General features: G+C 43.9%; 1 protein-coding gene across 2 annotated transcripts; it reads right to left on the reverse strand.

Moving 5' to 3' along the window:
* Positions 1 to 20,324: 20,324 nt before the first annotated feature.
* On the reverse strand, positions 20,325 to 47,201 carry LOC147897942 (uncharacterized). Of its 2 annotated transcripts, XM_087380751.1 has the most exons (6): positions 46,975 to 47,201; positions 46,127 to 46,258; positions 37,661 to 37,827; positions 21,071 to 21,122; positions 20,895 to 20,961; positions 20,325 to 20,634 (listed from the first exon to the last, which is right to left on the reverse strand). In XM_087380751.1, exons 3-6 carry the CDS (start codon positions 37,814 to 37,816, stop codon positions 20,544 to 20,546), a joined length of 366 nt encoding a protein of 121 aa, XP_087236877.1. In that variant the 5' UTR covers positions 37,817 to 37,827; positions 46,127 to 46,258; positions 46,975 to 47,201; the 3' UTR covers positions 20,325 to 20,543. The 2 variants fall into 2 exon arrangements, with proteins under 2 accessions (XP_087236877.1, XP_087236876.1); XM_087380750.1 differs by lacking the exon at positions 46,127 to 46,258.
* Positions 47,202 to 72,089: the final 24,888 nt, after the last annotated feature.

Here is a 72,089-nt window from a genome sequence, read left to right on the forward strand (position 1 = left end):
AGGAGAAGGAGGGGGAGGAAGCGATTACAGTGGGGCAACGGGCGGAGGTGAAGATGGCGAGGGAGGCGGAGAGGGAGGCGAGAAAGGAGGCACAAGAGTGGAAGGGGGAAGCGGAGAGATTGGCCAAGAGGGTGGAGGAGGAGAGGGCGGCCGCAGAGAAGGCCCGCGAGGCAGCCGCGCGGGAGGCGACGGCGGCAGCGGAACGGCTCAAAGAGGCGGAGCGGGAGGCACAAGACTGGAAGGGGGACGCGGAGAGATTGGCCAAGAGGGTGGCAGAGAAGGCGCAGGAGGCGAGGGCGGCGGAGCAGAAGGCGCGGGACATGGAGCGGGTGGCGACCGGGGTGCGAGAGCAGACCGAGTCGGCCGCCGCCAGAATCAAGTCTTTGGAGGAGCAACTGTCCCAAAAGGTGGCTGAGAACGTGACCCTGGCGGAGGCCATCAGCCGCCACAACGCCAGACGCCCCCGCACTCGCCCCTTCTAACTTCATCCCCAATGTATTCTCGTCTCTCCTCTCATCCCTCTATATATTCCATGCTTTCCTTCCATCCTCCCCCATCTAGGTCTTTCACCATAGCCCCACACATTCACAGCAATATCACATTCTTCCTCCCCCATCTAAGCTCTTTCACCATAGCCACAGCAAATATCACACGCTTTCCTTCCATCCTCCCCGCTTTCACCATATCCCCACACATTCATAGCAATATCACAATTTCTTTTCATTTCATAGCTTCTATAATGAATATATCTCATTCTCATCTCCCATTTCCATACTTATACTCATGTAATCCATCTTTTGATTTCATAGCTTCTATAATGTGTGTCTCTCTAGTACACAAAAACCATCTTGTGACAATTCCACCTTACAACCACATACTATGTCCCATATATAGTTGCTTTAGCCAAGGTATTCTAGATGAACATATCACTAGGGCATCTAGCAAGGTCACACAAGTTACCTACATGAGAGGTGCCAAGCATGAGGAATTTGCTAGCATTTAGAAAAGGACCATTGTTGTAAATATTGTGGACATGACACGATATTAAACCTTTTTTAAATTCTTTTTTTAATGCAAGGGAAACAAATACATTGTGATCTACACCCTTTCAATGTCATGCTAGATTTCACCAAGAATCATAGTCCACGGGTTGGCATCATTGATTGGGAATTGCTACTTCGATACACTGAATCAAGAGAAGCTGTTAATTTTGTGAAGCGTACTTCAGATATGGATGATGTGACTTATAAGATCAAGAAGACTACAGCAATAAGACAAAATCGACTCCGGCCTTGGCAAGCTCCACAAATAATCGACCTTGAGAACACCAATGCTTACAGTAAAGAATCAGATGTGTTTGCCATGGGATACATGATTAAAGAGGTTATTAATTTTTATAAGGAGTGTAAGGAACACTACTTCAAAGAGGATAACACAAAACAGTCAGCATGGAGTGGCAAGTTGCGGCAGATTTATTTCAATGCAACTAACTATATGTTTGTGGAAAAACAAAATAGAATGACATTGGCCGAGATGAATAATCGACTAGCAAGATTTAACACTCAACCCCATGCCTGTTTGCGGCTTGCAGTTGAGATGATGCCTCAGTTTTATTAATCCAATTTTATTATAAAGCTAATGGACAATTATGTTTATAAACTATAATGTTACTCTTTCAATGCATTTTGAATACTAGTATATGCATCTATACTATTTGAATTTAATAAAGTATTATAAAATATATTTTTTTAAAATTCTCAAATTTTTATCTTCGTGCTGTAACTTCTTGCATTTTGAATACTAGTATATGTGTTTATAGTATTTGAATTTAATAAAGTGTAAAGGGTCTTAGAATGTATTTTTAATTTTTTTCAAAATTTTATATTTGTGTATTAGAATTGTGTATTAATTTGGGAAGAGTTTGTGTTTATTATGGTTAAACTCAAACCCATGAGTCATGCATACAAATTTTTATTATAATGATTAAATTTAAACTCACCAGTCATGCACAAATTGGCAATCTAAATTTTGCAGGTCATGCACACACAGGTGGAGGGGGGGTTATAATTAAGGTTCTCATTTTATTTTGAAGTACATCAGTCTCCTATCATGGCATCTTTTTTCAGGATTCAAGTGATTGACACTTTGAATGCAAAGAGGATAGTCCTCTATTTACAAGGGCACATAAGAAGCAAGAACATGTCTGGAGAGAATTGAATCTCAAAGAGAACATGCGAGAAGCGAATCTAGGGGACTATGAGTGTGTGTCAACTGATGATAAAATCATCGACGCATTGAAGAAGGGACTAAAAAGTGCTCAAGAAAGGTGTGAAAGTTTGCATATGAAGCCAAAGGGTGAGAATATGAAGTGGTGGATGGAACCTTGGTCAAATGGATTTGCAGATGCATATTCACAAGAATCTGATTCTGAAGAAGAAGACCAATGTCAAGCAGATCATGTGTCAGAAATAGATGATAATGACAACGATGCCTCCATAAGTGAAATCAGACATGTGGTGGATTCTCTCCTAGATGAACAAGAAGCAGTGAGCCCAGTTGTTACCATTCATGGTAAAACTCTCTTCAAGTCCACATTGGTAAGCCAACTTAATGGAAATCCCACACTCTCTAAAGATAGACTCACAAGGGTTCGCCAAGGAGTATACTACTCTAAGGAAGATATACCTCTTGCTACATCAAATGAGAACCTATTTGGAATAGGTTCCGATTGTGCCGTATTCTTTCATGAAGAACACAAAACAAGGAAAAGCAAAAGGAAATGCAATCCAAGATCTTTGCAAAAAAAGAAAACACAAGCTATATGGTACCTTGGACGAGTTCAAAAAATGAGAAGAAAGGTTGGTGGGGGGTATGTGGAATATAAAAGAGGGTTCAACCTTTCAGATAGACCTTTTGGAGTAGAAGTCCAGCTTGGGTGGTATCAAAAGGCAAAAGGTTCAAGATGCTTCACATATGACCTTACAGACCTTGACATGATAAATATTGAGAGCGTAATTGCATTGGCAAACCTCACCTATGAGGGTAATAGCAATAAGTATACTTTAGATGAGAATGATTGGAATGTATTCAATGACTTTGTAAAGGGGCATTAAACGCACTTGGTAGGGGCTTCTTTGTAATCTTTCTAATATGATAAAAGCTTTATTACGATTATTACTATGCGCTGAGTTTAGTTTGATTTGTCTTGATGGATTTTTTAAATTATTTTTTTGCAGGATCTTGAATCACAGAAGTGGATGATTTGCAACCGCCTCGGTACTTTTGTTTATATGAATGCCACTAAGAAAGTTTGAAAATGCTATTTTGGCATCGGGTACAACAAGATGTTGTATGAATGTAGCCTCGATGGTTTTAATACCATGGTTTGATATGACTTAGTAGATGTTTGTATTTGGCAAGAAATAAATATTATATATCGTCATTGAATGCTTTGTAAAATTGGCTAATCTATCATCCCTTCTCCTAGCTGAAACACCCATACATATGGTTTTGTAAAAAATGGAAAGATATAAAGCATTTATAAAAGCTCCCAATCTTTCATGTAGTATTTTTATAAAGGTTGTTTCTTGAGCTCTTTATGTGTTTCAAGTGACTTTGCACAATTCTTTGCTCTTGGTGTATGGCACACATGATTTGTCTTGTTTGATATTTGTTCCTCTTAATTTTTGCACAATAGTCTTTATTCTTTGTTTCTCTTGCCTTATGGCATGATCAAGACACAAACCCATCTTAAACTTATGCATTGCCCATTATTGCAGTCGGTACCTCAATTTTTTGTGTGTAGATTCAAATAATGCAGGTGATGTAGAGATCTTGCATTCTAAATATCTCATCCTACCTAAAGGGACTCCAAAAGTAGTAGTGTATGACTCACATAAGGACTTTTAAAATTCCTCTAGGAAAATAAATATACTTACAGAAGGGGATTTATAAATTTTCCCAAAATTTACAAAGGGGGGATACTAGGAAATACTACAAATAGGTTACATAGGGATTTAGAAAAGAACCCTTGAACGCACGTGATATAGACGTATTACACTAAGTGACCCCCCCGAGGCTCGATATCTCAACAAGCCTCATATAAGAAGTGCATCAAAGGGTGGACCATAGATAGTAATAGGCATGGGACTACCACATGGGTAGCACATGAGATATCATGTAGGAAGCAGAGAGTATGTGGAAGTACTTGGTAGAGGAGATCCATCATGAAGGGCAGCCAGATGCTATCCACACATTCTGAAGATAGAAATGCTATGGGAAACTAATTCAACAAAGGTTTTGGGACCCTATGGGCAGGTTTGGGGCTAAGAATAAAGGGTGGGACTTCCTAGGCAAATGTATGGAAGCCATGTGGCCAAGCAATGCCAATCAAAGAAAGAAAATGATACGTGGGGGCCTACTTATAGCCCTACCCCTCCAGTCAACTAGTAAGGGGCAGTAAAAGTCGACCAACTGGTTGGTTCTTTTGGCAAAGCTAGCCTTGGGGCCTCATTTCTCATCACTTAGAGCAGACAATCCATAGTAGATATGAGCAATAGAAGGGACAGCCTTGGTCAGTAGTGAAGGTGACCCTAAACGATCTACAGACTAAGCAACAGTGGGGCAGCCCACCTAGGCTAGCTTTCTGGACAGCAAGGTGGAATTGATCCTTTGGACAAAGAGTCTACATATGCTCAGTGGAGCATGCAGGATCAGAGATCTAGAGGTGCTAGGCATATAGTAGGATAATCTTTTGATACTGTACCTTGTCTAGTTTGTGGCGGACAGAAATATATAAGTGTTGCTTGTGGATAAGCAAGTTGGATCCCCAACCTGATTGGCCCCAGATCTTTGATGTAATCTTCTTGAAAGAGTACCTGCATGTGATGATACACACTTAGCCTCCACCACCCACTTTCTTTGCTAGCTCATTGTCTCCATCCTTTTGTTTCCTTCAACACTTGGAGAAAGCATGGCTACCTCATGGAAGCTCTTTGTCTCCATCCGCTTGTTTTAAAGGAAGCATGTCTACCTCATGGAAACTCTTTGGCTCCCCATTGTCCTATTAGAGTCTTCAAAAGGTAGGAAATGGAGGCTCTACTTGCTTTAGAGACCTAAGCTATAATCATACTGGAAGACCATGATTCTTTCTTTTAAGCTAATTATTACAAGTCATTTAAAGTCTTCAATACAAGTCCCTTTGGGTTTGCGCTTTGCTAGAAAGGCCACCCTTTTTTCTGTCATTGGTCAAATTAGATGACAAAATATGAAGAGGGGAGAGGAGAAGAGTGGAGATGAGGAGAGAAGGCACAGCTAGAGAGCACACCACTAATCACCACTAACTATACAATAGATTTAGTTGAAAAAATAGAATATATACAAACCCATTTAGGGTTAGGGTTAGGGGATCTAATCCTTTCCTTTATAGCACTTTATAAGGTTAGTGATCACATGATGTTGAGTGTCAACTCTCAACACCTTCCCTCAAGATCAACATCATGAAGTAGGCCTTCCCTCAAGATGATGATTCTGGGGAATCGAAGAAGGACTGAGCATTACATTCCATCACACCCCTTTAATGGGAATATCCTTCCTCTGCGTCAAACCAAGAGCTAGTCAGTGTTTCTTGAATAGCTCTTTACTGAGTGGCTTGGTAAAGATGTCTGCAACATTCTCTTGTGAAAGCACATGGACCAAGCTCTCCTATGGACCCTAATCTACTCTAATGACAACACTAATCTAAGGTGGATGAATCCTAAGAGTGATCATGATCTATAAGTCAAGTCAATTAAGTTCCAAGATAGATTAGCTTGGACTCATAAAGAGAATCTTGAGATAGTGCAAAGTGCTTGATTGATATTACTTCAAATGAACCTCCCTTTTATAGGTGAGGGTACTTACATCCATATGCTTGCTCACATGTGGGATATCTCCTCCATGCCATGTGGTAGCTTGCCCTTTACTCATACCTTTGCTCTACATGTGCTCATGGCACCACAACTCTCAACACCTCCCCTTGGTGCCATGTTACTTTGGCTACTACAAGGTGGTCAGATGTGAGTTACAAGATCAAATCCTCCCCTGGGTGCTTACATGGCTACTCTCAGGTGGTCAAGTTTGACATACAAAATATAGGCAAGGTTGGCAAGGTTTTTTTTGTTTCTCAATACATTCCATTGATGTCACCTTTTGCCTCATGGCTTGATGATGATGCTGTGTAGTTGACCTGTTGGTTCTTCAATCTACAATCTTCTTCCGTGTGTCCCAGCTTCTTGAAATGGTGACACTTTGGTTTGTTCTTCAGTCTGCAATCACTTTGATAGTGACCCATCCTTCCGCAATGGTAGCACTTCGTTGATGTTTTACTGAATAGTGCTTGTTTGTCATTATAGCTATTGCATGTAGATGTCGATGTCGATGTCAATTTTGATGCCTTTAACTCTCTTTCTTTTTCAAGAAGAGAGGATACACATTCCTCAAACTTTGGATCTGGCAAATTCTTCAAAGTGGTTGTCAGTGCATTGTACTCTGCAGGCATGCTTTTAAGGAGAATTGCAAGTGCATCTTTCTCCCCTACTTTTGCATTTATGCCTTCTAGTTGGGTCATAATGCTTTTGACTTTGTTGATAAATTGTGCCATGGATTCATTGAAGCCCATGTGCATACCATAGAATTCAATCTTAAGATGGATTTCTTGGTTTTTGGCTTTTGCACCAAACACAATGTTCAACTCATCCCACGCATCCTTGGCATGATCCTTGGAGTCTATATGATGAATTATGTTTGGACCCAAGTGTAATCCAATGAGTGATAGTGCTGCTTCGTCTTTTTCCTTCCACGCATCATTTTGTGTTGTGGATATGTCTTCTTTTACAGTCTTCCAAAGCTTTTGGTGCATCAGGAGATACCTCATTTGTGTAGACCATGTGTGAAATCCTTCCCTTGTGAACTTCTCAACAGTTGGGGTGCGTATCGCCATTGCAAAGGTCTTACCAATTGACGATACTTTCAAATCTGGCAATGTCTAATTGCATACAAAAAATTTGAGTTGATAGGCACGTAGAGCTCAAAAAGCCGATTATTTTTCCCTTGTGGAGCGTGTGCAAATTTCTCCTAGATTGCAAGTTACACCTTGTCGAAGTTTCTATGAAGAAGAGAAGGCCTTTGCTAATGTGGCATAGGGATTCACATGCAGAATTTCATACTGTGCTTAGCAAGGGTTGTTGTGCTTAGGTGGCACTGTGGTGACCCTTTAACCCAACTTAGTTAACCTAAGGTTACACAAACTATACCATAGTTCAACTAATCCGGTAGTTGAAGCTAACCATAGTTAATTTTTGAGCACCTTATCTACCACGTGGCATTTCCACGTGGCCTAAGGTAAGCCTTGGAGAACGAAGAAAGAAGAGCTTTGAGCCTTCTACGACGATGGCGACGGAGGATCTCAGGAGCTGAAAGTTGCGCTGACAGAGGAGCTCAGCAGTTTTGTTGCGCAGTCATAGAGCAAGGAGCCCCACAGAGTCGGGCTAGCATAGATGCGCTGCTGAGAGCTCCTTGTGGGAGCACAACTGTTCAAGGCTGGTCGACTGTTCGAGGCTGGAGTAGTCAAAAGTTGCAAGGTCTCTCAGGCTTGGAGTGGCTTCATCGTCATTGCATGGTGCTCATGGAAGCTCGGATGCTATGGATGGAGAAGCTTACCTCGAACGGTGAAGGACTGAGAGTTTCTAGTCTGCTGGCCTTCGGTTGGGTCGCTGCTGAGAGGTGGTTGTATGCAGACGTGGTGGAGGCCATATGGAGATGTAGACTTCCCAACCGACCTTCTTCTTTAACTACGACGCTCTATGGGAAGGCTAAGGCATTGTCAGAGAGACAGCGGTCGTCTGTAGCTGTTGACATATGCAGTGTCGTATGTAGCTCGTTGAGAGGTAGCTGGAGCACTACTGAATTGCTGTGGCTAGTGCTGGTTTATCAGTTGGAGGTGTAGAAGCCTCAATAGGCTGCTTGGAGACGAACATTGATGAGTGTTGAGCAGACTTTGCAGATGAGGATTGGGCTGCATGCGGCTGTCTATTGGTCCATTTCCCTGCAAAATCAATTCTCCAATATCCCACTTTTGAACAGCCTTCACCTTGTGTAGCCAAGGCCTTCCCAAAATCAATGGATAGGCACATGCATCTGGCTTGGTAGGGATCACCTGAAAAGTAGTCGGCACATAAATTCCACACACATCCACTTCTAGATTCTTCACAACTCCCATGGTCTTTACCCTAGTGTTGTCAGCCAATTTGATGCGATAAGGAGAGGTAGTACTAGAGTATTTTAAATCAGCATGTATCATGGTCTTCTCACACATGACATTAATCGATGCACCTCCATCAATGTACACATTAGAAATCACTTACCAACAATGATCACATCAACCACAGGTACATAATCACCAACATCTATATCTACCTTTTGAACAACAGAAATGGAACTTTTCTTCTTTGACACTATTGTGCTTGCTAGCTTTCCCCATTCTGTCCGTGGTTTTGGAGACAAAGCAAGTAATTGACCAAAGGTGATATGAGTTTTCTTTTCTTTAAGGTCGGACAACAAGTCATAGCTTCCAATGCCTTGTCCTAAAGGAAAGTATGACTGGCTAATTCTCCTTCTAGATGCCTTCTTTTTCTTACTACGGTGTTCCTCTTCCTGATGTTCCTCATCTACTTCTTCCTTGCTTTCTTCTTCTTCTTCTTTTGCTTTACCACGCCCCCGTTTAGCCATCATTACCTCTCTTTCCTCATCCCCTGAAGAAGCTTCTATCAAGGATACTTGTTTTTCTTCTTTCTTTCTCAATCTAGGATACTTGAGGCGATAGTGACCTTTTTCATTACATTCATAGCAAAAGACCCCACTCTTATCTCGAGGCCTATCTTCACTCTTTAGTGCTCTAGGTTATCATGCATTAACCAAATGCAATTTCAAATAAGCAAACTCTGCCCTCACTCTGCCATCAATTGGGAGATATTATGATCTAACTTAGAGGACTTTGGTACATGAGGAGTTCCCATTACCTCCACCTTAAGAGTTGAAGCTGTTGAAGACACAAAAGAGGATTCGATCTTTAGAGAAGCTTCTTTCTTGGTCGCAATGTGAAGTGCCTCCATGTATGTTGTTGGATCTTTACTCATTACTTTTGAGCGAACACGAGGCTCCAAAGCCATAAAAAATTTGCTCATCTTTAAGTGCTCCATCCCTGAGAGACTTTGAGGGGCCAATGATGTAGATGCCACAGCTCGCAAAGCTTCCCTTTCATACTTTATCCATAAAGTTTCATATCCGATTGCCAATGTAGAGACCATCTCACCCTCTCCTTTTGATAGAACCGATCCAACTGCAACATCAAAGCATTTGGCGACTCCACTGCCCCAAATCTCTACTTCATTACTGCCACCACTTGGTCCCACTCCTGGATCCAATGCGAGAAAATAATTACATGGGAGAGAGACCATTAAAGAGAGCTTCACGCTGATATAAGTTTCATTGAAATCAAACTATCGAGGAGAAAGTTATAGGCCAAATACTGACAGGGGGTCTAACTGCTATATTAACTACCATCTGCCCATGTAGATTTTGCCTAACCAAACTACTCCCTCAAGACTCCACAATTATCAATGATCCAATACCCTTAGAATTTGCCTAAAAGAGAGGAAGAAGCTTGCATGGTGGCTCGAGAAATGGATGGACCATGTGTGCATAGTGAGCAGCCGAACAAGAACTACTTTAAAGACTTGAATAGAGAGAGAGAAGAACATAGGAATGGAGACTCAAGGAAAATGATAAGAAGTGACTTTCATTGCCATGAGAGTAAGACTCCACTCAAATACACTCAAAATACTACAAACACAAGGGAGAAGAAGAGGTTTTATACATACAAGAGGGAGCAGAAGCTCCAAGACTCATAGAGAGAGAATCAACTATTGAGAGATGGATTCAAGAGTCTACATGAGAGAATATCTACAAGAGGGAGAGAAGGCTCATGGAAGAGGCTTGAGGAGACTAGAGCTACAGCAACATGAGGCCTAATGGTGGAAGAGATGATGAACAAGGGAGAGGAGGGCTCCTTTTATAGAGATTTTGTCACCCTCCTTCACCCATTTACAATTGTTGCCTGTAGATTCCTTTCCCCAAAACTTTGCATTTTGGCCCAAATTGTGCCATGCCTCTATAATTGACAATATGCAAATTCAGATAATTGTTACTTTTTAAAACTCTCTCTCTCTTTCTCTCTCTCTCTCTTCTCTCTCTCTCTTGGGCTCAAGTTCTAAGGGGGGAGGGGTCCCTCATTACTCACTAGAACATGTTAAGAGTTTTCAAATCATCCTTGGATTGGTTTACAATCCATAGCATGTGTGTGTTTATGTCGGTGTATTAGGGATTGTGCTCTAGTTGTGTGCCTTTCTGAGTGCCCTTCACACTGGATTTGAATATATATAAAAATCCAGACTCTATTCAATGAAAATTGACCTTGGGTCAATTTGAGCATGTGGATTTGACGATCATTCCATACACACACACAAACACATTCAGAATACATTTTGAGTTTCCAAATCTTTGATCCATTGGTGTTCACTCATGCACACACAAACACACTGAGAATACGTTTTGAGTTTCCAAATCGACTTTAGGTCGATTTGCACTTCATGGATATTGGTGATCTCACACACACACACACACACCACACACACACACACACACACACATGCACGCACGCATGCACGCATGCACGCACACACACACACACACATTCTAAGATATGAAATGGACCTTGGGTTGATATGAGAAGTAGGGCATCAAACGCAATCACCAAGCTATGTAAATCGATCTAAGGTCAATTTAACGATCACTCATACACACGCATAGACACATTTAGAATAAGTTTTGAGTTTCCAAATCTATTATCCATTTGTTTCACACACAAACACATTGAGAATACGTTTTGAGTTTCCAAATCGACCTTAGGTCGATTTGCACTTTATGGATATTGGTGATCACTCACAATCACACTCACACACACACACACAAACACATGTTCTTGGACATTACACAAACACATAAACAAGTGGTAAGACACCCCCCCACATGCTGGAAATTAACCTTGGATTGATTTAAGAAATGATGGTTGCATAGGGTGTTAAACACAATGTTTAGACTTTACAAAATGACCCAAGGTCGATTTGGAACTTGAGAAGTAGGATGTTTACACAATGATCATGCTTTACAAATTGACCTTGGTGTTCACTCACACACACACAAACTCATTCAAAAAGATTTTGAGTTTTCAAATGGATCTTAGGTCGATTTGTACTTCATGGAGATTAGTGATCACTCATACACACAGACATGCCACATAAACAGGTTCTTGGACATTGAACAGAGACACAAATACACTCTAAAACCCCTGCACACACACTAGAAATTGACCTTGGGTCAATTTGAGAAATGACAACATAGGGTGGTGAACAAAATGGCTAGGCTTTACAAATTGACCTAAGGTTGATTTGATGATTTCTCACACACACATCTCTCTCTCTCTCTCTCTCTCTCTCTCTCTCTCTCTCTCTCTCTCACCCCCCACACACACATGCACATTCTAAGATGTATTGCAAATTGACCTTGGGTCGATTTGACGAGTTGCATTGCCACATCCTTGCAGATTTGAAATCGACCCAAGGTCGATTTGCAATCCCTATCTATGTGTGTGTCTATGTTACACACACGTTCTTGGACATTACACAAACACATAAACATGTGGTAAGACACCCCCCCACACTAGAAATTAACCTTGGATTGATATGAGAAATGATGGTTGCATAGGGTGTTAAACACAATGTCTACACTTTACAAAATGACCCAAGATCGATTTGGTTCACTCACACACACACACACACACACATTCAAAAAGTTTTTGAGTTTCCAAATGGATCTTAGGTCGATTTATACTTCATGGAGATTAGTGATCACTCATACACATAGACATGCCACACAAACAGGTTCTTAGACATTGAACGGACACATAAACACACTCTAAATCCCCTGCACACACACTAGAAATTAACCTTGGGCCAATTTGAGAAATGACAACATAGGGTGGTGAACAAAATGGCTAGGCTTTATAAATCGACCTAAGGTCAATTTGATGATCACTCACACACACACATCTCTCTCTCTCTCTCTCTCTCTCTCTCTGACCCCCCAACACACACATACATTCTAAGATGTATTGCAAATTGACCTTGGGTCGATTTGAGCAGTGCATTGCCACATCCTTTCAACCCAAGGTCGATTTACAATCCCTATCTATGTGTGTGTCTATGTCAGTGTGTGGGGTTGTGTGCCTTATCTAGTGCTCTTCACATCACTGGAAATCCCTAGATCACATGGTCAAAGTTTTAAAATCGATCCAAGGTCGATTGGTCCTCTTATTGTCTTCATAACATATTCTCATGTGTGTGTGCGCTCGTGCATCTGATGTGTGCAAGACATCATTATCATCATCACATTCATTGAGCTATGAAATTGACCCAAGATTCATTTTCAATCAATGGCATGTGGGTGCTTGTGTGTGGGGTTGTGTGCCTTTCTTAGATCTCCTTTATCAATTCGCCCATCGTCAATCAACACCAATCTCGACTAAAGCTTGACGCACTTCCAACAATCTAGCAAGGACTAGAAAAGAAGTGGCAAATCTAGTTTGACAAAATTGCCTGAGTTGCTTCACAAAGTGCTCTCTGAATACTACATGCAAGTATTGATGACTCTTTATAAAACTGACTACGGCATTAGCATCTTGCAGTACTAGTTGCACAAATGGCAATTGTCCAATATCCTTCAACAATAAGTTGAGAGTATGAGTGCCACATGGCACCCATGTCAGAGTGGGATACTTTGCCATGACCATCTCACTCGCATTCTTGTAATTCGATGCATTATCATTACTAATGCAGTAACATTCTCACTGCTACCACCAACTTTACGAATTGCTCTTTTGTATATTTTTACAATATATGCTGAAGTTTTTTCTTTTAGAGATGTATCAATACTCTCCAAAAACATACTTCCCTTGGGAGTAATGCACATTACATTTATCAAGGGTCTGGCCTGATTGCTAGTCCATCCATCAAAAGCAAGAGTGCACCCATATGTAGGAATAAAATCCAATATCTTTTCTTTCAAGCAATCTGCCACATTTTGTTTGACTCTATCAAGATGATCCGTATGCATTTTATTATAATCTGGCAAAATAAATCTTGGTCTAGCACATGATTTCAAGGCATGACAAAACGTCTCATCGCTCACGACATTGAATGGTATACCATTTTAACAAATGCTTCTGTCCATCTTAAGTGCTCTTCATGCACTTGTTGTTGAAGAAATCCGTCCTCCATAGAAGATTGTTCTCCCTTTTTTCTCTTGTTTACCTGACAGGCATTAGTCACATCAAAACTCACCTAAATCACCTTCATGTATGGATACACTCCTCGCATTTATTGGTGCTTCTCATTGAACTATCTCATCAACCTCAGCGCTCACATCTTGTTGATTTGAACAATTTCTTATTTTTATCAAATTAACCACTTTCTTCACTTTCTCTAAATACGATTTGCATAACATGAGTAGTATGGGAAAAACTAGGAAAAGAATGAAAGAAAAACCGGCCTATTCCAAAGAAAACTAGCTCACTGCCTAGGGGATCTCTGGTACTAGGGCTAACAACCAAGTGGGGGGACTATACAAGTGGCAAATCCCTCGCGGAGTGAAAATGTAAAAAACTCACGCAAGCCAAGACTTGTAGAATCGAGCATGCCTTGTGATAGTCACCTTAGAGCCTCGGGTCCCATGCTCCTAGGTGGAGTGGAGGGTGTAGATGATATCCTAACGAGTGGCGACCAAGGTAGCCAAGGGTGGAACCAAATGCTCACCCATCACCAGACTACAACAAGCAACCCAAATGTTCCATGCAATGATACTGGCTACTACCTCCCATACGATGTCCTTCAAAGGAGAAGGAGGAGCAAGGGAGGAGCGAGGTTATCAGGAGAGAGACCGCCTCATGGAGCTCTATACTCTGAATGCTCTACTGACCCTGTATCCAGTAAGCTGGGGAGATCTCATCAATTTAGAACGTGTGTCCTCCCTCAGTCAACTAGGCCACCATCCACCAAGGGTAGTCCCTTTGAAGGCTCTGCATACGAGTCCTAATCCTAAGGGCTCCCATCCAAATCCTTGCTGTGCTATGATAGCTCTAGAGGCTGAGGTCTCATCTCCAAAAAACCAGTAGAACAACAATGACACTGCCCCTCCACTTGCATCTGCTCCAACCATGGGTAAGGCTTTGTGGGCGGCCAGCCAAAGAAGTAGGAGATCTTCCTCAGCTGTAAGATGGACCAAACCACGTCCAAAACCTGGAATGTCGAACATCTCGAGACACTCTCTGGGCCACCCAATGCCTCTCCCTCGAAGGGGTACACATCAAAGAGTCCATCCAAGGCCTCCTGCCAATCCATGTGGTGTAGGAGAAGAAGGACACCTCATCCACCTACTCAACAAGGCCACCCCTAGAGGGCCAAAACCACTATCTTGGATCCCATGGAATCTCCCTCAAGGGCCTACCCTCCCCCAAGGATCCTGTTCCACTTGGTCGACTTGATAGCTGAAATCCTCTTTGGGATTGTAATCAATGTCTGGGTACACTATATCAGTCTAATGCAGTTCCTCACTTGCAAGAAACATATTTCCATGTTCGTTTGCAAAATCACTGTGACTAGACTGTCCACCACGATGATTTCCTTTGCCTCGAAAATTCCCTCGATTACTACTGGATTGATCGCCTTGGTCGTACTGCTTCTTGCGGCAATCTCTTTCATAGTGTCCAAACTTGTGACAGTAATTGCATTGAATCTTTGACACATTGGTGGATGCATTCCCTCATCCTTGAAATCTTCCTCGGTTGGAATGATTTCCTCTTTGCTGATTCTGATGTTGCTGAGGATGATGCTGATGCTGATGCTGATGCTGATGCTGACTTTGATTTTGTTTGCTGATGATAACCACTTCTCTGATATGATCTGCCTCTGCCTCTGCTTCTGTCTGAAGATGTGAATGCCTGATCATTAGAATGACCTTTTCGTGCTTGGATGGCATGAGTCTTGAGTTCTTCACCAAGTAGGACTGACTGAAGTTCTTCCAATGTCGAAATTTGCCGTTGGATGGCAATACTCTGAACTAGATTCTCGTATCCTTCTCCTAGTCCATTTAGGATTACTTGAGTCATTTCTGCGGGATTCATAGTCTCTCATGTTGCTGTTATTATTGTAGTCTTTTATGCGGTGTACATAAGCATGACCGGTTTCACTGCTGTTGCGAAAACTCTGGTTGATCTGGTTTCTCAGGGTGAGAATCTTGGATGTGTTCTTGGAGTCATAGAGAGCTACGAACAAATCCCATGCTTCTTTCGATGTCTTGACTGTGTTGAGCTGTCCTAGCATGATATCTTGCACATTCTGCTTGATCAGATGATAGGTTTAGTTGTCTTTCTTATTCCATTCTGCTTAAGCTCAAGCAATGGCAGGATCTGCTACTGGTGCGAAAACTGTTTGTGCAGTTGTAGCTCCCGTTGCTGGTGCTGTGACAACAGATGGAGTAGAGCTACTTGTGGCTGGATCGTCCAATGGTCTAGGTGTAGACCCATCGACATGCTCCCATTTGTCCTGAAGTACAAGAATGGTCTCCATTCGGTATTTTCATGTATCGTAATTGGAGTTGTCTAACTTAGCAGATGCCTCCAAATTGAGGTTGCTAGTCGTAAACATGGTGCAAGAAATGAACTCAAAAGTGTCATGAAAATCTCTGTATGAATCAACTGCAAATACACTGACTGTGCCAAGTGAAATCTATGAACCGTCGGTGAAGATAGAATTGCAATATATAAAATATGATCTGTATTACAAGGCTTGTGGCAATGATGCCAGGAATAGCCAAGAGGCTTTACAAGGCTGAAATGTAACGAGCGCGTAGAGCACGAAAAAACAAGCGACTTTCCTTTTTGGAGCGCCCTCAAATTCTTCCTGGATCAAGAGATACGACTTGATCTATGTGGAGGAGCAAAAGAAGTGCAAATGGTGCTCAATGATGATGTGTCATTGTGGGTCACATGCAGTGATGATGTGGCATTGTGCCTAGCAAGAGGTGTGCCAATGGAGCCCTATGCTAAGGTGGCAAGAGTGGTCACATGCAGTGACTGTGAAGAGGTAACTGTGCCTGCAGGGGTCAGTGCTGACTGGATAGCTGAGGTGGCACTGATGATGTCAGCAGATAACATGGCAATGCTAATGTGGTAGATGATGTGGCATTGATGATGTGGTAGGATAAGCTGTAGATGGCCACGTGTCACTAGTGTGGTGACGCTATCCTGTAGGTGCCACGTGTCGTAATTTGGCTTACCGAAATCTTTTGAGGTGCTGACGGAATTTTTAAGATTCCGTCATCTTCTCCATCGTCGACCGTTCGAAGGAGAGCTACTGTCGAAAACTAGAACACGAGCTTTTCGTTGCTGGCTGAGCGTAAATAGCGGCTTTACAGTGAAGGAGACGAGATAGCTGGTGCTGCTGGAGCTTGGTGATGGAGAGGCGTTTGCTATAGAGGTCACGGTTAGAGGCGCAGTAGCCTTGAAGAAGATGGCACTGTGGTAGCGGTTGTTGGAGTGGCCAGCGCTATGTGCACTGCTATTGAAGGAGCTCCATTTAGAGTGCTGGCAACAAAGTTCGGGCATTGGCCGAAATATGGAGACGGTGGCAGCTGGAAGCTTTGGTTGGCACTGCAGTCCGTGAGCTCGTGGAGGAGCCTTTGCAATCGATGGCTTAAGGACGCATTGCTTGTGGCATTGCTAAGTTACGGGCTGCTTGTCACTGGCTCACTATAGTTGGAGCTATGGCGGCCAATCGTGAGCTTTGAGCTCGTTGCGAGTCTGAACTGTAGTAAGGCCTCTCCTACGATAACGATGAACGGCGCCTACGTTCAATGCTCCAAGGGAAGGCCTTGATGGTGGTGCAAGCTTGGCGTAGAGTCGCGTCGATGGAGCCTTGGACATTTTGGCTGTGTCGTCCAAGCTTGGTGATTTCGTTATTGGAGGCGCATCATATGGAGCGGCTCGTAGATGCTGGAGCTAGGAGTCACTAATCGTCTGTTCGTTGGGACTTTGTGCAGGTTGGGAGCCACTGTTGAAGCTTTAGGTGCGTTCAGCTATTGTAGAATCTTTGGAGCCTCAGATTAAAGGACGTCTTGCGGGGCTAAGGCTGCTTAGTTGCACCGTTGTCAAGCTAGTCACCTTGCTATGGTGGCCGTTAAAGCAGGAGGAGCTTTCAAGAGCTAGGAGCTGTTGTGAGCTTTGTTGTAGGCTATTGCAGTGGAGTCGATGGAAAGCTGGCCGCTTTGGAGAGTAGTTAATAAGAGGCTCTTGCAGGATTCACTTTGAAGAAGCTTTAGGACTCTCTCTCTATCTGAATGAAAACTCGAACCTGTCACTCAGAGACCTTAGAGAGAATCCTCACAAACTTAGAAACTATCACTCAAACTTCTCACAATCTAAATCTCTCTCCTCAAAGAGCTGAACGAAAGTCTCGTAAACTCTCATGGACGGAATTCTCTCACCAATGGACAAAATTTCTCTATCAAAGAAAGCAAAGGTTCTCTCAGCAGAAAAGAACACTCAATCTCTCGATCACTCTCTCACACTCTCAAGAATCGCAATGCCTCAGCGAAAGGCAAGGGAGCTCTGATACCAGGACAAAATATGAAGAGTGGGGATGAGGAGAGAGGGCACAGCTATTGCAGTGGAGTCGATGGAAAGCCAGCCGCTTTGGAGAGTAGTTAATAAGAGGCTCTTGGAGGATTCACTTTAAAGAAACTTTTGGACTCTCTCTCTCTCTATCTGAATGAAAACTCGAACCTGTCACTCAAAGACCTTAGAGAGAATCCTCACAAACTTAGAAACTATCACTCAAACTTCTCACAATCTAAATCTCTCTCTCAAAGAGCTGAACGAAAGTCTCTTAAACTTTCATGGACGGAATTCTCTCACCAATGGACAAAATTTATCTATCAAAGAAAGCAAAGGTTCTCTCAGCGGAAGAGAACACTCAATCTCTCGATCACTCTCTCACACTCTCAAGAATCGCAATGCCTCAGCGAAAGGCAAGGGAGCTCTGATACCATGACAAAATATGAAGAGTGAAGATGAGGAGAGAGGGCACAGCTAGAGAGCACACCACAAATGACTAACTGTACACTAGATTTAGTTAAAAAATAAAATATATACAAACCCATTTAGGATTAGGGTTAGAAAATCTAACCCTTTCCTTTATAGCAATATATAAGGTTAGTGCTATACACATATGATCACATGATGTTGAGCGTGAACTCTCAATATTAGATCCTTGTTCTACCAAGTTCAGCTTTCCTTTTTCCTCCTAATGTTTTGGCAAATGGGAAGAATAGATTTTATGTTCACAAAGTGCATGAATATAATAACTAATGAATCAAGAAAGTTATTTATAGTGAGATTTTAAGAGAAATCGAATTTTCCTCATCCCTCTTCAATTCATAAAAGGAACCAATCTCTAAGGAGGCTTCTCCTCCTCTGCTTTTATCATGCATGTTTTGTATATATGTATATAGGTACACACACAAGTATGCATGTGCGTACATAGGTACACGTGCGTGCGTGCGTGCGTGCGTAAGGGAGGATGGATGTGTATGTGTGTGTGCATGTGCACGTGCACAGACGCATCGTGGACATGTGTTTCTAGGTACACATACATGCGTGTGCGTGCCTCTCTCTCTCTCTCTCTCTCTCTCTCTCTCTGGTGGAGCTACTAATGAGCATCAACACCCATGCAAAAAACAATAAATAAATGCTACAAAGTCATATCAGACTAATAACCATCTCCATCATCACTACCATCATAATCATCATCATGAGAGAGAGAGAGAGAGAGAGATACACACACACACACACACACACAAATAGTCTCTAACCTAACAAAATAATCCAAGAGGAAATATCTTTTGTCATTGTTTTAATCCATCGTAGGTATCATTATAGATACTTTCAAAACTTTGAGCATTAGAGTTCATGATGAATGTTTACCGAACTACCCAACTATCGACCTCACAACCTTCTTGATAACAACTACAAACTAAAGCTTTCTAGGATGGATTTCTTGTGGTAGGATTACAAAAATGATGCTTCCAGATAAGTGAACTATCCTTGAGAATCATGGTATGATCAAAACAATCACCACATCACATGTATGAAATAATGAAATGAGAATGCTATTATGCTTGGTCCGGCTCCCACTTAGCACTTGAATCTTTGCAACCAATAGGTTCTCTAGCATGACATTTTGTGGCTTTTGAGTTTTATAACAAATTTCATGTTTTAAAAACATATTAAAATCGCATTGGGTTTCTAGAGTTTCTCATCTTGTTAGTCCATTTCTATACAATCTTGATTAGAAAAGTTTTTGTTTCATCCATGCCTCCATCTAAAAGATCAAAGAATATGCAAATGGATCACAATATACAGCTCATAATTTTACAGTTTACAAACAATCTGCAAATTATTTTAATAAGGAAATACAGTTTTGAGGTATAGGATAGGAGCTAAGATTGACAACATCCTTGGATGAGAGCATTTCCTAAAATGGCATGGCAAGTTGACTTTTTTAAATTAAAAATGGTAAGTTGATTGATGTAGAGCACACAACACCTGGCCCCTCAACAAGCCTATATTGAGGGGTTCAACCCTGTTCAACTTAGAGTGACACATAGCCCGAACCCCCACAATAATTAGTTGAGTTGCCCTAAAACTCATTTACCTCTTTCATCATTGGTGTGTAGAACTCATTACTAAATCACAATGGTTATATCTAGCCAATAAGGTTCACTTAACCTATATATATAGCCCTTTGCTAACCCAATACTAACAAGGATGTACCATTTATGCTTGTCATGTCGAAGAAAATCAGGATACATATACGAACCAGGTCCCTTACGTTTTACAATCACCTAATTCAAGAGAAGCACCATTTATTTGGAAAATGCTTACATCGCTCCTCATAGCTTCTTTAATGTGATGCAATAGGACAGCCATGCATAGTCCTTACTCTTAACATGTGCCAAGTTTTGAGCAGATTCACCTTTTAGATATTGACAATTACTGAGTAGAAATGCCTCCTTTTCTAAATATTTACAACTACCAAGTACAAGTCCTGCATCCGATAAACCCAAAAACAAACATTTATAAAGGCCCAAAATGTCAGTAAATATTTTCCTTTCGCCAGGGGTAAAAAGAAAGAAGAACGTATACACCTCAATCAAAAACAACAGGGGCTGTTTGGTGCTTGGACAATCAAGCCTAGAGTACACTGTGCTATATCAAAATTGGCTTCATTAAATATGTTTTGAAACAGAATCTACTGCAATTACCATTTCAAGGAATCTTAGAATGCCTTTTTTTTAACTTCGGCCTTCTGGTGCATTATGCCTGACAGCTTATGGACTTCGTACAAAAGCCCCACAGAAAATAGGAAGCTGCACAATTCGACAATTCTCATTAGGATATACACTAAAAAGGACATGTTTTCAATTATGTTAAAATATTACCAGTTTCCAAGGGACATAGAGCACATAATACATTGATGCAAAAATGTGCAAAGCTACTGTGCACAAGGGTCACATTGTGTGTGAGCAAGCAGTTGCATTTGCTACGTATAAAGACAACAAGAGTGCTGAAGCTGCCAGACTGGTGATGTCCACATGCAGCTTAACTAGTGTTACATATAGAGACTTACCATGTAGTCACACATACTCTATGCACAGCACTGGCTGCCACTGCTGCAATAATTTCTGCAAGCAATACTGCAAAAGTACAAAACAAGTGTTGACTGAGATTGAGGAGTTCAAGGCTCTCCATTACGTCCATTCCAATCCAGTTCCATTAAACAGCATCATTAATTGCAGTACTCACCAGCTCCCCATCCAGTTCGGCTGTTAAGAGACTCCTGCCAGTTACCGATGAACTGCAAACAATTACACAATATTAGACAAACACCCGACTTATGTTGGAATACTGAAAAGAAAGAGTAGAGTGGACACAAACTCAGAATACTTGCTTATAGAATGAAGAAGAAAGAGGTCCTTAAGTAGGCACCTCATACAAGGTCACTGACATCACTGATGACCTCAAAGCTCCACAATCATCTCCTCAATCTGCTCCTAGATTCACTCAATCATCCTATGTGGCTTTTCCACCACCTAACTGTGCTTGTGGGCACCTAACTGTGCCTCTAGCACTCACACATAGAAACATAAGGTGTGCCTGAGGCATACATCTTGAGATATCCCAACAAACCCCCCCTCAAGGGAATGCCTCAAGCTATGTCAAGGATACATCTAGTCTCATAGTTTCTCATGCCATCTCATGGTGGTCAAGGATAAATCTATGGCTAGGTTCTCATGCTAGCAAGGGTTTCCTTGGGTGTAAGGTAAACAGAAAGGGATACAAACAGACCTTCCAATGGTTATCTCCCCTACATGTACATGCACACAATGTCTGTAGGAGGTACCATGGAACAAACATACACATGGCCTACATCATAAGGTGACCAGAGGTGTTTACAAAACACACAACACACAACACAATATAATTTATTTTCATTCATTTTGGAGGACTATCCAGGCTGAGTACCTTGACATAAAAAGAGAGATCTGGAGCATACATAGAGATGTTTAAAATGCATAATCTTCAAAGGATGCCTCATCTTGTGGAGGCTCATTAACTGTAAGTAGATTTGCATTTTCTGTCTTTGCTTTGGCTCTGCAGAACTTCTCACTATGGTTGTTTTTGCCACAGTGCTTACATGGATTAACTTTGAAGCAGTCCTTTGAAAGGTGATTTGTCTTTCCACAGTGATTGCAAGGAGAGTACTTGCCCTTCTGGAATTTCATAACATAAGCAGTGTCATTGCCTTTCCTTAACTCCATGTGTCTTTCTTCTTCTTGGAGAGCTGAGATAATGCCTTCAAGGTTTGGATTGGGAAGATTCTTCAAAGTGCTTACAATGTGATCAAAGCTTTCAGGCATACTCTTAAGTAGTACTGCCATAGCATCATCAGGGGTGATAGGAGAGTTGATAGAAGCTAACTGAGTCATAAGACTCCGCATATAGTTGACATGGGCAGCTAAAGTAGTATCACTTGCCATCTTTAATTCAAAGAAAGAGATTTTAAGTGATAGTTTAGAAATATGAGAGCTTGCACCAAAAATCAAATCTAGCTTCTGCCATGCTTCCGATGGAGACTCCAAGTCAGATATATGATGTATGTAATCATCACCCAAAGCTAAAGCAATTATACCATATGCTTTTTCTTCTCTTGCTGGATCCCTTGCCGGTCGTGTCGGAGCTGAAGATTCTCCAGCATTTGAGGCCGTAGAAGAAGCGGTAGGAGTAGGTTTGACAAGTCCCCATAAGTTCTCCCGCATTAATGCAAATTTTACCTTCATTTGCCATGTATGGAACCCCTTTCCATTGAACTTCTCAAGATTATATATGGTAGCCATGAGAGGGTCTAACCCAGATATTGGGCAGTGTCTATCTCTCTTACAAGGCAAAAATAACTGAAAGACTTCCAAAATATGAGCACTTAATGTAGCAAATAGTAGTGACTAGATTTCAAACAATGATGCTTCTTCTTACATGCTTCATAGAAGTGGATGAAATAAACATTTTCCAATCAAAACCAGGTCTAGCAAGTCAAAACAAAACTGAATCCACACTTGTACTGAAGTTATTGAAAGCTTCAAAAAACCAGAAATGCTAGAGTAGCATTTTATGTAGCATCATCTTCAAAAACTTGTCCAAAACTGTCAAAACTGAAAAGCTGAACTTGGAGGGCTTGTAGCTCACTCTTCAAAGCAAGGAAAAGAGGGCTTTCTGAAGCAAAAGAAAGCTCATATACCAGAGAAGGTCCAGCACAGAGGTTGGACGAAATGGTGCGCACTTTTGCCCGGGAGAGTTGCTACAGGCTGAAACTGAGTTTTGACGATTTCTCCCTCGTTACTGAACCAAATGACCTGAAAAATGGCTCAAAATCTTCGTCTTGAGGTCACCCATCTACTCCTAAGAGGGCTCAGGCAATGGCGGAGTATGCAGGGAGTATTGAGCAACAGAAGAAATTCGCTGTTTGGAGAATGGCAGCCACCACAGACGTTTTTTCTTCAATTGCTTGCAGGTGGAAGTTCGCCCATACTAGAGGAGTTTCCAGCTCAGAGGGTTTGGGCAATGGCTGTTTGTAGATGGAGAACCAAGCTCTCAAAGATTTTGGGAAGAAAGAGGAAAATGGAGAAGAAGAAGATGAAGAAGAAGATGATGATGTGGCAGAAATGGGCTCAAGGGGGATCAAAGGGCTCTGATACCATGTTGGAATACTGAAAAGAAAGAGTAGAGTGGACACAAACTCAGAATACTTGCTTATAGAATGAAGAAGAAAGAGGTCCTTAAGTAGGCACCTCATACAAGGTCACTGACATCACTGATGACCTCAAAGCTCCACAATCATCTCCTCAATCTGCTCCTAGATTCACTCAATCATCCTATGTGGCTTTTCCACCACCTAACTGTGCTTGTGGGCACCTAACTGTGCCTCTAGCACTCACACATAGAAACATAAGGTGTGCCTGAGGCATACATCTTGAGATATCCCAACAACTTATACATGCAGAAGGTTATAACATTGCTGGTGCTAGCCAAGGAAGAGGCACAAGGATGAAATGAAGAACCTATAGGGTTCAAGGGTTGGCGCTACAACTTCAGCCAGAGGTGTCAGGTCTCCCAGCCAGAGGACGAGGTGTCAGGTCTCCCAGCAAGCGCATCCTCTAGCCCACTAGAAAAGGCTTGCCCCAGCCACCCACTTCCACAGCCCACAAAAACCAAACATATCCAAGCTCCAAGTCCAGCTCACACTCACCCACCAGATGACCTAAGCTGGCACTGCACAAGCCTTTGATAGAAAGGTTGACTAAAACGAATATGCACACATGCTGTAAGACCAAAATGTTGATGTAACAATCAAATCACATAGCCATAAAGTGAGGCAAACTGAAGTAATGAACAACCCTGGGTATGGGTTAGCCCATAGATGCTCAATTTAGTAAGCCCCTAGATTAGGAGGCAGAAAGAGGTATTTAGGGAGAGCTAGCCTCCACTTGCTGATCTGTTTATAGGGCATTGAAGAAGTCAATACTCCACCTCAACGCTTCGGCAGAGTATCAGCTCAGCAGCCTGGTCAACGGTACTAATCAAGTAGCAGACGAGATCTGCTGTTCAACTCCAAGGCAGCCATATAGGGCTGCACGGTGAGGCCTTTGGGGATATTGCCCCTCCACTTCGAGCCAGTGAATTTCATTGAGGAACATGCAATAAGGAAAGTGTAATGCTTTTATACCAAGTCTATTTGCAGTCATTCCTGTCTTTCTTTCTTCTGCAGATAGATAGTCTTTGTAAGAATTTGTCCTTACTGCCTCCTATTACTCTTCCATACCTAGAGCATACTCTCTTTTTCTTCAGTTTTTGGCAGTTTTCCACAAAGGCGAACATGAGGACAAGGTCATTCACACTGTTTGCCTATTATGTGTCTCGAGCCATAGGGCAACCTTGTTGAAAACGTCCATTTAATACTCACACAGAAAAAGATGGTTATGGTATAATACCAAAACAATCACCTCCTTGGGCTAAATCCAAGTTATACAAATGCTCAAGGGTAACTCTTACCTATCTTATCATGCACATAGAGAGGTGCCTTAATTTGTAGGGTATGCTCAAACCACAACAGTCATTCGCTTGGTGGTTACAATCGATAAACACCTTCAATCTAACATTGAACAATCCCAATACAAGATCGTAACCAAAGATTGAATGCCAGCACACAGGAGACCTGGTGTCCACAATTGGAGGCACTTGTGGCCTCTCTCACATCTTTGACATTGTGCCAGGGGAGGTCATGGAACTCCTTTAATTGTGTATTGGTAAACCAATATGTAGCTTCATATTTCCTATAACTCAAGAAGGCAGTGACAATAGAATCCTCCTCCAACTTCTAACTTCTTCTCTTCAAGCTATTGCGGGGCACCCAACGTATTTTCTGGCCGTTTGTGCTTCAACCCCATTGCTATCTGTCTTGCAATGCATAGAAAGAATTTGCTTGACAGAGGAAGTGAAGGATGAAAAAGTTTCCGATGGTGGAAGCAAATACAGAGCAGCAGCCATAGATGAGCAGAGCAATGCAATGGTTAGGATGGCAAGACAATGGATGTGGCCAATTGGTAATTCATAGGAGATACAAAGAATCTGAGAGGATTAGAGAGCTTGAGAGTGGTAAATCTGGGATTTTCCTAAATTAACAATATAGTCTTCTAGCATGTAACATTAGCGTGGTAACCAATCTATTTTAGCAAATCGTGATCCACTCATGTGATTGTCAATCGAGTCTTGTACTAAATAAATAGTGTTTCATTGCATGAACCACAGCCAAGGGTTTCTTCTCCTGCACATGTTACTATGCTATCTAAACACATCTCTTGCTTTCAATGCTTTCGGCATTGCTATATGGACAAAGTTTCATTGCATGAACCACAACCGATTGGCACACGGGGTATAAATGATATCATGCCAGAACCAACGGATGTGGCCATAGATTGGGCCTGCTGCCCGCCCCCCCCCCGCCCCCCCCAAAACCAGGTTGCATCAGGCTACCTGCATGTTCTAGATTCTGACGCTGGAGATAGTCTCCCAAACGATGTTCTCCTGCGAGGGCTTTGGGTGTCATTGAGTCAAATGTAACGCCTCAAGACTAGTGATCAACTCACCTTCAAGAACCTGACTAATGCCCCGCTCACCATCCCACCTAAAGCTCTTAAAGCGGGCAGCAGACGGCCCTCCCAGAACCACAAGTGCCACTGAAAGAGCTCATCTCGGTAGGATCGGGATCAATGGCCCAGTAATTCCACCATCTCCCAACCACTCTAAAGAGGCCAAGACACCATCAACTTGACGAACAGGGTCTGTCAGATCTAACTCTAGCAATAGCAGTACTTCTTGAGCTATGCTGTAAGAAAACCAGGTAAGGATCAAAATATTCGGCTCTAAAAGGAACTCGAGTGGCACCTCTGTCCTAGAAAACTGGCTGAAGAATCGAGAGAGGTGCTCGGGATTTGGAGCCGCCCTTGTTAGAAATGACCCAACAGAGGGTACGCACAGCAGAAGACTGATAGTAATGCCCAGGAGCTTACACAGTGTGGTGTGGGGTGTGGAATCACAAACTTCTTAACTTATGTGCATAAAATAGATGTGCAGACTCATCGATAGACAATGAACCAGCCAGATAGAGAAACCACTAAAATAATATATTTCCGTCCAAAGCTATGGACACAATACAAAAGAGATAGATCCAAAGTCCCACCAATGGTGTGGTCCTCTGATCTTACCACAAGGTACTTCTCCTATCTGCTGGCTATCTCTAGACTCGAGCCCGCATGCTCCACCTCGAGCGTCTGTAGACTCTCTGTCCAAAATGGTTCTCTCTACCTTACTGCCTGTAGATCAGCCTAGGTAGACAGCCCTTACTAGCTCAGTCTGCAGCACTCTTTAGGTCTCTTTCACTTCCTTCACCTCCTAGGAAAAGGCCCAAGGAGGCCCTGTCTGCTGTAAATCTGCTGCTCCAGAGAATGAGGTATGAGGGCACAAAGGCCCTTCTTATATAGGGCACAAGGCCCTCCAGAACCAACTGACCAGCCAGCCCTAATTGGGTCGACTGGCTGGTCTGTAGCAGCCCTAACCAACCGACCAGATGGTTGGCTAGTTGGCTGCCTATCCAGCCCTATTTAGGGCCCTTTGTTCCATGCAGGGCCCAGCCCCTTTCGACTGCTTACCCCGCCACCTGCCAGCCCTGTTTGCAGGCCATAGACATGCCCAATACCTGCTGCAACAGTGCGACACCATGCTGCTACTGATCCGCCTCTTCTCAGCCCTTGTCCAGACCCTGGTGCACCCAGCACACCTTCCGTACACTGCCCTGCAGCAGCCCGTACTGATCCGTACAGTGGCTGTACCCTTTCTCTGGGCATACCTTGCCCTAGGTCTCCCTCCCCCATGCTCTCCTCATTTGGGGGCTTACAGATGGGGAGGTGACCCCTCTCACCGGCACATCTCAGCCCAATGCCAACACGTCAATGACGATGCTCCAGTAACTCGCTGGTCATAGTCCTCTAGAACAATTCGGTGTCAAAATATTTTCCTAGCTTTTCATCCAGTGGCTCCTGCTCCACCAGGTCTGGTTTTGCTTCCGCACACCATCCTGGTACACAGGTCCATCTTTGATAGCACCTCCTGGCACCACCTCCTTCAGTCATGTTCCCGCCTTCGAACTTGAGCAATCCAGCCGTCACGATCTTCCAGTTGTCCCCCTCATAATGAGTGAACAACCTGGAGTCTTCCAGGCACCATGCTTTGAGGGTCTGTTCCAACCCGTCCTTCCTTTGGCAAGGTCTGCAACCAATGAATATTTCCAGATAACCTGGACCATGAACTCTCGCTAAGTTCTCAAGCAGGTACTCTTCTGGCTTCAGTACTCTTTGTCCATCACCTTCTAGCAAGCTGCGTCCGCGAGATTTGAAGAAGCACCAATACTTCCCCTTCTACCTTCGAAGCAGGCAATTCCTTCCAATCTCGTATCACCTGGTCCTTCCAATCTCGTATCACCTGGGACAAATGAAGAGCAGAGTCTCTCCACAGCATGCTATAAAGGCTCAAATGCAGAATATCAACTACATACCAGACTGTTGTACTACCTGTGTGTTTGCTCTGAAGGCAAACCTTGTACCTCATCGAGGCACCCAACAAAAGCCTGTGTAATCCTGTACTATACCCTTCTGAAGTACAGCATCCATCTGACCATGAGACCCCAGGGCCCTCCATGGAATCCACCCTCGCGTTAGTGTCAACAGCCACGCACCTGGAAGGTACCAAGCGCTCCATGCTGTCCTTCACCTTCACAAAGGCATCTGACTCCTTGTCGACTCACATCTCTATGTCAGACATCCTTAGTGTGATTTCTTGGTCAACATATCTGACCTCGGTAACACTCGGTGATGTCACTAGGAATAACTCTTTGATTACCACATTTGCTTTGGCCTCTCCCTCTGAATCTGAGTCGGACTCCTTTTTGTTTTTCCCATCCGCCTTTTTCTTTCTGCAGTCCTTTGCAAAATGTCCAGGCGTATCACAATAGAAGCACTTTTTCTTCTGCTTCCTCTTCGAAGTCTCCTCATCATCAGAGTCGTCTTTCTTGGACTTGCCACCGTTAGGCTTGCCCTTTCCTTTGCCAGCGTAATTCTTTGCCAGCATCGCCTTGTCGTCTTTGTCGTCGTTGTAGAGCTTCTCCCGAGCTTCCTCCTGTAGCAGTAATGGACCCAACTCCTCAAACGTTAGAGGTTTGGTCCTCTGTCCTGCTCTCACGGTCGTAACAAAGCTCTTGAAACTCCAATGTAGTCTCCTTAGTACCATCAAGGCCAAATAGCATGAGTCTATCTTCTAACCAACTGTTGCCAGCTAATCCCTCACCACCTTGACCTTCGTCAAGTGGCTATGTACCGTATCTCCTTCTTCCATATCAAGATTGTAGAGTTGATGCTGAAGAAGCAAAATCCGGGAGGTGTTGTCCATCTCATATAGATCCTTCAAAGTGACCCACGCCTCTACTGACGTCTCAGCCATCTGGATATGTGGAAGAACAGAGTCCGCTATAGTCCCTATGATTAATGCCAGGGCATGGGCATCTCTGTCTTCCCAAGCTTCGAGCTCCTCTCTGTCTATTGCCACGAATATCTTCCCTTGCCTATCCACTATGTCCTCCGGCTTCGACTCCACTCCCGTTGTCAGTTTCCATAGCTTCCAAGCCACTAAATGACTCCGGATCTTCACTTTCCAAATCGGGTAGTTGGCCCTATCCAGCTTCCCAAACTCTCCGAAGTTAGGGATAGTGAATGAGAGAAAACTAGGGAAGGAGGAAGGGAGAGCAGGGGCGGAAGAGGCTATAGAGGTCGACATCTCTGCTGTTATATCACACAGCAAAGTCAACCAAACTCAATTTTCAGTAGACCAGAGCTCTTAACGCACCTGACTGAACCTGAGTCACCCTCTGTCTCGCAAGGGCACAATCCTCCAGTCGTGGACGTCGATTCCCAAGAGCTTCTGAATCAGGGTCGTCCTTCAGCAACGTCCCTGCCTTCAGGCTCCCACACCTATAAGCCTCCTACTTGGGCTCTGATACCATGTTAGAAATGACCCAACAGAGGGTACGCACAGCAGAAGACTAATAGTAATGCCCAGGAGCTCACACAGTGTGGTGTGGGGTGTGGAATCACAAACTTCTTAACTTATGTGCATAAAATAGATGTGCAAACTCATCAATAGACAATGAACCAGCCAAACAGAGAAACCATCAAAACAATATATTTCCGTCCAAAGCTATGGACACAATACAAAAGAGATAGATCCAGAGTCCCACCAATGGTGCGGTCCTCTGATCTTACCACAAGGTACTTCTCCTATCTGCTGGCTATCTCTAGACTCGAGCCCGCGTGCTCCACCTCGAGCGTCTGTAGACTTTCTGTCCAGAATGGTTCTCTCTACCTTACTGCCTGTAGATCAGCCTAGGTAGGCAGCACTTACTAGCTCAGTCTGCAGCACTCTTTAGGTCTGCTTCACCTCCTAGGAAAAGGCCCAAGGAAGCCCTTTCTGCTGCTCCTGTCTGCTGTAAATCTGCTGCTCCAAAGAATGAGGTATGAGGGCACAAAGGCCCTCCTTATATAGGGCACAAGGCCCTCCAGAACCAACCGACCAGCCAGCCCTAATTGGGCCGACTGGCTGGTCTGTAGCAGCCCTAACCAACCGACCAGATGGTTGGCTGGTTGGCTGCCTATCCAGGCCTATTTAGGGCCCTTTGCCAGCCCTTTGTTCCATGCAGGGCCCAGCCCCTTTGGACTGCTTACCCTGCCACCTGCCAGCCCTGTTTGCAGGCCATAGACCTGCCCAATACCTGTTGCATCCATACACTGCCCTGCAGCAGCCCGTACTGATCCGTACAGTGGCTGTTTCTCTGGGCATACCTTGCCCTAGGTCTCCCTCCCCCATGCTCTCCTCATTTGGGGGCTTACAGATGGGGAGGTGACCTTTCCAACAGCACTAGCCCCTCATGGAATGACACTGGGATGGCTACATCAATCTCAACAAGCCTACTTCGAACACTCCTTAGGTGTGCCACTCCGCTCCTCCAACTACTCAGGCAGGCGACACCAGGCATCTATAACGAGGAGGGTCTATTGTCCTACTGTGCCCAACTGATGTGGATGCGGTGGCTCAATATGTGTCCCCCTGATCACGAGCCTCTAAATGCAGATCAAGTGCAAGTGCTCAAACTCTTGCCTACACTACATACTAGTCTGAGTGAGCTGGTGGAGAGATGTCACCACACCCTCATCAACCTCCATATTAACAGGGACCCCTTCCCTACTCAACCCTAGAGCAAGCGCTACTTGGCAAATACTGATCCTCCCCAACGTAAAGGGGGTGATCCATGTGCCATCCAAACCTACCCATAAAATGTTCCAAACCCACCTCCAGAGCTGTCCCATATAACCTCTGTGAAGCATTAGCACGACACAATGGACTAGGCCATGGTCAAAAGACTTTGGTTCACCACAATTGCTCGGCCTATGAGAGATAGCTTGGTTGAGCTCTAGTAAAGGAGCTTCCTGCACATACTCTCTAATACTAGCACTATGTTTATCTACAGAGATATCCAAACCCACCTGATAGCCAAAGTAACGCATCATCTACCTTTGAGGTATCCATCGAAAGCTAAGATCATCCCCACTATAGAGAAACGATAGAGAAACGATAGGGTTTGCAGTGGAGCGATCAGAAAATAGACAATACTCAGATACAACTGAAGAACGGAACTCAGAAAACATAGTGCCTGTCGGTAATATGAAAAACTGAATACAAGAACCTCAAGCCGTCGTGTCTTAAGGACCGTGGCTGAGGTGAATCAGAAAGATGATTCCATGTAGAGAAACTGTAGAAAAGATAGCAGTAGAGGGAGCGAAGCGCAGTCCTCCATGTAGCTCGATGATGACGAAGAAGATGAAGGGCTAGAGCTGCCCTAGGAAATGGCTGAAAACCAGCATGCTCTGAGGAAGGAACCTTCAGGCTATCTGGAATAGCAACATGATGAAGAAAAGGAGCAGATCTGGAGCAGGAGGGGCAGATCTGGAGCAGAAGAAGTAGAGGGGCAGATCTGGAGCAGGATGGGGCAAATCTGGAGCAGAAAAAGCAGAGGAGCAGATCTGGAGCAGGATGGGAGCAGATCTGGAGGAGAAGATGGAGCAGCCAGGAGGCAAGAAGGAGAGGCAGAGAGAAGGCAGAGAGGAGGCAGAGAGGAGCAGATCTGAAGAGGAGAGGTAGATGGAGCAGGCGGGGCTACAGCAAAGGATGGTGGAGAAGAGGAGCAGCTACAGGACCTGTCCTGTCTGAAGGAGTGTGGGGGCAGATGCCTTTATAGGCAAGACCTAGCTGGTCGGCCAGCTGGTCGGCCAACTGGTCGATGGGCCTGCCAGTTGGTCGGCCAACTAGTCGGCCAGACCAGCTGGTCTTTCTGGCCACTTGGTTGGCTGAGATGGCTGGCCTTTTGGCTGGCCTGTGAGCTGTTAGATTGCCCCATAAATTGGGGATTGTTTAGTTGCTGAATACCCCCTCTCAATTGCCAATTTGGAGGGGCAAACATTGTGTGCTTGGAGCTTCGTGTAACGATGTCGATGGTGGTGCTAGCTATCCCTGTGAAATGCCCAAGAGAAGATCACAAGAGGAGTGCCCTTGCAAGGGAATTGTTCACTTCCTCAATTGTCGGAGTTACAAGTAGGATACCATATAGAAATAAGAACACTGTGAAGCCTGAGAGAATAAGCCACCCCCTCTCACCGCCGAAAGGTGGAGGAAAGAGCAAAGGTAAAGAACAAATTTGTCGTAGCAGCACTGATAATCCAGAGAGGTCGGAGCTGAACAGTGAGCCAGTGTGTGTCCGATCTTGGACCTCGGGAGAGAGGAGTCTATCCCCGCCTCCATGCAGGTAGAAGATTCGAAACAACAGTCATCTAGATACATTTGAACAGAAAGGGTCCCGCCTAGGGAGAACTTGTAGATCCTGGAAGTCGATGCCGATGGTGGTAGCGGTGAAGAATCATGACCCCCTCTTTCGAAGGAATGGGGAGTGTCAAGCCGGAAACCGAACAGGGAGGTAGGGATGGGAGTAGAAGATGGAGTTCTGAAAGGGAGGGAGGGATGGGAGTAGAAGATGGAGTTCTGAAAGGGAGGGAGGGATGGGAGTAGAAGATGGAGTTCTCTCCCTTAGTGCGCAGCGGATTGAAGAGGAAACTGATATGTTCATAGGAGTGATGCTCCCTGTACCTATGGCCTCCATGAAGAAGCAAGATCTTTAGATCACCAGAGATCTGGGGTCTTTAGCTCACCATGGCTCTGATACCATATAGAGAAACGATAGAGAAACGATAGGGTTTGCAGTGGAGCAATCAGAAAATAGACAATACTCAGATACAACTGAAGAACGGAACTCAGAAAACATAGTGCCTGTCGGTAATATGAAAAACTGAATACAAGAACCTCAAGCCGTCGTGTCTTAAGGACCGTGGCTGAGGTGAATCAGAAAGATGATTCCATGTAGAGAAATTGTAGAAAAGATAGCAGTAGAGGGAGCGAAGCGCAGTCCTCCATGTAGCTCGATGATGACGAAGAAGATGAAGGGCTAGAGCTGCCCTAGGAAATGGCTGAAAACCAGCATGCTCTGAGGAAGGAACCTTCAGGCTATCTGGAATAGCAACATGATGAAGAAAAGGAGCAGATCTGGAGCAGGAGGGGCAGATCTGGAGCAGAAGAAGCAGAGGGGCAGATCTAGAGCAGGATGGGGCAGATCTGGAGCAGAAAGAGCAGAGGAGCAGATCTGGAGCAGGATGGGAGCAGATCTGGAGGAGAAGATGGAGCAGCCAGGAGGCAGGAAGGAGAGGCAGAGAGAAGGCAGACAGGAGGTAGAGAGGAGCAGATCTGAAGAGGAGAGGTAGATGGAGCAGGCGGGGCTGCAGCAAAGGATGGTGGAGAAGAGGAGCAGCTGCAGGTCCTGTCCTGTCTGAAGGAGTGTGGGGGCAGATGCCTTTATAGGCCAGACCTAGCTGGTCGGCCAGCTGGTCAGTAGGCCTGCCAGCTGGTCGGCCAGCTGGTCGGTGGGCCTGCCAGTTGGTCGGCCAACTGGTCGGCCAGACCAGCTGGTCTTTCTGGCCACTTGGTTGGCTGAGATGGCTGGCCTTTTGGCTGGCCTGTGAGCTGTTAGATTGCCCCATAAATTGGGGATTGTTTAGTTGCTGAATACCTACCCCCTCATGTGAGTGCTTCCTCTGATCCAGTGAGAAAACATACTAATTTATTCCACTTGGTCTTGGCTCCCAAAACCCTGCAATAGATCTCCAGAAGATGTCTCACTCTCTAGGCTCACTGCGATACCCTCCACATAAAGGGCCATGTAGTCTGCAAACTCTAAGTCTACAAGATCCTCCTCCTGTTCAATCAACAGCTGCGTCCCCACTAGGCCGGCATCCAAGGAAGAAGAGGCCCACTGCCTCCACCACAAACGAAAACAAAAAAAATAATCCAAGGAGCAGCCCTGCCTCACTGAGAGGGGGAGAGAGAAAACCTTCCCATGTGACCTGAAATCAGCATCTAGCTGGCACTGCCTGCATACAGAGCTGAAATTCCCCATCCCCGCTACTCTGACAAGCCTAATCTCCATATAGTCCCCTCCAAGAAGGACCAATCCACCTTGTGTAGGCCTTCTCAAAATTCAAGAGAATTGCAGGCAGATGCCGCACCCACTCAGTGGCTTCCTTGTGGCTTCCCAGAAGGTGAAGATGTTGTCCAAAATACTCCTCTTGTAGACAAAACTAGACTACATGTTGTGAATGATGTTTGGGAGAAGCAGTCACAACCTAGCTCAAGACCTTGGCCAAGCTCTTGTATGCGGTGTCTAAGAGACCAACACCGCTGACAAATGTAAGTCTCATCCCTTGCAAACAAATCCATCCCTCGGCAAGAGACTTGGGTAGGTATCATACATTGGAAACCTTGAAAGGCCAATCATAGCATGATGACTATCTAGATGATCCCAAAAAGCACGAAAGAACAGTCCTCCTTGGGCATTTCTGCACCAAGAGGGCCTGGAAGATCTCAAGAAGCTCCTCATTAGTGAAAGGGGTCTCTAGCTGACTCATCATGCGTGGTGAAACCACTTAGGGCATGTGGACCCACAGCGTCCCACACCTCCTCCCTTGCTGCCCTCACCTGCAAAGTCTCCTCCAGGAAGATCAAAGGTATCGGTCATCTTGAAGATTTTCTAGAGATCAAAATGGAGCTGTCCCCCCTCATCTCTCAACCTCCAAAACAGTGCTCTGGTTTGCCTATGTAGCGATCATTGGCCCATCCTCATCACTCGGGATTATGCCACTTGGTTCATTAGCGAATGGCATCCTAGTTACCTATGCTTGGTTACTCAGACTTGGTTGGCCAGGTTGCCTAGAGGCCAACAAATTAACAAGCAACCAACCAACTTGATCATCTCATAAGGTCCTTAACCCTCAACTGCAAGTGAGAGCTCCAATCAATTGCAAACCTCACTACCAATTTGGACATTCTCACCCTCTAACACTCTCAAATGAGATAATCAATGGTAACCCCAAAATAAAACCCAAACATAGGGACAACCCTCCATGCTTAATCACAAGACAAACAACACAACAATTAATCATATAACTCATCTCTACTAAAATCCAATCGAGAGACAAGATGATCTATTGGTACCATTGCCCCATTCACATAGTCCATCTTCAAAAAGACAAATAGGAACTACAATGATGCCAATGAATTGATCTTCCACCAGTAATGACCCTTATACATAACATAATGGTCATCCCAGGCAACCATATTCCCATGATGTTCATCAGACTCTAACTAAGGAATAGGTATATCCATAACAACAAAGAAACTCAGCACAATACATTGCAAAACTCCAAGGATGGCCAAACCCATAAGTGCAATCGTTAGGTATAATCCAACAAAAGCAGCATTGGAAAGGTTAATATCACGATTCACCACAAACATCCAACCATACCAAAAACTTGATATCCAAATCAAATGGCAACAACTACCACAACAATACTTCAAATCAACAACAAAGTAACACCACCTACACCAAAAATGAGAAAAAAACCAAAAAATAGGGGCAACTAAGCGGACCTTTTCATCTCCATGGATCTCAGCCACCATCTTGTTGACCTCATTCTCGTGCTCAGCTTGATCCTCTTTGGACACTAACCACATGGCCACTAGTTGGTCATTGGCGCTTGGTCCAAACTCTACTGCAATGCTAAGGAGTTCTCCTTCAAAAGGTGAAAGAATACATCCTCCATAGATTATCCAACCATAAGATCATACATTTGAGCAAGAACCTCGACAGAATCTTGGCTCCCTAGATCCACTACTAGTCGATTTTCACATTCTTTGGCCCTTGCTAGATGTGACTCTAGTGCTCAATGTGATGGAGCAAGGCTTTTAAGGATTGTTTGAAAGACTGGGAATGACCTCACACCCTAATCGACTAATTTCCTTGCACCACAAGAACCCCAATAGCCACATATGAATTGGGCTTGGTATCCCAATGACTTAGAATTACATCCCGACTCGAAGATCAAACACAACTTCTCAACATAATCCTTCCATATCCCTTGAGTCTACGAAGTAAGTGTATTAGAAAGGTCAATCAAAGTGTGCACATCCAACATCAACACTGATGAAAAAGGATTGGCATACCCCCTCATTTGTCTTCTAAGAATTGGTTGAAAGCCAAAGCCTTGACTCTTTACACTTTCTATCGCACGGAGCTGAACGTGAACCTATAGTCTGAAAAAAACAAATGGTCATCTTGTTTCCCTGTTGTACTCAGCAAGCCCACGAGCAATGGTGCAAGTACTATGTCTGTCTGGTAGGGTTAAGCGAACTCACACATATCTATCTATCAACCATGGGAAGTTTGGCTCCTTCTCCCTCAACGTCTCTATCGATGCCAAATCTCGCCCAAAGGGCCTCTCTCTCATCTTGAAAGCCTACCTACATCTCAAGGCCTAAGCCTGCAACTCTACATTGCTCCTCTAGATGCCCTTTGCTATCCCAAGAGCCCAACCATCAAGCGGGCGAGTATCATCTATGAACCAAACCGGCTATAGCGTGTTGGACCACCTCCTCCTGATATAGCATGTCCAGAATCCTCATACCTCACTGGGGGAGTGGTTACTCCAAATGCAGGATAGAAGGGGAGTGATCAGACATTGTTGTGTTCGCAAAAATGCCTATGGAATTTCCCTTGTACAAAGCACAATCCTCAAAATAGAGCCTATCGTCCAAGAGACCATCCAGCATGACCAAACGAGAAAGAAAGGCTGCTTGGAAGCCGGGTAAACGCAAGCTCCCACCAAGCATCATGGCCCCGGATGTTGAAAATGAACTACTCCCAAGTGCCGTGCTCACCATTGGCATGACTGAGATTGAAGCCCCACCTTGCTTGTCCTCCTCAAATTCTAGATAGACGAAATCACCTCCAACACTCAAGAGTCCATGTCAAGGTGACAATTTGTGAGTTGCGCCCAAAAAGCCCCTCTATAGCTGCATGTTGGTGCATAAATATTCAGGATCCCAATACAAAGATCCACTAGCCTAGTTGAAGACCTTCGATGCCAAGGCTTATCCAATATAAATACAACTGCACCACTATGGCCTACTGCTGATGACTAGATCTCGAGACCTCGACCTGGGAGGAGACATATGTGTCTCATGACCTCTGTTGCTAAGAACGTATGCTCCTCCAGCATCAAAGCATCTATCGGGCTCACTGCAACTCCTATTTCATGAAAGCTGTAAACGTTCCAACTCACACCATCCAACCCATGGGGACAATAGAAGTACTCCTTACTTTCCTCCTCTCACGTTGCTTCATTAAAAAATCAATTTAGGCAAAATAAAACATGCAAGTAGAGCATAAGGGTCCTAGGATCCAACTTCGAATGGTTTTTCACACTTTTTTATCCTTCATTTTTGTTGTGCTTCATAACTAATCGCTATCACTATCTTTGGAATAAGCATACAAAGATGGAACTATTGTATAATTTATCATACTCGTTATGTTTAAAACAAGGACATGACCATTGAGCTATTGCATAGAATAGACAACCTTCTAACCACAAGCACAGCATCAATATGATGCCTGCAGTTTTTACATTAGCACTGTCTGCTTCAGAAATTTCTACCACAATTTTATTATCATGAGAGCATGTCAATGATCAACATGCTTTTGAACAAGAACAGAGGTCAAATATATGGAAACAATTGGCATACCGTAAGAGCAAGGAGGAATAAGAGGGAGCTGATAAAGCCTCCTAATATGGTGTAAAGTTCTGAAGAAGCCAATTTTTCTTTCCACATTTGTTGTAGAGAGAGAGTGATGATAAAAAGTAAAAAGGAGTACAGCATCGAATTCCCCGTACTTGTCATCTGGCTCCTGGCTGCATATATCCAAAGCATCCATGTTAATATTAAACTGCAAATTCAAAAGAAAGCCAAAGTACACAATGCTAATGAGCTCCCAGAGTCAGACTTTTTGCCTGTGCCCTTTGCAAGGGACACCACATATCCCTAGTATCCTTGCTTAATTTTACACAACGCATAGTTTAAGACAGTACACATCAATTAATCAATCCATCCATCCGTACAAAACAATTGGACCAAACATAGGCTGCCACATAGTAGAGAAGAGAGAACATGTGAGTATTGTCTGTATGATACACCTCTACGTCTTTGCACCAAAAGGCAATGAGGATGGGTAGGATCCATACTATATGGGATTTCAAGGAGGTTGCTTTTGGGGCACAATCAGTTGTTTGTCTTTTCTTATTAGGACAGTTGGTCATCGTATGGTTCGTCCCTAGAAATTTAAATCACAGCCGCTCTTTCATGGTTCTTTCCGGTCCTCTGGTTTCCACAGATTTGCTAATGTGACTTTCAACATTTTAGGAAAACCATGGGAAGCTCCTTCTTCAACACCTGCTTCTTTCAAAAGGGAGAGATATCTGGAACTTAGCAACAAAGGCAAGTCGCCCTTTCATTATACACTTTTGCTCAACAGAATCATCATGGATCTAGGTATAGTGGATAGCCTCTTCTAGAGTCTTAGGATTAAACCTCTGACCTGTAGAAAAATAGAGAGAAAGGCTTGCCCAATATAGAAAGTTCACACTCTATGAATAAAGGAACATGCCCAAGCTCATGCTCTAAAAACATAACACATAATGCAATCCACATCACCATGCACAGGATAGAAAGTTCACACACCATGCAATACACAAGTCCAACTCAGCAGTCAACTCAGAAAGCATACTGAACTGTCTATGTATTGCAGCAACAAAATAACGAGCCTGTCAACAAAGATCGAACATATTATTTCCACAATGCGGAGGAAACATTGCTGCACCAGAACTCCTGCTCCACATACCTCCAGGAGAAGTTTCAGTAGGTAGAGGTAGGCAGAAACAACAGAGGATAGGCACTGGAAGTGGGGAGAAGTGGCAGAAGAGGCTGGAAAGGACTGTGGAGCAGTATTTATAGGGGCTAGAGGAGACCCTAAACTGGCCGACTGGTTCCAGGCCGACACTGTTCAAGGTTTGGCCAACCTGTCTGGCTAACCAAAAACTGCCAACCAGTCTCCTGCTGGCCAACCTGCTCACTGGCCTTTAGAAGGCTCACTGCAGGGTCAGTTTCCCTCAAAGTGGGGTCTGTTGTTCTCCAGCCTCCATCAGCTATTGCTGCGCCTAAAACAGGGCCTCAAAGCCCTGAAAACTAAGGATCTCTCTACAGGGCATAATAACACCAATGCGAAATTCCCAAGGAGGCGTAATGTCCCCTAACAGGGCTCACAGACAGGTGCTTCACCCCCTTTCAGTGCCTGACTGTGGGCCTATACCTACTCGCTGAAGAAGATACTCCAGCTGCTCCCAAGAAAGTGCCTTCGTACGAGATCGGCCACACAACGAAGGAGCTCCACCACACCATCCTCAATCAGCTCCCAGATGAAATGAGAATCCACCTCAATATGGTTCATGCAATCATGGAAAACTGGATTGTGCGCTATAGCAGTGCAACTCTCACTATCATGCTGGATCAATGAATGAGCCCAAAGTTTGCCAAGAACTGTTTGAGCCAAATAGCCTCACAAGAAGCTAACCTTGCTGCACGGTACTATTCTGTCAGTTGAGAGAGCCACCGTCTGCTGCTTCTTGCTTGACCAAGAAATGAGTCCTGATCCAAGCAAAAAGCAATATCTTGTAGTAGACTGTCACAAATCAACATCTCCACCGCAATTTGAGTCTGTGTATCCTTCAAGCTAGGCTCCAGAAAATGTCAAGTCCTAAGTTCCCGCTAACTGATGGTACATCGTAGCATCAACCGAGGGAGAAGAATCATGTTTGGCCAATTTGCTCGCTCAAACCATCAGAGTAACTGCTGGACTGCTCTTTGCCATGCGGAAAAGTTCCAAGCAATGCCTACGCTGGCTGAGAAAGATCCCATCAGCCAACCTTTGAACCTCATTCCAAGTAATGAAGATCTCCTAGGCCTGTCATCTCAAACTCAATCATGAAGCATGACCTGTGTATCTCCTATCACACTATGGAGATTCCCAAAGATGATAAGGCTTTCAACATACAATACAATGAGCATGATAAGATGATAAAAACTTGGAGTAAGTCCAATAGTGACAAAGACCTGATCAAACCTATGATACCAAGCTCTCGGGCCCTGTTTCAACCCGCACAACGCCTTCTTCAACTTGCACACCATCTGCTTCCCCCCAACCTCAAGGCCCGAAGGCTGCTCGACAATTTCCTACTCCTTGTCACATCTCAGAACAAGTATCCTTCTTCTAATGATTTCTTTAATTTGTCTCATTGAAGTTTCCCTTAAAGTTTCAGATATCATCGACGATGTTCACCCAAGTTGTAACTATAGGGTCAAGTCTCTGAATTTCGTTAATGAAGGCCCGACCCAGAATGATAATCTCTAGCATTGGTTAACAGAGAACCTAATCTGAAGTTGGTAAGCTGAGGTCCAACCAAGGAGCCATCAAGGTTAGCTGACACATTCTGGTTAAGGCTGGCTCAAGTAGATTGAGAACAGACCTAAGATACAAGAGACGATTGCCAGGTACATCAGTACACACCTCCGCCTAATGTCTCTACAAGCACCAGAACTGAGGTCGCTAGGTAGCCTAACCTGGTGCACCCAAATTGGGTAAGGTTTTGGGGTGTGAGCCCGTACCTTGGAATTGCTGGATCAAACTAGCAATCTATAAGTGGTAAGATCAAGAGGTTATAGCTTCTACGCCCTAGTAAAAGAACCTCAACAAGAAACTCATTTTCCTTGTGTAGCACCAATTTGTGCATCGACTGCTATTTGTGCATATGTCATGTCAAAGCGAGGTCATGCAATTATAAAATGATGAGAAAATATCAAAAGGGAATCCATTTCGACACTTCTCCATCATTAGGTCCTCACCCATATATAATTGAGGTTGTTTTGCGCCAACATGATGCATATTGTGAAGCACTCATGATACATCTTGTGAAGCACTCGTGATATGTCTTGTGAAGCACTCTTTCTTTCTTTTTCTTTTCTTTTTTTCAAAGAAAGGACCCTTCTATTAATGCTTCAAAAACTTTCATACAAAACAGCAGCCCCAAAGGTGCTAGGTATGGAAAAAACTGGGGATATGGAAAAGAGAGCCCAGGAGGGCGATTTTGTGGGGCCAGTAAAGGGCCCTATTGGGGCTGGTTGGGCTGAGCCAACCAGGTCGGTTGGGCCAGCCAACCTGGTCTGTCCAGTCGGCCCAGATTGGGACATACTGGTCGGTTTTCTCAGCAGGCCTTAGTGTTAGAAAATACCCAACAGAGGGTACACGTAGTGGAAGACTTATAGTAATGCCCAGGAGCTCACACAGTGTGCGGTGTGGGTGTGGAATCACAGACTTCTTTACTTATGTGCATTCAATAGGTGTGCAGACTCATTAATAGACAATGAACCAATCAGATAGAGAAACCACCAAATAATATATTTCCGTCCACAACTATGGACACAATACAAAAGAGACAGATCCAGAGTCCCACCAATGGTGTGGTCCTCTGATCTTACCACAAAAGTCCTTCTCCTATCTGCTGGCTATCTCTAGACTAGAGTCCGCGTGCTCCACCTCGAGCGTGAGTAGACTTTCCGTCTAGAATGATCTTCTCCACCTTGCTGTCTGGAAACCAGTCTAGGTGGGCAGCTTCCTGCAAGCTAAGTCTGCAGCACAAGGCACTTCTTTCTCCTCCTGACTGTAGGCCCAAAGATAGCCCTGCTGCTGCTCTTTCTGCTGATGGAATTGCTGCTCCAGATGATACTCAAATGAGGCCTGAATGGCCTCCTTATATAGGCCCCAAGGGGGGCTGATAAAAACCGACCAGCCTGTTACAGAAACCGACCCAGTCTGTATGAAAACCGACCCCACAGTTCCCCATTTATGGGACTGTGGGCTGCCCTTTTGGGGCACTCATTACAAGGGCCCTTGGCCCATCTTTCAAGGGCAGATGCCCTATAAATACAGGGTCCAGCCCCCCCCAAAATCTACTGCAGACAATGCGCCTCCTGTCTAGATCCATCGCAATCTGTCCCAGCCTGTCTTGCTTCTGCTCCGGGCTTGTTCCAGCTCTAAGGCTCCTGCCTGAGCTCCGTACGCCAGCCGTACAGCAGGCTTCTGTATTCTGCCATCCTTCCGTACTTTCCTGGCCCTCTATCCTGCACATAACAGCCCTAGATGTGCTGCCCACATGACAGCCATGATGCTGTCTATGTGACAGTCCCTTTCTGTCTTTTCTTGTTGGGTACTGCCCTAGGTCTCCCTCCCCCATGCTCTCCTCATATGGGGGCTTACAGATGGGGAGGTGACCTTTCCAACACTTAGGGCCTATATAAGGAGAGGCTCTTGGCCTCATTCATCATCCAGCAGCCAGCAGTTCCAGGGCAGAAAGGAGCAGCAGGAAGCCTACTCTCTGGGCCTATCTACAGGAGGTGAGAGAGTGCAGCAGGTGCTGCAGACTAAGCTCTAGGGAGAGGTTGGACCTTGGCTGTCTTCTAGGGCAGCAAGGTGCTGAGATCATCACACCTTCTAGAGCAGCTATTCACAAGCAGGTTGGAGCAGTGGAACAGCTATCTTGGGGCCTACATTCAGGAGGACCAAGGGGGACCTGTGTGCTGTAGACAAAGCTTGGCAGGGGCTGCCCACCTAGGCTGATTCACAGGCAGTAAGGTGGAGAAGAACACACTGGACGGAAAGTCTACAGACGCTCGAGGTGGAGCATGCGGGCTCGAGTCTAGAGATAGCCAGCAGATAGGAGAAGGACCTTGTGGTTAGATCAGAGGACCACACCATTGGTGGGACTCTGGATCTATATCTTTTGTATTGTGTCCATAGTTTTGGACGGAAATATATTTTGGTGGTTTCTCTATCTGGCTGATTCATTGTCTATTGATGAGTCTGCACATCTATTGACTGCACATAAGTTAAGAAGTTTGTGATTCCACACCCCACACGCACACTGTGTGAGCTCCTGGGCATTACTATAAGTCTTCCGCTGTGTGTACCCTCTATTGGGTATTTTGTAACGCGTCATCTCCAGAAATCCAGCCAAACAACAGTGGCATTGCCTCTCTACCTGCATCTGCTCCAACCACAGGCCTATGGGCAAGCCTCCATGGGCGGCCAGCCAGAAGAAAGAGATCTTCCTCGGCTGCAAACTGGACCATAAACGCGTCCAAAACCTAGAATGGACCTCCTGGGGCACCCTCTGGGCCACCCAATGCCTCTCTCTCTCAAGGGGGTCCAAGTCAAAGAGTCCATCTGAAGCCTCCTGCCACATCTATCTCCTCTTGTATCAACAAGGAGCTCACTTCCTCAAAGGTAACGGTTTACTCCTCTCACCGAACCCCGGTAAGGAGGAGGGAGTCGGTTTAGTAACAGTAGTGCTAATTGTTAGAAAATACCCAACAGAGGGTACACGCAGCGGAAGACTTATAGTAATGCCCAAGAGCTCACACAATGTGCGGTGTGGGTGTGGAATCACAAACTTCTTTACTTATGTGCATTCAATGGATGTGCAGACTCATCAATAGACAATGAACCAACCAGATAGAGAAACCACCAAAATATATATTTCCGTCCACAACTCTGGACACAATACAAAAGAGACAAATCCAGAGTCCCACCAATGATGTGGTCCTCTGATCTTACCACAAGGTCCTTCTCCTATCTGCTGACTATCTCTAGACTCGAGCCCGTGTGCTCCACCTCGAGCATAAGTAGACTTTCCGTCTAGATCCGTTCCACCTTGCTGTCTTTGCACCAGCCTAGGTGGGCAGCACCCTCAGCTAAGTCTGCAGCTACTGTATGCTCTCTTCTCCTCCAGTGATGAGGCCCAAGACAAGATCCCTGCTGCTCCTTTCTAATGGGGTTTTTCTGCTGCTCCAAGTGATGTGAAATGAGGCCCAGGGCCTCTCCTTTTATAGGCCCCAAGGGGGCTGGCAAAAAACCGACCAGCCTGTTACAGACTGGCCGACCAGACTGGCTGACCAGTCTGTGGCTGGTCCAGCCCTAAAAGGGCACACCCCCCAGGGCTTTTGGCCCAAACTTTCAGGGTCCTTTGGCCCTCCATTCAAGGCAGGTATCCAGCCTATAAAAGGCCTGCCTCCTGCCCACTGACAGCCACTTTTCCTGCTGCATATCTGGGCCTGCACATCCTGCCATATCTGTGCCTCTGCCAGGCCCTCTTCCCAGCCATGTGTCCTGCGCCGTACACTGCTGATGTCATCGCACCCTGCCAGGTCAGATCTAGGGCTTGCTGTCCCCGCCTTCTGCTCCTTCCACAGGTTCCGTCCTTTGCAGCCTTCTTCTCTTGTGAGGTGCTGCCCATGTGGCAGCCCCCTCTCTCTTTCTTCTCTCTTGGGCACATCCTGCCCTAGGTCTCCCTCCCCCACGCACTCCTCATTTGGGGGCTTACAGATGGGGAGGTGACCTTTCCAACACTAATTGCTGAGACTCTTTCCTTAAATTAGATCCTAAGTTCCTTAACATCACAACATTCAACTTCAGCTCGTATCCCCCAAAATGACACTCCATGATACTTTCTTGCTTGCTCATCTGGACTTATGGAAGAGAAATTATGTGCCTTGAGGAGGGTAGGCCAAAGATAATCCATATACTCTAGCACTAACTCACCAACTCTTTGCTTGAATGAACCCCATTCCATAAGCATCTCTCTTTCATAGTCTTGAGACTTCTTAAATTCAGTACATGTATGTGTAATTGTACCTTAAGCCTCCGAAGTCTGATGCCATCCTTTTAAGTAAGACCATAGAAAAGTTCATCTTTGTCCACTCAGTTGGTTCCTCACAAGCAAAGTACATGACTAAGTTCCGCATCCAACCAAGTAATACATAAGGTTTATGGGTGTAATTCGTCCCAATTTAGTCTTTTGAATGCACTTATGTCATCGATGATGGGCACAAGATTCCCAAAATGAAGTTGATGATGTGGGAGACTTCAACCTATACTACTCATACTCTCTTCTCTTTAACTTCACTGGCTCCTCTAATAACAGTGAAAGTCCTTTGGCAAAAGTCCTTCAAGAGACGAACAGAGGAATCTTGTAGCAATTCACAAATTGCCAAGAGACCTTCCAAGTGAAAACCGTTGTCCTAAACTGTGCCTAACATTGGTTACTTTAGCCAATTAGTTTGTGTACAAGAAGACCCAGTGCAAGTTGTATGTTTAGATGATGTCTTAGTACTAGCTCTAGTCTGACACAAGTAGAATTGCTACAAGATAGGACCTTTCTCACCTTCAAATATAAAAAACACTAATACGACCTCATGTTGGGGCTGTTTTGGCAACTCTGAAAACTTGAAAGGCCCATTCATAAGAAATTGTAGGTCCAACCATAGGGCCTAATAAGGTGGACCCTGGCCCAACCAGCTTACTTGCACAGCTGGCCCAGGTTGGGTCTGCCCAACTGACCTTACAGGTCGGGTTAGGCCAGACCAGAGTTAGCAGCCCCTAGTCAGCTATTTGGCCCAGCCCCCCTTGGGACTCCAAATTCAGGTTAGTTTTGCTCACTCTATGCAAGTTTGTGTGCACCATTATGCATGAGTTTAGGCTTCTGTCCTTAGATAAAGAAGGTTCAGTCTTGGGATTTCAGCCTATGCTCCTGCGTCTAGCTTTGTGATTCTTTTCCTTTAACCTGTCTTTATAGAACAACGAAAGATACAAGCTTACTACTCATCAATTGTAAAACAGCATAAGGCATCATGATCAAAAGTGCAAGAAAATCCAGTTGTGCACAACCACATGCACTACTATACAAAGCATGTAGCACGCTGCCATGAATGCTGCTGTCTGATACGGATATCGTACATGTCTTCCTTGTCATTGGTCCATAAAGTTGCATACAGTGGTGCCTAAAGTAGCAAAAGATCTACTACATATGTTACACATGAATGTGTACATGATGAAGCCATATCTATCCTCAAATCAACGAGCTCTGGCTCAAAAGAATAGTATGACATGTAAGCTGGAGAACCATCCACTATAATAAGCGTTCCACCATTATATGCCTCTGCCTATGAGCTGTAAAAGTAGCAAGAGCTCATTAACGATTGGTATTCATGAACGAGCCCTGCACATTAAGAAATCTGAGGTCATAACTTGAAGCTGCTTCCTCATACCTGCATGCCTGAGCTCGGATCAGTAAGGAATTTTTTATTTTCTTCCGAATCAACATTCTCTGACACTGAATTTCTGAAACAACTCTTTTCCTAGCAAAGATGTCCAAAGTAGTTTGCAACAAACCATGTTCACTGCAAACTCATGAGAAACGTGGCAACATGAGATCTCATGAATTCCTAGCTGCTAGGGGGAAACTTTCCTCTAACCATAGCATAGTCTGCATCCTGGATGGCATCACATCTAGCCCTCGAACTGGCTGTAGGAAATTACATGTGAAGTGAATTATTATAGACACATGTAATATAGTCAAAGGAATTTCGCTCAGCTATTCTAGTATTATCCTATAAAATCCGCCTTGGCGCAGAGGCCATGACACCTTTTCACAAAGAGTCAGATTTTAGGATACTCAAACGGGCTCTGCACAATTATTGGTAATCATCCACTATAGATCATCAGGCATTACATAAAAAAAGCTCAATTTATAGATCGTGTCTCCAGAGCAGATTTGTACGACCATGCAATTAAATGATAATCGGCGATGTGGACATATCGCACAGTAGTAGAGAACCACACAAAACAGCGTCTTGTTATATGGCATTTCGTTTTCGCTAATCTACATACGGCCGTTTTGAAATTAACACTTCACAAACCGGTTTTAGCCTCGAATTTTAAGGTGATAAGTTATTCTAGCGATTCTTTGTTAGTAATTGCAGGTTAGATCAAATGGCGTCAAAAAGTGGGTGACCCAATGGCAGAAAACTCAGAGTGTGAGGAGAAGACGGTGAGAATCTTCGTCAAAAGGTGAAAGGAAGACACCAAATCGCTAAGGGAAAGAGGATTGACGTACCCGCCATGCTTGAAGGCGTAGGATGATGGAATGAAGTTCCGATTTCTGATGTCTCTTCGTCTTGAGAGCTGCGATGCAGCACTTCAATTGCACTAACCCCTAGTGTGGTGGGGGGTTGGTCAAAACACAAACTTTTTTTTTTTTTTAAATAAACAAGCTCAAGTGGCCTGCCTTGGAGATCCAAAATGAAAGGAAGACGAATGGGATGCCAAGCAAGGAAAAGAGGGCCCGGGGAGAGGGAGAGAGAGAGAGAGAGAGAGAGAGAGAGGGAGAGAGGAGGACTGAAGAACGGAAAAGGAATGATACTAACTAAAAGTGGACAGCAAATTATCCAAAATTCAGAAAAATACACAAATCCCCATTTTCGTTTCTACTGCAAAGCCTTTACTAAGACCTGCACCTATGGCAGGCCAAAAAAATTGCACTAACCGTTGGTCAACTTCTTGGGTTTCTTGTGAGAAAAACCTAATCATACCATGTTTTATCTACTTGCACCAATTTACAACTTGGATTATTGCCAAGAGTCAAGACCTTTCTCCCTTAGGACAACCCCACACATCCCTTCACGAAAGAGGATCACCATTCTGTCAGCAGACGATCCACAAGGAGAGACTCTCTTGACTTTGAAGGTGAGCCCTTTATTGACATCTAGCACTTTTCGAAGCATTATTGTGCTAGAATTGGATCCCACGATAACAACCAAGGCACTATGGCGAGGGTTACATGCAAATACCAAACTGACTCACTTGCGAGCAAAGCAAACAGAGTTTTTGGTTGGTGGTAACTAGCATGGGCCTAGTCTGAGTCAAAATTGATATGCTAAGAAGACTTATTCTTCATCTTTGGTTGCCTTCAATGAGTTCTACTAAGTTGGAAGCTTGCTTGAAACAATTACTTACTTTGAGCATCTAAATCATTGGTCTCTACTAGCCTATCACTTGGCTTCACTCTAGCTCTTTTAGCCTCCAGCTTTTTTTTCTCTTCTAGCTTGGCTTTTGGTTTTGATATGTTTGACAAGTCTGCATATTTGGGCAATTATTGATTTTGATCTATTATTTGAAAGTATTTCTCTTAAAATTTCTATATAGGTGTGTTTTACTGATGAGAAAGTCGATTACAACCATGAGCAGAATGGTTGCATTACATTGGCTAAAATATTGATTTTTTGGAGCATATTTAGCATTTACAAAATGGGTACAAGATGGGAACCAAAAATACATGATTTGAGGAAAGGTTTCAAATGTTTTTAATATTATATGTGTAGTCCTCGGTAGGGACTCACCATCACTCACATGTCATGGGGATCTTATTGAAATGCCAATGGAATGCTCATCCTCATTGAGAGCAATGCAAGCAAGAGCTATCCACAAGTGTCACTCATGTGGCTCTTAGGTTGTTGCAATTGTGATTGCACAAGGAAGAGTAGTGAGAGGGGAAGAAGAAAGGAGATAAGGAGAAGGGGGGAAGAGAAGGAAGTGTAAGGGAGAGAATGCAAGCGTGGCAATCACAAAAGGCCTGGAAGGGAAGCAAGAACAAACACCATGGAGAAGCAAGAGAGCTTGAGCTTGTATTCCCAATAGAATTATAGAACAATTGAAGACCATCGACAATGGATAGGTATGTACGTCAAGAGGATGCGGCAGCATTGTGGCACGCAATAGTAGATTTGCTAGGGTTGGATTTTTTGACGAACAATACTCACCACTTTGGTTGTAGCCCGGCATCTTCATCATTGATAGGTATCAGAGAGAACGGGGCCGGTTTGTAACCTCCTCGTAGGAGGGTGGGCTTTGCACCATGGCCAATAGTTTTACATGATGTCGGCCATGCATAGGTTGAAGCTTAGAAGTTTCCCTTTCCACCGATGAGATCTATTATGTCATCAAAGAACCTGGAAGGAGGTAACCACCTGATTCCAATCATAAGCGATGGCATCGATTCCCCACGATCTTGATCATCTTTTGTTTACTGGAAAGGCTACATCTTCAGTAGTTGGTGGCAACTAGAAGGGCTCAGTAGTGCACAAGTCCGATTAGAGGATCTATTGCATTAATGTATCATCTATCTCCAACGTGTACAAATTAGAGGTCGATGGCTTAGCCAAGGTGCTGGACTGCCCAGGCTCGTGGGTGGTGGTGAGTGTGTGTTGTGGCAATGGAGGTGGGTGCAATGATTGTGAAGTGGTGTGAGATGGTGGGTTAGAAGTGGCGTGTGGTATGCGGATGGATTGGGTAGGGTGACCTAAGTAAGTGCATAAGTTTGCGGTAGGGTGCAGGGAAAGGTCAAAATATTCGAATCATCTTCCATAAGTAGGTCCCTGCTAAAGAAGGTTTGTGTAATGTGGATGCTTTTCTAAAAGTGTTAATAAAGTGTGTGAAAGGAGTGGGTGGGTTGGATCTCTGTGGTATTGAACTGATGTGGCTATGAGGGTGTTAAAATGGAATTGTAGTGCGCATTCTATTATACATGGGTGGAGAGCTTGGGTAATCAGATTCATTCATGTAGTTAGAAGCCTATCGAATCCTTGTTCTTATCGGGTGTCCACTCGGGGAGGTACCTTGGGTCCTTGTTGTGCATGATAGAGTTGTGCTTACTAGAGCTATGCTTGTAGATCCTTGTGCCTATTGTGCTTGTAGATCCTTGATGCGCCATTAATAACTATGCATCAACATGTACAGCTATTCATTTTTCTTCATCTTTGATTGTTTCTCGGCCGCATGGTAATCCATGGCAATGTACCATGTACTTCTCCTAGACCGTGGTTTTGTAGGTTTGTATTTCCCTTTCACGTGTGCCTCCTAGCATTGTGTTTTGAGCTATGTGGTCCTTTTCTAGTCCATGGCTAATTTCGCTTCAATTTGTGAGTGCCGCATGTCTTTGGCTACCTGATGTCACCTAGATGCTTGAAGAACGTCCTCACCCATGGATTCTTGTGACTTGCACTAGTTTTGCTCGATTTAGAGTTTCTGTAGGAGGTTGACTTTGTCAATGTCAATATCAATTGAGTTGAGGTGTTGACGGTCTCCTCTTTGCAACATTTGAAGATTTCAAGGGCCATCTATTGTAGTTGGACCATAGTAGGAATGAATTTATATTTCATATTGTCAGTTTGGGTAGGGTTTCCCATCGTAGCCTCTAGTATTTTGCTTGGCTTACATAGTTATGATGACTGGAGCAATGCCCAATTGACTCCATGTGTTCAATCCACTAGGATCCTAATAGTTTATCCTATCGTGGCATGGCAATTTTACCCTTCATTGAGGATAGGAGATTTGCGGCGGCAAGCTATTCCGCAGTGAGTCGTGCTTGTTCAATATCCTCCAATGGAGGGTCCTAGATCTAGTCATCTGGCAGCTGATATGTGTAATGTTTAGCTGAGGCTACTCCACAAGCATGGGGATCTGTAACTAGGTGTTTGGGCTTTTGTAGTCTTGTGTGTGGCTACTTCATGAGCTTGCAAGCTACCTCGGCTTCTTGCTCTTTTTGTCACACATTGATCACATCCGCCTTGGCCAGCTCAACTTCCTTCTCTTTGGTGCTGCGTGTTTTGCACACTTGGTTGGGTTTGCCTTGGCCCTCTGATAACTTCTTGCTTTTTGTGGCTACAGATCCCAAAAGGTGGGAGAAGCTCAGATGGAGCTGGCTCCTATATTAAAGTCCAGGCCTTTGTTGTGCGAGGCCAAAGTTTTCTCTTGGCAACTCACAATTCTCCATATGCTAAGTGATCGGGATGAAGAGCATTGGGTTTCCAATCTTTTGATTATGGTTGTTGTAGGCCACCTTAAATTCTTGAAAAAATTTGCCGAATTGGTGAGTTGTTGTTAGGGGTTGTAGGTTCTGGTTAAATGTGTCAAAGTAATGACATTATGGTGGTCTGGCAGGTCCACCTTAATGAGGAAATGCAAGACCCATGCAGGTTTGACAAAGCTGCGTTTTTGGATATTTTCAAAAGGAAATCCACCCTTGTACTCACAAATAGTTAGTCCACCAAGCCCTCGAGCTTGCTGTCGAGTTGTCAAAATTTTCAGAATGGCTCACTGATGACATGAGATAGAAGGCACTACAAAGTGCATTGATATTTTGAGTTAATCTGAACTCCTATGCCTCATGGAGTCCTTGATAAAGGTACTGTATGTGTGATGTTGTAATTGGCTAGCTTTCATGTCCAAGTAGTAAGGAAACTTTGCAGAAATCGTGCTTAGGCCTGGGGCTTCTAAGTATGGTTGGACTTCTAGATCAGTAAACCATTTGTAGTAATTGGCACTATGGTACGTGACTTGAAATCTTTGTTGGCCTTGTATTTGAACTTAGAGTGAACCATGACCTTAACCAAGGCTTCAATCCACTGTGGGTAGGGTGAGAGGATAGTTGGATCCCATGTTTTGTATAGAGTGCAAGAGGAGGCAGGGACTCAATGCGCCTTTTGTTGATCAGACAGGACATTGAAAGTTGTGCTGAAGGTGCAAAGATCCATTCGACCCCTAAGGATATTGAAGGTGTCTAGGATGATGAGGGATTAACTACTATAGAGGTGGTTAGTTTAGAGTTTTGGGTCTTCAAATGTGTCTCGTGAATGCTAGAAATTTCCTCTTCAAAATCAAATTGATACTCCCATTCGAGGATGAAAGTATTTGTCAAGAGGCAATCAATAGAGTCATATGATTTTGATGACATTCAAGAGTGGATGATGTGTGAAGAGGGTACTTTGGAATGATTTTGAAAGGTGGAATGAGAATCTAAGGTTGGAAGCAATTGGAGAAATTTTGATAGACAGCTATGTTAGCATCTGGGGGGCCCTAGGGATTTTATAGGCTGGGAGCTATGTTTGTGGCACTAACTTAGCTATGTGAATAGCGCTAACTTAGCCAAGTTAGCATCCTATCTACTACTATGTCAGTGTTTTGATAGGAATAGGAATTTTGGAAATTTGATAGGAATAGGAATTTTGGACTATTCCAAGTTTTCTTTAGGGTTGTGGGGCCCATCTTAGACTTATTCATGCTGCTCCAAGCACTCCATTCTAGATTTTGGCCTCATGAGGTGGCCAATTCAACCACATTGCTGACTTAGCTAAGTCATCACCCTATTTGAAACTGATACGTTGGTTGACTAAAATATTAATTTATGGTTGTCACAATCTTCTTTTGACATTTGAATACTCCCACAAGCACTGAGATCCAAAATCTTGTACCATGAGGTGGCCCATTTAACCACCTCACTTACTTAGCTAACTCAGTGCCTGGATATGCTAAGTCAACATCCTGTTTGGATAGAAGTCCTACTAGAGGAATCTTGAGTCAAGAAATGATCCAAGGCATCCCTAAGTGTGTACATAAGCTTTAATGTCACTGGATGTAAAGTTTGGCCCAAGTCCACCACCTTGCTAACATAGTTAAGCAGCACTTGACCAGGCAATATATATATATATATATATATATATAGTGTATCCCCTAGCTCTAGAGGTGACAATGTTGATCTTGGAGCCCTAAAAAGGGGTATCCATTGGGGTGGTTGGCTCCCACTCCTTGTTGAGATATCGAGCTCCACTCGCGATATGCCAGGGTGACTGTTGTGCATTTATGTCACCGACTTGTTAGCTGGAGATGCGGTTGGTACACCGCCCACGAATAATAGCTGGACGACAGCTATCCTTATCTACTCTAGTTTGTGGCTCAATTAGTATGCCACCTTAGTTAGTTGAGTTTGGTTTGAGACCCACATATAGGGTTCTTCTATTTCTTTGTATTAGAGTTCTTTTGGCTTTCACAACTAAGAAGAGGAAAACTGTTTTTAGCCTCCACCTTTGTGTGTATTCCCCCATTGTGAATGTGAGAAAGCCTCAAGTGAGACTCCTTCCCTCTTTCCCACTATCTTCACATGGTATCAGAGCCTTGTTCGTGGTAAGGAGCTCAAGAAAGCAAGCCAAGTTCGTGGTGTCCTAGTAAGAGGACCAGTGTTGCTTTCCTATTTCGAGTTTGGGAGCAAATCTCTGCAGGGAGCACAGCCAGAAGTGCAGGAGTGCACTGTTTCAGATTGAGACGCCCTTCGCAGTGTGGCGAGAGCGCAGTATATGCTGCGGGCTAGGGCAAAGCCCTGAGTGACTTTATTTTTCTGATTTGAGGCCGTTTTGGGGCCCGTTTTGAAGACGGAAGTTCTTCGCAGGCACTCAGAAAAAGGCCCTGTTTTTTGCTGTGCGACCACTGCGCGGCTACTCGCTGGAAAGGTGCCGTAGAAATTGCATCGTATGCCTGTGTGCAGAGATATTGGGAGTTGCAGATTCATGCCTGTTGCCTGTTGATGCAAAATCGTCACTAGGAAGTGACTGTGTGGTGAAATACCACTTTCGTCAGTTTTGCAAATCTGCCCGTGTGAGGCAAAAGCTGTGTTTTTTACAGTGACAGAATATTTTGCAGTGTTCTGTAATGGCATCTGATTCTCTTTCACAGATTGTCACTGAAAAGCTTGACAAGAATAACTTCCAGGCATGGAAGTTTAGAATGACGAATTTCTTGATGGGAAAAGGCTATTGGGAATTCATTACAGGAAATGAAGAAGAACCTGTTCTTCCTAATGTTCCCAGTCAACAGGAAATGCAGGCATTCAAAGGATGGCATGAGAGAGCCAGGAAAGTTATGTATTGGCTATCTATCAGTATTTCGGACTCCATGATTGTGCATATTCAGGATGCAAATACGCCAAAGGAGGCATGGGATACTTTGGCAAAAATGTACAGCACAAATACGCAAGCCAGGAAAATGCAGCTCAAGCAGGAGCTGCACAATGTGCAGAGAGAAAACATGAGCATCAATGACTACCACATGAAGGTGAAGAAAATTGCGGATGCACTTGCTTCCATTGGGTCGCCAGTGGATGATACTCAGGTATGTGAAGTCCACATTGCAGTATGGACTATTTTATGAGGCTGGGGTTCAGATACAGTTGCATGGATACACTGATGCTGATTGGGCTCGTAGTGTTTCTGATAGACGATCTACCAATGGATATATGTTCTCTTTTGGGAGTGCTGCAGTGACTTGGAGCAGCAAGAAACAGCCTACAGTTGCCTTGTCGAGCACAGAGGCTGAGTACAGGGGTGCAGCAATGGCTGCATGTGAGGTAGCTTGGTTGCATAAGCTACTCTATGATATGCATCAGTCTACAGATGGGCCAGTTGTCATTTATTGTGACAACATGAGCAGTATACACTTGGCAAAGAACCCAGTCTTTCATGCCAGAACAAAGCACATTGAGGTGCATTATCACTATGTGCGGGAGAAGGTTTTACTAGGTCTTATTGATCTAGTTTATGTCAGCACAGAGGATCAGGTAGCTGACATATTCACGAAAGCATTGGGCGCAGAGAAGCTGCGCAAGTTCAGAGACCTGCTTGGTGTGCAGGAATTGGGATTGAGCTCGAGGGGGAGTGTTGAGATATCGAGCTCCACTCGCGATATGCCAGGGTGACTGTTGTGCATTTATGTCACCGACTTGTTAGCTGGAGATGCGGTTGGTACACCGCCCACGAATAATAGCTGGACGACAGCTATCCTTATCTACTCTAGTTTGTGGCTCAGTTAGTATGCCACCTTAGTTAGTTGAGTTTGGTTTGAGACCCACATATAGGGTTCTTCTATTTCTTTGTATTAGAGTTCTTTTGGCTTTCACAACTAAGAAGAGGAAAACTGTTTTCAGCCTCCACCTTTGTGTGTATTCCCCCATTGTGAATGTGAGAAAGCCTCAAGTGAGACTCCTTCCCTCTTTCCCACTATCTTCACACTCCTGCCCTTTTTGGGGCTTCCACCAGAGGAGAGGAGAAGTGGACCCCATCACTGTTTGATTCTATGATGGGAGACCAGTTGTATAGCATGATGGGGCAGTTGATTGGCCCAAAAGGGATAGATTTGTGGCTCACATATACAAGGCTTCATTGGTCTTGCAGCTTGACTTTACCATAGAGAGGCCTAGTGTAAGCATGGAAGTAGCTATGATCCTTTTTGGGACCAGAGGTGGAGCTCACACACCCAACATACTGGATGCTCTAGTAGTGCACCGAGAGGTTTGGGGTTGATGTTTCATTCATGATGCATTGGCAAGGAAGGTCAGCTTGGTTGTCATGGCCTTGGTACACCAGATTCACACAAATATAGACTACTCTCCCTCTAAGCCCTTATTGGATTTATCCTTCTTGGAGGGCACTATGCATAGATTGGGCTTCATCCTTCTTGGAGGGCACTATTCACAGATTGGGCTTCATCCTTCGTGGAGGGAACTATGAACAGATTGGGCTTCTCAAATAGATGGAACAAAGGGGTCTTAGCTTTGTATGTAGTGAGTTCTAGTAAGGTGCTTATTGGTGGCCACACGGGCAAGTCTCTCTTTCTCTCTCTCTCTCTCTCTCTCTCTCTCTCTCTCTCACACACACACACACACACACACACACACACACACACACACACACACACACACACACACACACACACACACACACACACACACACACATGCACGCACGCATGCACGCACGCACACACACACACACACAAAAAAAAAAATCCCTTTTTCCTTTTGACCATACTAATTACTTTTCTTCCCTTTATAATCCTTCGAAAACCCTTTTAAACTACCTCCCCCTCCTGTCTATCTCTGTCTCTGTCTCTCTCTCTCCAAAATTGTTTCCTCACTCTCTCTCTACCCTTGTCTCCTCTCTCTTTCTCCTAAATTCCTTGTTTATCTACTTTTTCCCTCTTTACCCTTATTTTTCTATATTTTCCTTAATTCCCTAAATTTTTTCTTATATCCCTGCCCCTAAGTTCCCTTATTTTCTCCCTCCTAAGTTTCCCTACTTTTTCCTATTTTCCCTTATTTTTCTATTTTTCCTTAATTCCCTAATTTTTTCATTATCTTCCCCCTCCCCCCCCCCCACACCCCCACCGCCTCTTCCTATTGTTCAATTAATTTCTCCCAATATTTTCCAATTTTCCATTATTTTTCCTAACTTTTCCCTAATATTTTTTCCATTATCTCCCTATTTTGTCACTAATTTTTCCTCTCCCTATTACAATTGATCCCTAATTTCTCCAATTTAAAATTTTCCTCTTTTTTCCAAAAATTTCTTTTTACAATTGTTCCCTAATTTTCCTAATTCTAACTTTTTTTCTCCTCTCCCTATTTCTCCCTATTTTTCTCTCCTTTTCCCCTAACTTTCCCCCCCTTTTTTCCCCCTACTTTTCCTATTTTTTCTCTTTCCCCTATTTTCCCCACTTCTTCCCCTATCCCCCCCCCCCTTCCTTTTCCCCTAATTATTCCCTTATTATTTCAAAATTCCCCTAAATTCCCCCTACTTTTTCCTATTTTTCCTTATTTCCCCTAATTTCCCCCTATTAACTTCAATTCCCCCTATTTCCTAAATTTCCCTATTTTTTCCTCTCACTAATGTCCCCCTTATTCCCTATATTCTCCTTTAATTTTCCTCTCCTTATTTTCATTTTTTTCTTCTCCTAATTTCTCGCTATTTTCTCCCTAATCCCCCCCCCCCCTTTTGTCTATTTTCCCCTATTTTTTCTAATTTTCTAACTTATCTACCTAACTACATAAACAAACTAGCTAAACCTTCTAACTACCCCAACTCCCTAATTTCCCTTGCCTCTATGACTTCCTCCTCTACAAATTACACCGACTGAGCTCCCTCCCCTGAGTAAACAAACCCCCCTACCCAACATCTCGCCCTCTCCCCCTGACTGTGTACTCCACACCCTATATAATGTGCCCCCCTCCCCTGCCTATGCTGGCCATCCTCGGTGTGCTACCTCTAGCTCCCTGACCCTCTCTCCAGCTCTTACATGCCTACTACACAATGCAACTGTCTTGCAGCCTACTTTAGTGCCCACACGTTGGGCTCTCTCATTCCACTACTGCACCTATGCAGTCTCCTAGCTTTCATTGTCCCCCCCACATCTGCATTGGGCTCCCTGTCTTGGTTTCTCCACTGGGATTCTTTTGTGCCTCCTCATTGTTTGTGCCCACCACACCTTCAATAGCCTCCTCTCTAGGGTCTTCTTACGCCCTGTATGCTTACCTCTCTCTCTCTCTCTCTCTCTCTCTCTCTCACACACACACACACACACACACACACACACCCCTCCCCATTGGGGACCTTTGATCTCTAGGGGTGTATCTCATTTTGGTAAATTTTTTGATATAATAGAGTTTATATATCCCAGATATTGGTAGAAAGGCTCTGCAGGGATGCGAAAAGAGCATGGGGGAATCTCGTATTGGTAAGAATTGGGGATTGTTCACTTGATTTGTTTCGTTTTCATCTCGAAGTAAGAGCATTCATATTTTACCTGTCCCATTACCTTATAAAGAAATATGGCCTAGTGATTACATTGGGGGGTACATCTCCTTCCCCCTCGCTACAAATATTTGGCCGGGACCACGATAGAGAATTACCATAGAGACCACCATATTGTGAAGGGGCTCTTATACTATTTAATGGGATAAGGCCCCTAAAATGAATGATGCCTACCCATATTGGACCACTATGCCCCTAATTAATACTAAGATATATGTAATATACTCTAGGAGATCTAAAAGAATCTCCTAACTTACCCTGGTAAACCCACTAGTATGCTTCATTAGGACCAACTTCACATAGTGGACCAATAAGGGACATAAAATAAATAAAGAGACCATTTGGTCCTTACTTTATTAATTGTTAGAGAAGGATTAGATTGAATTCTAGACTATCTTAGTCTCACACTTCTCGATGATGCCTTACACTCCCTCATCTCAATAGTGCTCACTAACTTTGTTTGTATTTTGTTGAAATGCTCCTCTTGAGGGGGAGGTTAAACTTCTTGCATAGTACCAATACCTTGGGTATACTCCACTTCAGTTGGATGTACTTTAGAAGGACCATGCCAGAGCATTCATGAGGGTAATGTCGTATTAATGGATACTACTTTGGCGCTCTATCAAATGGGATATGTGATCCACTATTGCCCACTTAAATACAAAGCTGAGTGGAACAAAAGTCGAGGAAAAGATACCCTGACATGGTATTCAAGAGCTTCCTGATTTCATAAATGGCGAATGCCTCGTCCCATTTGTGTAACCAGGTGTCAATGATATCGGAACTACGGTCAGACATCCGACCTGAATACTTTTCTGGCCTATAATTGGTGGTGAGGGTCAGCTGGCAACAGTTGGTTAGAAGACAGACTCATGCCATTTGGCCTTGATGGTAGTAGCGCTTTGTGTTGGGATAAGTATGATCAAGGGCTTGCTCTATGGTGCATGTGTGCATCTAGGGGAGTGCGCTACAACATCAGAAGCCGCAAAAAGGAAGTTGTCAAGGAGGAGTCTTCAAAATTAGAGAGTTCGAGCTATGACTTAACCAATGAAGAAGAAGAGACAGGATGTAGCTCCGAGGAGCCAACTCAGCGGGTGAGGTGGAAGGAGTGGCCTTTGGTCTTTGTCTTGGTGTTGATCGGGATGAGTCAGAAGGGAACAAGGTGGTGGTACAAGAAGATCCTGTAGAGACACTTCATGTGGAGGATGTGGAGCACACTAAACGATGCCAATGCAATGAAGAGCTTCTTGGTGATTCTCTATCAAGTTGTGAGAAGCTCCAGTACTTGGATATGTTAGATGATTTTCCATGCCTCTTTGCAACAAGCTATTCATAGGTTTGACCAGTCTCTCTTGTGGAGCACAAGATTGAGTTGAAGACAGAAAGCAAGCTAGTTATGCAACACTTAAGGCGATTGGGGGTGATCCAAGCTGAGGCACTAAAGAAGAGGTAACACAACTACTTAAGGTGGGATTCATCTTTCTAGTTGATGATTCAGAATAGATATCTGCTATAGTTGTCACACCAAAGAAAGGAAATAAGTGGCAGGTTTGTTTGGACTTTCGTCCTTTGAATGCATGCACTAAGAGGGATCATTTTCCTTTGCCATTCCAAGATGAAATACTAGACCAAGTAGTAGGGCATAAGATGTATTTTCTATGTGATGGGTATTCTGGGTACTTTCCAATTCGTATTTGGGAGGAAAATCAAAAGAAAACATCATTTGTCACACCTTGGGGAGTTTTTGCTTACAGACTGATGCCTTTTGGGTTGACCAATGCACCAACTACATTTCAAAGTTTCATGAGTCAAGTGCTCAAGCCTTACTTGGGAAAGTTCATAAGGGCGTTTTTGGATGATTTTTGCATTTATTCTCGACGCATAAATCACATGAGAAGTTAAAGATGGCCTTAGCTAGGATTGATGAAGCAAAAGGGTGTCTAAATCCTAGCAAGTGTCATTTGGGTCAAACAAAAGTAGTCTTGTTGGGGCATATTGTATCTGAGGAAGGCCTACAAATGGATCCTGACAAGGTTAAAGCAATCATGGCATTGCCAAGTCCTAAGAGTGTCACTGGTGTTTGCAGAATTCTAGGAAAGAGCAAGTATTATCAACACTTTTGTGATGATTTCATAGAAATAGTGCATCCCATGAACTTGTTGACAAGAAAAGGAGTTTCTTTCCAATGAGGTGTGGAGCAATAAGAGTCTTTTCAGCAACTTAAGGAGGCCATGAGTAAGCGCTCAATATTGAAGCCCCCTGATTGGTCTCAAGACTTTTATGTAAATCCAAGTGTATCTTTGCATTCAGTTGGTGCTATATTGCTACAAAAGGAAGAGCCAGGTAGAATGCAACCCATCTATTATGCCAGCTGACAGCTTACAAAGGTGGAAACAAGGTATGAAGAAATGGAGCAACAAGCTCTCTCTATGGTGTTTTCAGTCAAAAAGTTTCACTCCTATTTATTACCTCGACCATTTTTCTTCCTTACCGCTCACTCTGTATTAGCATATCTAGTTCGCAAGCCTAATCCTGGGGGGAGATTTGCAAAATGGTTGTCAAAGCTTCAAGATTTCTCTTTCTCTTTTGTCACTGAAAATACCACTAGGTCCACTATGGCAGATTTGCTCACAGGACGGGAGGATCTAGGGGAAGAAAACAAATGTAAGGAAAACATTAAAGATGAAAGGGATACACCACCAACAGCTCTTGTTTTGTATTTTGATGGGGCTTTTAGTCCTTCATGCCAACAAGGAGCCGGGGGGATAGTCTTGATGAATTCTAAAGGTCAAGACGTGTGGGCAAGAGGACAAGAGCTTCTAGGTATCACAACTAATAATGCAGCTAAGTATAGTGCTTTGATTCTTGGTTTAGAGGGTTGTCTTCAAAGTCAAGTTAAAGAATTGGAAGTAAGAGGAGACTCTCAACTTATTATAAAGCAAATGCAAGGGCATTACAAGACAAAAAGTCCTCATTTGAAGGAGCTTATTCAAAAGGGTATGGCACTATGTGGTCAATTTGATTTTTGCAAGTTTGTTCATATAAACAGAAAAGAAAATCAACGGGTAGATGAGTTGGCTACTCAAGCCATTGTAGTAAAAGACTGAGGAGTGGTTTCTTTAGTAGACACTGGATGGCCTAAACTACAAGATGTTCAACAATATGTGAAAGAAGGCATGTTTCCTCGAGCGTTAACTCCACAATAGAAGCAGAGATTGGTTACTTTTGGCCATGCCTCCATAAGAATGTATGTGAATGTCACCAATGGAACCTATTAGCTTGAGGATGTTCACAGCATGGTGATACCCGGACACACCAATGAGTATCGCCTTAAGTTCTTCTATGCTCGACCACCTTGAGGGCCAGCAGACCCTCTCTGTCACTAGAGAGGATCTATTGGGGGGGGGAAGATGTGACGCCAAAAGAGAGCTTAGATTGTATAACCTAAGATTTAGGGAACTTTAGGATTTAAGATTTAGGGTGTAAGATTTAAGATATATAGACTATATAAAATATGCATTCTAAAGTATTTAGTTTAGATATATATAGACTATATGTTATATGCTTTCCAAAGTGTTTTGTTTATAGGTACGATACATTGCAAAGGCTTTACTTTAAGTAAGTATAAGTCTACCTAGTCAAAGTATCCTACTGATTAGGGACAAGCACATAGGCTAAAAGCACACCGATTCATATTTTTTTACATTCATGCTGCATGCTGTATCAGAAAGTACGATCCTTTGCAAAGGCTTTACTTTAAGTAGTTACAAGCCTACCTAGTCAAAGTATCCTACTGATTAGGAACAAGTACATAGGCTAAAAGCACACCGATTCATATTTTCTTACATTCATGCTGCATGGTGTATGAGAAGAAATGAAAAAGTATGTGATAAGAAATATTCGAAGAAATATGTATTCCATATCATGGATACCATGGATATCTGGTGGTTGCTAAAGTAAAAAAATGATATGGATGCAATGATACTGTAGTCTTCTAGATTCTATGGTTTTAAATACCTACCTTACAAATACATTATCTAATTTTGCATTCTTCGACTAACTAACAAGTATTATACACATGGAATCATGGATATCTGATGGTTACTAAAGTAAAAAAATGATATGGATGCAATGATACTGTAGTCTTCTAGATTCTATGGTTTTAAATACCTACCTTACAAATACATTATCTAATTTTTCATTCTTCGACTAACTAACAAGTATTATACACATGGAATAAAAGCATACATGCTAAAAGTAAGTGTGTAAATTTTAATATTTTCTTATTTTTTAAATTAATTTAATTCTTTTATTGACTACTTTTTAAAATTGAAAGATTATTAGTATATAATCTACATAATTTTAAATGTTATTAATGTATAATATTAATTATTTATATATTTATTTAAATTTATATAATAATTACTTTATATTTATATTAGTTTTTAAGTTAATAATGTATAGAATAGCAATATATTCACTAATTCTTCATTGTTTTAAGAGTAAGTATTATATAAAGCACATATGCTAGAAGACCTCCCTTTCAAGTTTTTTTAAATTAAATTAATGTATTTATATATTTATTTATATAATAATTATATAATATTTATATTAATTTATAGATTAATAATATATATTTTTAGCAAAATTATATTTTAACATTAGTTAATAAAAATTTATTATATTATGGAGTAAAAATATTATAAATGGATTTCTTATATTAATTAAGTGTAGTGAGAAGAGTTTTTTGGAAAGATTTATGATTAAATTTTGTTTTGAAGTTGTTGCGTACGCAATAGGTAGGGACATTTGAGTGGTTTTGAGGTTGATAGAGAAATTTGTAATAAAGTGTCGTGAGAAGAGTTTTTTGGAGAGATTTATGATTAAATTTTGTTTTGAAGTTGTTGCGTACGCAATAGGTAGGGAGGTTTGAGTGGTTTTGAGGTTGAGAGAGAAATGTGTAATAGATTGTTTTTTTTTTTAAAGGAGTTTTTTGGAGAGATTTATGATTAAATTTTGTTTTGAAGTTGTTGCGTACGCAATAGGTAGGGAGGTTTGAGTGGCTTTGAGGTTGAGAGAGAAATTTGTAATAGATTGTTTTTTTTTTAAATGAGTTTTTTTGAGAGATTTATGATTAATTTTTGTTTTGAAGTTGTTGCGTACACAATAGGTAGGGTTTGAGTGGTTTTGAGGTTGAGAGAGAAATTTGTATTAGATTGTTTTTTTTTAAAAGGAGTTTTTTGGAGAGATTTATGATTAAATTTTGTTTTGAAGTTGTTGCGTACGCAATAGGTAGGGAGGGGTTGTGAGAGTTTGAGTTAAAGAGGAAAATTTGTGGAAAAAAAGATTTAATGCTAAAATGGTTTTTTAAGTTGTTGCGTACACACAAGTTTTAGAGAAAAAGATCGGATTTGAAAAAAAATTCAAATTTATAAAAACTTGATTCTTAGAAGTTCTTGCATACGCAATAGGTTAGAAATGAACTCACCTCTTGCAACATTTTGAAAATTTTTGAGAATCCTGCAACAAGTTGATGAGAGGAGAGAAGCATGGAGTGTAAATGAATGATCTTTGAATGAAAGAGAGAATGAAGAATGTTCTACTTATAGTGTACCTAAAAGAACTTAAAAAACCTTAAAAACTAAAAAAAGCTGACTTGACCTAAAAGCTATCCATTTCCTATAAAACTCTACTTCTCCTCATTCTGTCTCACAACTCTCTTATTCTCTCTCACAACTTTCCTGGAGCTCCACCACCTCTCCACTCAGGTACTCCCTCCCTCCCTCTTCTCTAACTTCCTCTCTCCCTTCCCTTGCCCTCCCCTCCCCTCCCCCTCCCTTTCCCTCTCCTCCCTCCCCCTCCCTCCCGCCGTTCATCCTTGCCCTCCCTCCCCTCCCCCCGCCCCCTTCCCCCTTTCCCTCCCCCGTCCCGTTGCCTTCCCCTCCCCCTTACCCCGCTCCCTTCCTCCGCCCGCCCCACCCTCTTCCCCTCCCCCTTGCCCCCCCGCCCCGCCCCGCTGCCTTCCCCTCCCCCTTGCCCCGTGCCCTTCCCTCCGCCCGCCCCGCCCCCTTCCCTTCCCCCTTGCCCCCCCGCCCTGCCCCGCTGCCTTCCCCTCCCCCTTGCCCCGCCCCCTTCCCTCCGCCCGCCCCGCCCCCTTCCCTTCCCCCTTGCCCCCCCCGCGCCCGCCCCCTTCCCCCGCGCCCGCCCCCTGCCCCTGCCCCTTCCCCCCCCCTCCCCATCGATCGGCCCCCTGCCCCTGCCCCTTCCCCCCCCCTCCCCATCGATCGATCGACGGGGAGGGGGGGGAAAGGGGCAGGGGCAGGGGGCGGGCGCGGGGGAAGGGGGCAGGCGCGGGGGGGCAAGGGGGAAGGGAAGGGGGCGGGGCACGGGGAGGGCAAGGGGGCGGGCGCGGGGTGGGGAAGAGGGCGGGGCGGGCACGGGGGAGGGGGGTACGGGGAGAGCGAAGGGAAGGGGGCAGGAAGGGGGAGGGGAAGGGGGCGGGGCAGGGAAGGGGGAGGAGAAGGGGGCGTGGGGCAAGGGGGAGGCGGAGCGGACAGGGAGGGGGCGCGGGCGAGGAGGGGGAGGGGGGCATCGCCCCCCTCACCTGTTGCCTGCGCAACAGGTGGGGGGGATCCGCCACCTGTTGCGTGCAAGGGGGCGGGGCGGGCGGGACAGGGAAGGGGGAGGGGAAGGGGGCGTGGGGCAAGGGGGAGGCGGAGGGGACGGGGAGGGGGCACGGACGGGGAGGGGGAGGGGGGCATCGCCCCCCTCACCTGTTGCCTGCGCAACAGGTGGGGGGGATCCGCCACCTGTTGCGCACGCAACAGGTACGGCGCGGGCGGGGGGGGCAAGGGGGAGGGGGAGGGGAAGGGGGTGGGGGGCAAGGGGGAGGCGGAGGGGATGGGGAGGGGGCGCGGGCGAGGAGGGGGAGGGGGGCATCGCCCCCCTCACCTATTGCGTGCGCAACAGGTGGGGGGATACAGGTGAGGGGGGCGATGCCCCCTCCCCCTCCCCGCCCGCGCCCCCTCCCCATCCCCTCCGCCTCCCCCTTGCCCCCCGCCCGCCCCGTCCCCTTGCCCGCCCCGGCCCCTTCCCCCCCTTCCCCTCTCCCTTCCCCCCCCTCCCCGTCGGCTTCGACGGGGAGGGGGGGGAAGGGGGAGGGGAAGGGGGTGGGCACCGGGGAGGGGGCTCGACGGGGAGGGGGGGAAAGGGGAGGGGAAGGGGGCGGTCAGCGGGGGAGGGGAAGGAGAAGGGGCGGGCGCGGGGGAGGAGGGCTCGACGGGGAGGGGGGAAGAGTAGACGGGGAGGGGGGAAGGGGGAGGGGGCGGGGGGGGCAAGGGGAGGGGACGGGGGCAGGGAGGGGGGGCGATGCCCCCCCCACCTGTTGCGCACGCAACAGGTGAAGGGGAAGGGGGAGGGGAAGGGTGCGGGTGCAGGGGAGGGGGCTCGACGAAGGGGGGAAAGGGGAGGGGAGGGGAGGCGAAGGGGGCGAGCGCGAGGAGGGGAAGGGGGCGGGGCGGGGGGCAAGGGGACGGGGAAGGGGGCGAGGGGAGGGGGTGGGGGTGGGGAGGGGAGGGGGATCCCCACCTGTTGCGCACGCAACAGGTGGGGGACTGGGGCGGGGAGGGGAGGGGAGGGGAACCCCCACTTGTTGCGCATGCGGGGCCCCCTCCCCCACCCTCGCCCCGTCCCCTCCCGCTCCCCCTTTCCCGCGCCTTCCCCCTCCCTCGTCCCTTTCCCTCCCCATGCCCTGTCCCCTCAAAATTAAAAAATTAAAATAAATAAAACTTAAAAAAAATTAAAAAATTAAATTAAATTTTAAATATAAAAATAAACTAATTAATTAAAATAAAATAATTAAAAAAGAAAAAAATTATTTTATTTTAAAAATTAAAAATAAATAAAACTTAAAATAATATTTAATTAAAAATTTATTTATTATTTTGAGTTTGAAAATCATTGTAATTCTAATTTTTTATTTTTGATTGTTTTTCAGAAAACTATGGCTTCCATGGCTTCCAGTTTTGGTTCCAAGGTGTCTTTCAAATACCTTGAACATGCTTGGTATTTTATGGAACGCAAATCAAAGTATTTTTTGGTGATCACTGTAGAGAATATATCAAGCGCGAAATATTCTACAGAGGCAGTAAGAAATGGTGGCATGGTATCAAACATCAACATTAAAGAAAACAATTTGATAGAAATTGTGTGCAAAGGAAAGAATGACAAGGTGGTTTACAAGTTACGAGTTACTCCGAAGCACTTCTTGAAGCCATTACCAGATTCAATTGAGGGATCCCAAGAATTACTTAATGCCTTAGAAGCATTGAAGAAAATGTGGGATGCATTTCCAAGTGGTGGTGTTGAACCTTCAACAGCAGTAAGTACGCCATCTATAACATATAACCCTCAAGTACCGTCAATATCTGTGGCGGTAACTCCGGTAACTTTATATCATTTGAAAGGGCCTTAATTCTAACATCTACCCTTTATGTTGGGGTCATCCCTGCATTTCAGTTGCTTCTGCCCCTTCACATGTCCCTTTTCCCACATATCAAAATTTCCTCCTGGATATCCCAGATAGGGCGTAATCTAAATGCCAATTGGAAGAATTGGTCATACCTCCTCCATAGCATCAAAGAATTTGTTTTCATCAAAAACTAAACCTGTTTCTTGACAACAATAAATCTTGAAGTGTAAGCTTTTCATTAGTTCTCAGGATATCTAGGTATTCATTGTGGAAGAAGCAAATCCTTTGTATAAAGGTCATGCCCTATCTATATTCATTATCATTATTGTGGTCCCAAGCCAACAAATTGATCTCTTCCTTAGTGAGACCTACATAGATCTTACACTCTTCAGATTTAAAGTAGGGGAGTCAGGATATTCAGTGCATAGTTGTCTCTAGGTCTCTTCACTATAACAACCACCAATGACAAAATAATCTTTTACATTTAGTCTATTTCTGTCAAAACTATCCTTGTCATGACACTGAGATGGATCCACCATAGCCAAAAAGGGGACCACTATGGCAAAAGAATTCATCTTCATCTTTGCTTTAATATTTGCCACATGAAGATAGTGGAGTGGCCTAACCTTAAGAGGTCTTCTACATGTCTCTTGATCAATAGGAGGCCTATGAATTTTTCTTATCTGAATCACAAAAGTGCTGACCTCAAAAATCTTGGTATCCCTTATTTTCCCCCTCACCCTATTCTTCTTAGAGTCTACAATACCAAAATCTTGCAGGATGCCAGGCACAGCAATAGTGTCATCACCTTCACCCTCCTCAAAGTCAAAATCTTTCTTTGGTGGAGCAGGCTTCTGCATCTTCCATTTACCCTTTTGACTGCCCTCTACATTTGGCCCAAGAGAAGAATCTATCTTAGTCCTCTTCTTTCTCTCACCCTTTGTGGTTGTCTTCTTGCTCTCAATCTCATTGGCACCCTCTCATTGAAAATCTAGGGCACAAATACATGTAGAAGATTAGAGTTGGTCCTTACTGCTTATTTGACCTTCTATTTTGGCTCCAAAGATAAACCATTTCAAAATCAAAGTTGATCTCTAAGACATAGATCTCCCTCATAGTAGAGGCTACACCCTTGGTGACTGAAAAGGTGACCACCTGAGTGGACCCATCCTCACTATATGTAAGTGACGCTATAAGGCCACAACATTTGTAGTTCTTCTCGTCCTCTAAGAGGATTGCACCCCTTGCCATATACAACAGTTGGTTGTCTTTTTTCTCCAAGTACCATAAGTTGCCTAGATACTCATGTGTGGAAATGTCCTGGGGGTTCCTTGAGAGGCTACAACCAATTTCTCCTGACTTGGTGGCTTCCGAGTGAGAAGATCCTTTGGCTGGCCACTAGAGACAAACAGCTACTTCTGATCAGGAGGTGATGTCTTCGCTATCCTACTTTTCTTGAGGGTTTTGGCAAAAGGAGTTGGCTCAAGAGAGGAAAGCAAAGGGTCAAAGATTCTTGCTCACCTTGTGGTTACTTAATTTTGAGCTTCAACTTCTTGCAATAAAATACATGACAAAGTAGCATGCGAGTCACAAAAGTTTGGCAAAATTATTTAATAATGACCAAAAAGTAAGATTAAAGTTAATTTTAGTTTTTATGCTAAATGCAATCAGTTTTTTTACCCAAGAAAATTCACCAAAAGATACCCTAAAATAACCTTGAAACACATAATTTTTTTGAAAAAAATACAAACCAAGGGTAAAAAACACAATGACTCTATCAAATGCAATCCCAGGGTTCAGATTGAGTTACAACTGCCCAAGACAGTCAATCAACAAGCCCAACCGAGTCTGGGGATTGGATTTGCATTCAAATGCATGCCAAACCGATACCAGGGATCGCGTTGAGATCGCGTTTTCCTCAACCAATCTTGGGGATTGGATTTGTCTGTAGATGTGTGAAAATTTGATCTCGTGGATCGGATTTGGGTGCATCCTGTGTGAATATCCAATCTCGTGGATCGGATTTGGGTGCAGCCTTGGGTAGCACCGCACCCAAATCCAATCCTGAGATCGAATAATTGTTGCAACATGCAGATCCAATCCTTGGGATTGGAATTGTATGGAGATGTGTGCTAATCTCACCCCAATGATTCGATTAGCATGCATCCCTACAAAGGGATGCATGCTAATCTAATCAAATTAGCATGCATCTCCATGCAAATATTTTGATTTTATATTCTAAGATAATCAGATCCACCTATATTACTGTTTGAAGTCCAAGGTTTGAGAAAATAAGAAAATAGTCAATTTTTTCTAATAAAAAGATAAAAAAGACGTTTTTATTTTTGGGCTCAAAATGGATAACTTTTCATGTCCAGGATTTTACCTTCTAAAACATGTACTTTCCAAATTATGGACCCCAAAACAAAATTTTCCATCATTTTAATCCTTTTTAGGCTTCCTTTTTTAGGGTTGGTTCATGGTGACAATTTTTAGGGTTTGTTTAGGATTTTCTTTCATTAAACCTGGATGACATTTGTTTATATATAATGCTAGGCTTTTGTCTAGACATTTCCTCATTATGATTGTACACGATCTTCAAGATGTATGTCATGGTCTCAAGCTGTGTTCTAAGCTCCTTAGATACAAGCTTCATTAGCCCTCATGAACCTTGAGTCTCCTCATGCAACCTAGAATGTAGTCAATGTGAGAGTGTGTCTGTCTCCTCGTTTGAATATGTTGGTGAGCGAATGAATCTTTCAGTGTCCTCATATGAGCCAAATTCTTCGACAAGGATTGAACCAGATTGCAATAGTTCCAGAGTTGCCAGCGCCTGCCTAAAGTTCATTCTACTACCACACAAGATATGGATGTGAACAATTGTTGGCCTATGATAACACTAGTCTCATTTGTGCCTTTGCCTTCACAAGCTAAACAAAGTGCATCTAGCCCTCTAAAGAGCCTAAGAAAAAAGGAAAGGATGCACATTGACAAAAGATTCACGAGTTACGGTAGGAGAAGAATGCAATTCCTGACATCTGAGGCTCAGTTAAAGAAGACAGGCACTACTATGTGTTGTGTTCAAAATTGTTTAGGGAGATTAGTTGTGAGAAAGTTGAAAGTTGTCAAGACACAATACTTTGGTTTGAATAGTGAGGAAGAAGATTATTACTTGAATGCAGCTCACCCCCCTAAAGAATGAGCAAGTGGAGTATCGCTTAGGGAGTATGCAAATTGTAGATCAGCCTTTAAAAAAATTCATAGCTTGGGGAATGAAAGGCTTGCACATGTACGAAAGAGAACAAAGTATTTTAGGAATCCACATCTGATTTTTCATGTTGGACATATGGCCCTATCATGGATGGAAAGCTATTTTTCTTCAAATGCAGAAGTGCAGCCCACAATAGAAAAATTGCACTAGATGGATAATTACACAAGATTTGAGGTTTTGATACTGTATAAGGAGGAGATGTCATAGGGCAATGAACAGTTTGCTAGCTCTAGTCATTTCAATCGATTGTGGAATAACTTCTTCAATAATTTGAAGATCCCAAAAAAAGTGAGAATGGAGTTATGTAGTGTAAGTGAAAACCTCAAGAGTCGATGACAAAGGGCAACAACCTCAAGTGAACGAGGGACCAGGGTAATTTATATGTACAATTTGATTATCTAAAACATTTAGGGTGTCTATTATTAATAATATTTGAGTGTTTTGACATGAAGATCAAATCAATAGTGCTCTTAAGGATCATAAAGAGCAACAGGCTGAAGAATGATCAAAGTTGGCAAAGCATAGAAGAAAGTCCTTGAACAGTCCCAAAAAGTATCTTGGTATTAACCAAAAGGAGACCTATTTTGCCTCACTTTATGAGCGTTCCAAAAGATATGAAGGACGACCTATTTGCCTCACTTTATGAGAGCTCCAAAAGAAGACATGTTTGCCTCACTTTATGAGAGTTCCCAAAAGAAGACATGTTTGCCTCACTTTATGAGGGTTCCAAAAGGTGTGAAGGAAGAGACATTTGCATCTTGTGGGATGTCTCTTGTATTACAAAAGGCTCCAAGCTAAGGTGTTTTTCACCTATCCAAATATGGATAATAATGCAAATCTTTCAATCACAATAACTCATCACATTCTCACATCATGGGAAGTCCCCCTTCGAAGAACCTTATATATACAACTTGACAATACTACAAGAGAAATAAAAAACTAGACATTTCTTATGTACTTGTGCATGCTTGTGGATAAGGGAGTTATTAATAAGATCAAAGTTTGATTTTTCTTGGTTGTTCATACTCACAATCAAATAGTTCAAATGTTTAGTACATTCTCCCCCAATAAGTTTGACAAATCGGGGGATCGAGCTCTCCTATCATGAGACAACATCCTAATACAACACTAATCTAAGGAGGATGCAACCTAAGTGCAAACATGATGAAGAGAGTGAGCCTCATGACATGTACCTCAAGTCAATTAGGTTCCAAGATAGATTAGCTTGGACTCATAAAGAGAATCTTAAAGTGCTTGATTGATATTACTTTAAATGAATCTCCCTTTTATAGGTGAGGGTGCTTACATCCATTTGCTTACTCACATGTGGGATATCTCCAACATGCCATGTCGCAGCTTGCCCTTTACTCATACCTTTGCTCTACATGTGCTCATGGCACCACAACTCTCAACACCTCCCCTTGATGCCATGATCCTTTGGCTACTGCAAGGTGATCAGATGTGAGTTACAAGATCAAATCCTCCCCTAGGTGCTTACATAGCTACTCTCAGGTGGTCAGGTTTGTTTTACAAAATATAGGCAAGGTTGGCAAGGTTTTTTGTTTCTCAATACATTCCATTGATGTCACCTTTTGGCTCATGGCTTGATGACGATGGCGTTTGCTTCTTTGCTTAGTGTAGCTTCATGCATGATGCTTTGTTCTTCCATGTGCCTTGATGCTTTATGTGTGGATGCCATGCTTCGTGCTATGGTCATCTCATGCACTTGTGCTTTTGGCATGCTTTTTGCATTCATGCGTCGCTTTTTGATTTGTTGCAAAGGTCTTACCAATTGATTTCTTTCAATATTGGCAGTGTCTAATTGCAGACAATGATTCTAATTTAACAAGCGCGTAGAATTCAAAAAGACGATCACTTTTCCTTTTCGGAGCGTGTCCAAATTCCTCCTAGATAGGGAGTTACAGCTTGTTGAAGATTTTGTGAAGAAGAGGGGGCCTTGATGATGTCGCACAGGGATTCACATACAACTTGCATAATTGTGCTTAGATGGCATTATGCTTAGGTGGCACATGGTGATGTGGCATAACTAACCTTCAACCTAACCATGGTTGTAACTTGACTAGAGTTCAAATCTATCTGCCACGTGGCTATTTCTTGGCCTAGGCTACACCCTATGGTTAGGTGACATGGTAGCTAAGATAGGTTTGGTTCCAAAAGTGCCACGTGTCATTTTTCTAAGATCTAACCTTAGGGAGAAAATAGAGAATAGCTTTGAAGCTTCTCTGGCTACTGATGATGCAGACGGTGATGGAGGATCGTGGATCCGTTGCCTCATTTGGAGAAGTGGAGTTGTAGGGCTGTCGGCCATTCGTTGAGGCTTTTCTATCAGCTCGCTTCCTCTTGTTTGTTTTTAGTCCCTTGCAGAGGCAAACGTGAAGGTTGGCTGGCTGTTCAGAGATGGCTATTATTGCAAGAGATGGCTGTTGCACTAGAGCTCGCAAGGACGTATGAGGCGAGTGAGGCGTTGCTTAGAGAGCCAGTGTAGAGGCTTTGTTGGAGAGCTATAGGGGAGCCTGGAGCATCGCGTTGGATTGCATGGAGTTCTGCTGGACTTTCCCATGAGTCGACGGTGATGGAGCTGGCCTTGTTTGCTGCTAGCATGTCGAATATGGAGATGCAGAGGCCATTTCATTTGTCGGCTGGTTGCGCTGCATGGGCACCGTTTCGCTAGAGCTTTGTAGAGAGCTCTTGAGTCATGGCACTGTGTGAGGTTGTGTATGCTGCAGCTTTGTTGGTTGTGAGCCTGTAGAAGCCCGGCTCTGCTGGGGTGCCATCAAGAGGCTGTGGCATCACTACTACTGCCAGTGGAGAGCTTATTTGTGCCAGCTAATCGTTGGTTGCGTAGGTCGTCTGTAGGAAGGCTGAGGATGTAGTTCGCTGCCGTTGTAGAGGAGCTTATCTGCAGAGCTTGGCTGAGGAGCTCGTTGCTTGCATTTCGGCCGAGGTTGCATGTAGGAAAAGCTTGGACGTGTGGGGTTTGGTAGAGCTTCGAGCTCTCTC

Source organism: Dipteris shenzhenensis, chromosome 10, assembly GCF_047967505.1.
Source record: "Dipteris shenzhenensis isolate YYH24624 ecotype China chromosome 10, Dip_SZ_1.0, whole genome shotgun sequence".
NCBI lineage: Eukaryota > Viridiplantae > Streptophyta > Polypodiopsida > Gleicheniales > Dipteridaceae > Dipteris > Dipteris shenzhenensis.

Coding starts and splice junctions, on each gene's coding strand:
- LOC147897942 (XM_087380750.1), bottom strand. Junction 21,123..37,660: donor TATTCCTCCTTGCTCTTACG/GTATGCCAATTG, acceptor AATTGTTTGCAG/TTCATCGGTAACTGGCAGGA. Junction 20,635..20,894: donor AGAGTATGTGTGACTACATG/GTAAGTCTCTAT, acceptor CGAATTGTGCAG/CTTCCTATTTTCTGTGGGGC.